The 72,089-nt window shown below is 40.6% G+C and overlaps 1 protein-coding gene across 1 annotated transcript; it reads left to right on the forward strand.

Moving 5' to 3' along the window:
- Window positions 1-6,593: 6,593 nt before the first annotated feature.
- On the forward strand, window positions 6,594-56,759 carry LOC126284677 (uncharacterized). Its single transcript, XM_049983797.1, has 5 exons — window positions 6,594-7,170; window positions 7,268-7,450; window positions 24,984-25,115; window positions 37,509-37,760; window positions 55,219-56,759. Exons 1-5 carry the CDS (start codon window positions 7,075-7,077, stop codon window positions 55,369-55,371), a joined length of 816 nt encoding a protein of 271 aa, XP_049839754.1. The 5' UTR covers window positions 6,594-7,074; the 3' UTR covers window positions 55,372-56,759.
- The last annotated feature ends 15,330 nt before the right edge of the window (window positions 56,760-72,089 follow it).

The following is a 72,089-nucleotide window of genomic DNA, read 5'->3' on the forward strand; positions in this document are numbered from 1 at the left end:
AATTCTTCTACCGTATAGTAGCATTTATTTTTTAGATATGTTTCCAAGTCTCCTTCAGTATATTTTAGAGGTGGGTCACATTTCCCCTTCCAGATAGTATTTGTAAATTTCATGCCCATATAATGTGGAGTTTTTTCATATAGTGTTAGTCTATGGGTAGGTAACATGTAACTTGCTCTATGCCTGGTCTCATACTGATGCAAGAAGCAGTTGCCTTCAAAAAGTTGTGGGTTTCTTTTTGTGAATATGAGAAGCTCATATATATATAAGCTAGGTATGGACATTAGATCTAGTTTCTCAAATATAGGTTTGCAGTGTTGTCTCCTTTTTGCTCCTACCATGGCTCGGATTATCTTTTTTTGTACCCTAAAGGCTTTGAGCAGATTTGTTTTCTCAGACCCCCAAAAAATTATACTATACCTTATGACTGATACAAAATATGCATAATATACAGTTTTCTTTACAGCTAAATCAGTAATGCTATATAGGACATTCATGGCATATACGAGACTGTTCAGTCGACTTAGTATGCTGTCTACATGGTAAACCCACAGCATATTCTTATTCACTAGTACCCCAAGGAGTTTGACACAGTTTGCAGTGTCCAATTTTTTGTCTTTGTATGTTATTTCATTTATACATTGAGCCGATTGTTTTGTGGTGAAATGAACAATTTCTGTTTTTGTAAGATTTAATTTCAAGCTGCTTTTTTTTGACCCATTTCTCCACTTCCCCAAGTGTTTGCTCAATACGATGGATTAAGTCTTTATCAGTTTTGCAGCATACTATTGCTGTTGAGTCATCTGCGTAGAGGATGGTATCGGACTGAACCTGGCATGGCATATCATTAATATAATACAAAAATAGTAGAGGCCCTAATATACAACCTTGCGGTACGCCTAACTGAGTGTGTTTCCAGCCAGAGACTAATTTTTTGTTACTGTTGTTTACAAGTACTCTTTGTTTCCTGTTTGCCAAATATGACGACATCCAATTAAGAGATTTTCCTTGAAAACAATAGTTTGTCAGTTTTTGGAGAAGCAGGTCATGATTTACCGTATCAAAAGCTTTGGTAAGATCACAGAAGATGCCCGATACACACAGTCTATCGTCAAGACATCTGCTAACCAGTTCGTTTATTGCCCGAGTTGTGCTGCAGCCTTTCCTGAAACCATACTGATTGCGTAAAATAATGCTGTGGGATGAATTGTAATTTTGCATCTGATCACATGCTGCTCTTTCAAATATTTTTGCCTTTTTTATGAATTGGCCTTACTTCTGCATATTTTAATCGGTCTGGGAAACATCCTTCATCAAAAGACTGGTTGATTAAGAGGGAGAGTGGATGCGCAATACTATGACAGGCTATTTTTATTATTTTAGTGGGGACCTCATCCCAACCCACAGAGTTTAAATTTTTTAGGGACATTATGATTTTTATAACATCAGAGCTGGAAACATGGGAAAATTTAAAACCCGTGCAATTTTGCTCTGCAGCACTACCCTTTGTACTTGGTGGTGGATAATCACTAGTTTTATTACAATTTATGAAGAAGTCATTGAAGGATTCACAAATGGTACTGGGATCTGTAACAGCTCTACCATTTATCATTAGTTTTGAGGGGCATTTTTTCTCCATTTCATTGCCGACCTCACTTCTTATAACAGACCAAACAGCTTTTGATTTGTTTTTAGCATTTGAGATATAGCTATTATTTGCAATACGCTTTGCTAATTTAACTACTTTGTCAAATATTTTTTTGTATGTGCTTACGTATTTAAGAAATTCAGGACTTCGATTTACTTTTGCCTCCATATGCAGTTTCCTCTTTGTAGCACTAGACACTTTTATTCCTTTTGTTATCCATGATCTATTTTTAAGAGTCCTAGTCTGTACTGTTATAACAGGGAAACATTCATTGAATACACTCATGAATTCAGTTAAAAAGTTATTGTAGTTTTCATTTGTGGAAGTGTCTTTGCTGACTGACCACACAGTGGAGTTTAGTTTTTTAATAAATTCCTCTACATTTCCTTCACTAAAGCTCCTACATCTTTTTGTTGGGCAGGCTGGGTTTAGTTTTGATAGTGATACAAATAGTGCTGAATGGTCTGAGACTCCTAGATCTAGAATAAATTTTTCTTTTACACTGTAATTATAACTGCTAACAACATTATCTATACAAGTTGAAGAGGTTGCTGTAATTCTTGTGCATTGATCAAAATTTAGATTTAGCCCATATGTAGCTACCAGGTTCTTTAAATGTAAAGAAAATTTGTCATCAGTTCTTACATCAATGTTGAAATCAGCACATATAACTATTTTCTTATGCATGTTTCCTGTTTTTAATTTATATAACAATGTCTCAAATTTTTCTAGGAATACAGAACTTATGTGGTACCCAGGGGTGCGATATATACTGATGATTAGCATGTTATACTCTCTAAGTTCAATGCAACAACTCTCAAATGTATGTTCTTCATTTAAATAGCTAAAATTCTGTCTTATTTCATAGCCTATTGTGGAATGCACTAGTATGCAAGAGCCACCATACCCATTAGTCCTACAGAAGTAGGTAGCTAGTTTGTAACCTGTAAGTTTATTGAGGAGTTTGATATTTTCAGGGTCAAGCCAATGCTCATTTAGACATATTACCTTTACAGATTGTTTCATACTTTCTAACAAAATTTCTATATCATAAAGCTTGCTGATCATTCCTTCAGATAGACCTCTAATGTTCAAATGCATAATGAAATTACTACTGCAAACATTACCAGCTAAAGCATCTTTAAAACTAACTTTTTTACTACATAATGGCACTTCCACATGCGTTTTCAGTACTTGCACTGAGTTTTTAATGTTGGGCCAAATTCGGTTGGAATTGGCCCATTTCGCTAGTTTCCCTGCATGCTATCATTTAGGGCGATAACGTGTTTGTTTTCACAACTCCTTTCGCGCAATATTTCATCAACAGCTTTGTTTATATCTGATGCGAGTCTCATCTTACCAGATCGATTTAGGTGCTGTCCATGCTTTGTGAAGTAAGTTTTTTCATATATGCTGACGTCAAGTAGTCTTACGTTTTTGAATTTCGAACAGAAGTGTTTTAATTTTTGATTTGTTCGCCGAATTTCACTGTTTACACACGACCAGTCGGCCAGGTCAAATCTCATGGGTACATTACTTACTATTACATTTGTAGTTGACAGCAGTTGCAGGATAACGAGCAGTTTTTTTATATATCCACTGGCTTCGTTACAGTAAACGTCGTTCGACCCCGCTATGAGAACAACACAGTCACTTTTACTGGAACTGGCACATTCTGTTTCTACATTTCTAATCACGTTTCCAAACTTAGCCCCTGGCTTAACGATGGCAGACACTTTCACGATCTCTTTAGCACTGTTTGAGACATAGTTTGAGACATTACGTGCATGGCTGTCTCCGAATATTTTTACCTTGGCTCCATGTTGCATTCCTTTTTGTGTGGTAGTAGTATTGTTCTTGGCAGATTTCGTCTTTGTTTCTAAGCGACCACTTTCACCCAGGTCCTCTTCTACTACTAATACTTTGTTTTCTTCTGAAACGTCTCTTCCTGGATTTTTAGACACCGCACCTTCCTTGTTTACACGCGAGTTACAAGTTTCAGAACACTTACTTTTGTTTACTTTTGAACGACGAGTATTATTATTCGTCAAAATGTTGTATTTGTGTTCCAATGCAGCACATTTCACTTGTAAAGCTTCAAGAGCACTTTGTAACACTCTAATTATTGCATCTTTGTCTCTAATAATGTCAATATACTTTTTCTCATACGTTTCCGTTACACATGCATCACACAACCATGAGTGGGCCACTTTTATCAGTTTTATGTTCATTTTGCAACAGTTTTCGTGAAACCACCACTTACAGCATTTGCATTGGATACCTTTCCTTACTTTTTTGTTGCACAGCCTACAATTATTACCACCTTTCACTTCATTATCATCACTTTTGTCGGAGCAATTTACACCTACTAGTCCGATCGGCGCCATCTTGTAGTCACGTTGACAAAGAGAATACGGATCCACAAATGTTGGGTACAGAAATGGGTAGCTCGTAGGAATCGTTTAGGGCCAACCAATACACTAATGAATGAGTCACTTGTCAAGGTCAAGTTTCCTTCTAAGTAAACACAAATTTGAATTCCTTTTGAGCTACCTTTATGAGTCTATAAAAAAGTCTAAAACACACATGCCAGATTCAGAGGCAGATCGCATTAAATTACAAGTAACATAGCGCTATCTGATGACTTTAGACGCATTATCGTCACTGCAAAACGCGGCTCGTGTTATTACGAGCTCTATTTCTAAATTTTTATATGTAGTACTGGTTGATATCTTCAATACACTGAAGGTAGACCGGATGATTTTCTTTCGTGGAGGACCACACTCATGTTGAACTTCTTACGCTCAGGCAGCAAGTACATGATCTAAACCAGCTTTATAAAGCTACTACTATGCAGGTTTTCAAGGAAAAATACAATAGGGCCAAACAAACTTTTAAAACTGAAATTGTTAACCTAAAAAAGCAGATTAACAGCCAAACAATAGAACAGTCTGACAACATAAGCAAAGCATCTTGGAAGCTGATTTGCAAATTCCGAAAAGGTCCCAACAAGATGAACATGGAACCACTCAGCATAAGACATGATGGTAAAATTATTTAAAAAAAACAGATACTATATATAATATTTTTAGTTACTACTTCAACCCATATTATAGATTCACAGATAGAGAGAGATCCGATTCCATCTCACCCAGTGTACCAAATTTGAGTTTGTGGAAGTGAATGAGCAGGAGGTTCGCTGGGCACTATACATGCTAAAGAAAAAAATTTAATCTGGATGAGATGGCTTATCCAGTGCTATTACTACAGCGCACTTAAAAGAAATTTCTAAACCTCTTACTCACCTGATTAATTGCAGCATTACAGAAAACATTTATCCAATGGTTCTAAAAATGAGTGTGATAAAACCAGTGTATAAAAAGGGAAGTAAGGAAGATGTCCCCGACTATAGACCAATGTCATTAATTTCCACTTTTAGCAAGATATTCGAAAGCATTATCCTTTCTCAACTAAGTGCCTTTTTCACAAAACATAAACTGCTTGTAGATTCGCAGCATGGCTTCAGAAAAGAGCTAAGTACAACCACAGCAGTTACACAGTTCATCCGTTAAGTTTACTGTCTGTTGGACCAGAAGATGCAGACTGCAGGTATATTTTTGGACCTGACAAGAGCATTTGATACGGAAAACCATAGGGTACTTCTTAAAAAGCTAAAATCTTGTAGTACTGGGGATCAAGCCAAGAATCTTCTAACCACATACCTGCTGAATCGTAAGCAAAGCACTAAATTGTCATACAAACTAGATAATAAAATCAGGAACTCCCAGTCCACCAGTGAACCTGTATTACAAGGTGTAGCACAAGGCTCAATCCTTGGACCCTTACTCTTCCTTATACACATTTTATATTAACGACATTGCACAACCCATTAACTCCCATATTGTAAGCTGTGCAGATGACAAGTCAATATTATTCTATGGGAGTTGATCTAATGAGCTAGAATCTCTTGCTACTAGTGGTGTAACAGAAGCAACAAAATACTTCAATGGAAAGGGACTCATTGGGAATATCACCAAAACTCAACTACTGACATTTAAAACAGGCAGTTCTCAACACAACAATGTGAATAGTATGTGTAATATCTCTGCAACAGAAAATGGTAACTGTAAATTGCTGAGTGCGTATGTTGATGAAAATTTGCGGTGGTCATACCACATTGATTTCGTATGCGGAAAAGTCAGTAGTGCCATGTATCACCTCAGCCAGCTCGCATAGATAGATACTAACCAAGCACTGAAATTAGTATGTTATGGGAACACTTTACCCCTTTCTCAATTACGGAATTGAACTATGGGGCTGTGCAGCTGATGTACATTTAAAAAGAATACTACTACGACAGAAAAGAGCAATAAGACATATACATGGGTTGGGACATAGAGATTCATGTCGTGGAGTGTGTGCGCAGCACAAATATCTGACAATATATTCTCTGCACATCTTCAAAATAGTTGTACTTTTAAAAATCAACCAACAGAAGCTGTCAAGGGCAGTGATGTACATGTTCACAACACTAGAACAAAGTGTAACTATTTCCGTAACAGAACAACGATAAAAATGACTGATAGAAGTGCAGATATCCGTGGTTTGATTTGGTATAGCAAGCTACCAAACGCTCTAAGAACGTACACGAGAAATGTTTTTAAAACAAAATAAAATGTTTTCTAATAGAAAAATGCTTATATTCTTTCAATGAATTTGAAGATAGTGATAGTCACATGAGGAATTAGCTTATCAGTTGTAATGTGATAAATGTCAAAAACAGACATAAGAAGCAATAGCTACCGAATATAGTGTATTTTATAAATGTAAATATAGCACATAGTACTAAATCTGACGTTTGCAAAAGCCATCATTACGATGGCTCCACGCAAAGAAAATGTAAATAAAGAAATAAATAAATGACTGGTGCTATGCAGCCGAAATGTTTAGAACCAGAAGCTGAATGTGTGCGACTGCACGCCCGAAATTTAAGGGAGCGTATTTAAATTTGCTTGTTACTGTTCCATTGTGTAATTACATAATAATACATATTTTATATTTTGGCCGAGTTCGGCGCATTTTTAATTGTTTTACCGTTTCGTAGACTATGTGCAATTATAAAGTTTAAAATAAATTTTAATACGGAGGTATCTGATTTTGACGGATTTTAAAATGTGTGCTCTATGTGTAAACAAAGTAATGACTGTAATGTTTTAAAATAAATTTTATCTTTTCTTTATTTTTGTCAAAATATGGAGATATTTCAATTTAACGAATTTTTGGGTGTTGGTTTAACGGAAAAAAATAATTACGTATTGGTAACACTGCGTAGAACAGTCATCTTGCAAATTACAAATCGTCGTCCGTAAACAAAGTGTGTTGCTATGAGCAGATATAACTGTTGACGACCAATCTAGTAGTAAATAATGTCGACAGATTCCGAAGACTCAGTCGGAGAAGAGTATTTATCTTCTGGTAGTGATGAAGATGACGTAGTCAGCTCTGTAAATAACCTATCTGATGTACGTTAATACTAATTGATTGTCGTACACCATAACCTAAAATGTTGACATTTTTCTCGTACTGACATTTTTGTCATGCTTGATTTGTCTCATCAAGGAGTTGGAGTGCATGGGAATATCACTGACAAAGTATAGCAACGCAGATGAAAAAGATAAGATGTTAGAGTCCGTTTTACAAGCTGCCTGGAATCTACTTCAGCTTCATCATTCAAAAATACAAGAACTGCATCGTCCTGATGAAGTTATCTATCGCTTAAAGGATGACTGCAAAATATTGAGAGTAAGCGCAAAAACAACTTACGCAGTGTATGAAAGGTTAACACTTTTCCTGAAAAAATGTTTTAACTATTAGCCATTGACAGTTTGCTTATTAATGTGGTTTTGACAGCCGTGCGCATTCATATGAAGCGTGTGATTGTACGTAAGTAAACTGATTTCGTATTGTGGGATTGCATCTTCATGTTTTCTGTACCACGAAATAGTCAAAGTCCTACAGTCAGAAGCTTCTAGCTTGGAATATTTAATCGTTGCATTGGGCGAAATGTCCAGAATGGAATCAAAAGACTAGGATATATAAACTGCTCGTCATACAGTCTATTTCTCCAGGTAAAGTACTTGAACTCTAGTCACATTAATTTTAATAAAGCAGAACTTCCAAGAATACAGCAAAAAAATTGAAAAAAAATTATGGGTAATGTGAAGAAATTCTATAATAAAACCAAATGCAAAAAAGTCAGTTGAATGTGGGAAATGACAAAGGAGTGTAACACAAAGTATTAGACTGGCAGCTGTGTCTTCCTTATTATCGAACATTCTCAAAGGAAAATGTTTCCGAATTTTCCTTATTGGTCACCTGCAGATAGTTGAAACAACTTGTAATTTCAATGCAGACCCGTTATAGTCCTGTAAATTTTTACAGAACTCCATCTGTGCTAGTGGATGCCAAACAAGTTTGTACACCTGCATTCTGGAAAAAATGCATGTAAGATGCTATGTGTTACTGACTATGTATTAAGAATCCTTCTCCCTCTGTTCCTTTCATTAATTCATTTCCATGTTTGCTCTGCATTTCCAGAAGACAACTGCAATGGTCTGTAATTTAACTGACCTATTCTTAATAAACTTTTACGTTTATCATGAGTGAATAGTGCTTGACTTGCCGTAGAGTTGTTAGGTTGGGGTTTTGGTGTGATGAGTGCTGTAGTTTTTTCCATGTGGCGTGGGATTAGGGGAAGTAAATGAGACTCATCAGTGGTTTTGTAGGATTTGTGGTAGAGACAGGAAGCTACTAGAGCAAGAGGGGAAAATTGCCACCCTTCAGGCTGAGTTAGACAAGGCCAGGGGAGATCTTGACAGGTTAAGGAGGGAGAATGATAAAGAGAGGTGGGTAGTGGCAACAGGAGGAACAGGTCTAGAATTTGACAGCTTTGTGATGAATGTGGAAAATAGGTTTGACCTGTTGCTTCAGTTAGAAACTGGTGAGCCTCAAGCAGTTGCAGGTGTAGACAGGGCAAAAAAAACTTTCAGCAGCAAATTGAAAAGTAAGAATGTAGGGAAATTAGTAAAGAAAAAGAAAGTGGTGTTATTAGGTAGCTCCCATGGAAGAGGTGTTGGCGAACTTTTGCAGGATGAACTAGGATCAGAATACCAGGTCACCAATTTTTTTTAGACCTGGTGCTGGTCTGAGCAGGTGACAGAGGATTTAGTATCACTTTGCAAAGATTTCACTGAGGAAGACACTGTTGTTAAACTTGGTGGGGCAGGTAACACTATTGACAGAGATCCTGGTTACAGTATAGTGTGTGACCTGGCAAAAATTGCATCAACATCGAAGCATACTAGTGTTGAGTTTGTATCTGTTCTTGGGCACCATGACCGACCTCATTTGAACTCTTCTGTCAAGAGAGTTCATTTGGAGCTGGAACTGCTGCTTATTCCGGGTGCAGGGTCACACATTGGTGTGGTTCCTGTTGATTCTCTAAATAGGTGGGATTATACTAGGCATGGCCTTCACCTCAACAGGAAGGGGAAGGGTAAATTGGCTGGGGAAATAGCAGGAAAGTTAAAGGGGGGAGGCACTGTCATGAGTGGTAAAATACGAGTGGTTATAGGGTTCAGAAAAGACCCTTTTTTAGGGTAGGGAGGACAGAAAGAAAGCAAATTTTAAGAGACGTTAGGACTGAGACAAACCTTCAGTTTGAGAAAGAAACTAAAAAAACATAATTCTAGTTTATTACATCAGCATAAACAACTATTGATTAAGAATTTTCAACAGTCAGCACATATTTTAACTCTACCCAATTTTAACTTAGTTAATGTGAAATGTCACCTATCTTTATTGCATCAAAATATTCGAGGGCTGAGAAATAAAATTAATGAATTAACTATCTGCATAGAAGAATTAGTCTTCAAACCCAGCTGACACAATCTGCCTCTGAACATCATGTGACCATTGGTATAAAACTTTTAAGTGGTACAGGGTTTCGGTTAGCATCTCACTTTAGTGGATCAGAAATGGAGAAAGGAGAAGTTGCCACATTCATCAGGAACTGTCATAAATTTAAGAACATAGACATTCATAAATTTTGCCTTGAACAGCATATGGAAGCATGTGCAACAGAAGTAGAATTTCACAAAAAATCCTTCATAATATTAAGTGTATATCGAGCACCTGCAGGTAACTTTAATCTGTTTGTAAACCACCTTGAAGCTGTACTGGCTCATTTAACAACCAAAAACAAAGAAATAGTGATTGCTGGTGATTTCAAAGTAGATTTCCTTAAAGACTCTCCCAATAATAACTTATTTGAGTTAGTAACACTATCATTCAACTTAATTCCCACTGTTAAGTTCCCCACTGGGGTAGACAATTGCTCAAAAACAGCCGTTGATAATATCTTTATAAGAAAGTCCAATGTACAAAATTATATTACAAAACCAATAGTCAATGGCCTCTCAGACCATGACATACAGTTCCTTCTGTTAATTGTTAATACTGAACAGGATATAAAACCTGTTAAATCTGAGCTCAAGAGGGTAATCAATAAACCAAAAATTGATTATTTTAGGACACTCCTTAGAGACTGGACTGATGTTTACAGTGCTCATGGCATGAATGAAAAAATAACACTTTTGCAAATAAAGTGCTTATCTTATTCAAACACTGTTTTCCCCCAAAACTTACCAAGGTTAGAGCAAAGTCTACAAAGAAGCCATGGATTACTCAAGGAATAGGGGTATCTTGTAAAACAAAAAGAAAACTGTATCTGTCAATCCAAAACAGTTCCGATGGTGATGCTATAGCACATAACAAGAAACAATTCAAAATATTAAAGACTGCAATATGGACATCAAAGTAATTATTTTACAAGGAAGAGATAGTCATATCAGATAACAAAATAAGGACAATATGGGATATAGTGAAGGAGGAGACCGGTAGAACAAGACATGAAGAGGAACAAATAGCATTAAGAGTAAATGATACGTTGTGTATTGTGTTGCAGAACTTTTTAACAAACATTTTATAACTGTTACTGAAAAGATGAGGTTGTCAGGTTTGGTAGATGCTGTTATAGAATACCTCAGACCAGACATTTCAAGTAACTTCCATAATATGAATTTGACCCTCACTACCCCAGCAGAAATAATGTCCATCATAAAATCTTTAAAATCAACAACATCTAGTGGGTATGATGAAATATCAACAAAGATAATTAAACAATGTGATTCTGAGCTTAAGTAACATATTAAGCTGTCTGTGTAACCAGTCGTTTATCAGTGGAGTATTTCCTGAAAGGTTGAAATACGCTGAAGTTAAGCCACTGTTTAAGAAAGGAGATAAAGAAATAGCATCAAATATCCGTCCAATTTCACTGTTGCCAGCATTTTCAAAAATTTTAGAACAAGAAATGTACAGTAAGCTTTATAACCATCTTATCTCAAATAACATACTGTCAAAGTCACAGTTTGGATTTCTAAAGGGTTCTGATATTGAGAAGGCTATCTACACTTACAGTGAAAATGTGCTTAATTCATTAGACAAAAAATTGCAGGCAACTGGTATATTTTGTGATCTGTCAAAGGCATCTGACTGTGTAAATGACAATATCCTTTTAAGTAAATTAGAATATTATAGTGTAACAGGAAATGCTGCAAAATGGTTCAAGTCTTATATCTCTGGCAGGAAACAAAGGGTGTTATTAGGATAGAGACATGTATCAAACTATCAGGCATCATCCAACTTGGTTCGCACACTGGACTCGCATTCGGGAGGACGACGGTTCAATCCCATGTCCATCCATCCTGATTTAGGTTTTCCGTGATTTCCCTAAATCCTAGAGCTAGGCAAATGCTGGGATGGTTCCTTTGAAAGGGCAGGACCGGCTTCCTTCCCCGTCCTTCCCTAATCCAATGAGACCGATGACCTCGCTGTTTGGTCTCTTCCGCCAAATAACCCAATCATCCAACTGGGAACAAATTACACACAAGGTTCCATTTTAGGGCCCCTTACTTTTTCTTGTGTATATCAACAACCTATCATCCGTAGTCTTGGAAAGATCAGCTAATAAAATATTTGTGGACATTAATTGCTGGTTCCTAGCCAATTCTTTGTCACTGAACTTTGAAAAAACACACTACATGCAGTTCAGAACTTGTAAGGGGTGTCCCATGAGTATATGTCTAATATACAATGACAAGCAGATAGAAGTAGTGGACAGTGTTAAATTCTTGGGATTACAGCCTGATAATAAATTCAACTGGGAGGAGCACACCACAGAACTGCTGAAGCATCTTAACAAATCTCTATTTGTAATGCGAATTGTGTCAGACATAGGGGATATAAAAATGAAAAAGCTGGCATACTATGCTTACTTTCATTCCATTATGTCATATGGGATTAGTTTTTGGCGTACTTCATCAAGCCAAGCTAAAGTTTTCCGGGCACAAAAACGTGCAGTAAGAGTAATGTGTGGTGAGAACTCAATAACATCCTGCAGAAGCCTGTTTAGTGAACTAGGGATACTAACTACTGCTTCCCAATATATTTATTCCTTAATGAAGTTTGTCATTAAAAATATATCACTTTTTCAAATCAACAGCTCAATTCATGGAATCAATACTAGAAATAAGAATAATCTTCACAAGGATTTAAACTCACTTAGTCTTGTACAAAAAGGTGTGCATTATTCTGGAACACACATTTTCAATAACTTGCCAGCAGCCATAAAAAGCTTAACAACCAATGAAATTCAGTTTAAGAGAAGCCTAAAGGATTGGTGTGCCATCTCCTCCTACTCCATTGATGAATTTCTCAATAAAACCAACTGATTTTTCCAAGACTTACCAAGCGGGAAAGTGCCGGTAGATAGGCACAATGAATAAAACACACAAAATTTCGAGCACACACACCCATATCCATCCGCACATACACACATGTGTGGCCTTTACAAGTGTGTGTGTGTGGGATTGGAATGACCCCTTACCCTCTCCCTTAAAACCCACATCTTTTCGTCTTTCCCTTTCCTTCCCTCTTTCCTGATGAAGCAATGGTTTGTTGCGAAAGCTTGAATTTTGTGTGTATGTTTGTGTTTGTTAGTGTGTCTATCGACCTGCCAGCGCTTTTGTTTGGTAAGTCATAACTTCTGCACCATTTCAGTGCAGTAATGTGTTCATTGTAAATAAGTATTATAGTAGTTGTATTACATGTTTATTACCTTATAAATAAATAAAAAACTTTTTTATTTCAAATTCAGTGCATTAGTATTTGTAAAACGACCCTTTCATATAGTGTTCATTAAAAAATGATCATTCCACTTGGGACCTGTGGAATGGTACATTAGCTTATTTGTTTTAGTTGTAAATATTTCTCATGTATTGTTGTTTTTCTGACATGTTCCACATCCCGGAGGACCTCCTCGCTACGGATTAATTGGAATGAATGTAAATCTAATCTAATCTGATATCTGCCTCGAGTATGTCCTTTTTTGTAAGGTTGTTCTAATAGCGTTGTTTAGACAACTGTATTGTTCCACATTCACAGCACATCTCCATGAGTTGGAAGGATGACCCCATTTGCGCAAGTTGACCTTGCAGTGAGTGACACCCAATCTAAAATGACTGAGCCGTTCAGAGTGGTGGAGCGGTTCTATGCACTACAGTCTGGAACTGCGTGACCACTAAGGTCGCAGGTTCGAATCCTGCCTCGGGCATGGATGTGTGTGATATCCTTAGGTTAGTTAGGTTTAAGTAGTTCTAAGTTCTAGGGGACTGATGACCTCAGAAGTTAAGTCCCATAGTGCTCAGAGCCATTAAAATGACTGAATGATAGCCCAACTGGATAGGGTAAATCATTTCTTGGGGCTCATCCAAGAATGTCCAGTGGCATCTCCCTCTTCCATTTGATGATGCTGTTAGACTCAAGTGTTCCTTCCAGTGGCTGAGTCCTAATAGTGAAGTTTTTTGTAGATTTCAATTGACAGACAACAGTTTGATGATCATGCAGTGGATTGCAGGGATCACTGTTCTGCTTCAACCTCTTTCGCATTGGCAGCAACAGCACTTCTGACAGTGGAGGGAGGTATTCCAACAATTTAGTAGAGTTTGTTAATGGCGTTGGCTTCATACATCCTGAAAAGATTTGAGTAGTCTCATTCAGTGCTTGGAGTGAGCAGTATACTTCACACAGTTAAATGTAAATGTCGTGTGGCTAGGGCTTCCTGTCGGGCAGATCGTTCGCCGGTGCAAGTCTTTCGATTTGATGCCACTTTGGAGACTTACATATCGATGGGGATGAATTGATGATGTTTGGCTTTGGCAAATGCCCGGAGAACACTGCCTGCCATTACTCGTAGGAGACCACTGAAGTACCCCCCTGCGGGTTCGGGGGTACGAATAGGCCCGCGGTATTCCTGCCTGTCGTAAGAGGCGACTAAAAGGAGTCTTCAAAGTTTCGGCCTTATGTGATGGTCCCCACTTGGGTTTGACCTGCCATTTTCAAAATTTCCGTTGTTAGTGCGTGCCATTTGGGGAAGGACGCCTTACGTGGTGTTTTTCTATTGGTCCATTGTGCACCTCCATCTTGCATGCTATCTATTGTCGTGTGGAGGGATTTACACCCCATGTCTTCTGGGTTGCCTCCTCGTCTTGTGCGCAATCGCTTCTTAGCGCCCACGGCAACTGTGGACCCTTTCAACACCTAAAATCCAGCACGGTAGCCAGTCCATTGTGGTGGGGTCGTCATGTACCCTCCTGGTGGTAGCCCCCTGACCACGCAGGGATCGCACTACAGATGCCAGAGCTGTTTCCTCCCCATGCATGCCAAGGAGTATGTGCCCATCTTGTCTGGGGCACGGGGACTCCGGGCAATGGGATATCGGCCAGGTACTCGTTGCTTTGGCTGGGTGGCGCCCTTGGGGAGAGCCCTCGTTCGGAGTAGGTGGCATCTGGGCAGATGTGGCGCAATGAAGCGCAATAAATCTCACCAAGCTGGTGGTCGCACTGCCACCAGCATCTCTAAGCGAGGCAAAATTGAATTCGATGCTGCACAATATGATCCTCAGTCGTTCCCCTCGTTGGCTGCGCCATGGGAGGGATGCAGATCTAGTGCCAAGCAGGAGCCTTATGTACCACAATACCTTGTCTGCAGCAGGACTGATGGTGACTCCTTTCTTTCGACAAAGCCTATGTTTTTTGTGGAACACCTGGAGGATAAGTTTGGGGAAGTGGCGGGTTTGTCTAAAATGAGGAATGGGTCCATCATCCTCAAGACGTCCTTCCCAGCCCAGTCACGGGCGTTGCTCTTGTGTGATAAGCTGGGAGACGTCCCTGTTACCGTCACTCCCCACAGTAGCTTAAATATGGTCCAGGGGATTATTTACCATCGCGACCTCTTGTTACAGTCCGATGACGAGCTGAGAGCTGACTTGGAACGACATGGTGTGCATTTTGTCCGACGTGTGCACAGAGGACCCAAGACCAACAGGGTGGCCACCGGTGCCTTTATCTTGGCCTTCGAGGGTGCTGTATTGCCTGAGAAGGTCAAGGTAATGGTTTACCGTTGTGACGTCAAGCCATACGTCCCTCCCCCGATGCGGTGCTTCCAATGCTGGAAGTTTGGGCATATGTCCTCCCGTTGCCCATCGAGCGCCACATGTCGAGATTGCGGACGCCCCTCTCATCCCGATTCTCCATGTGCGCCTCCACCTGTCTGTGTCAACTGTGGGGAACACCACTCTCCATGCTCGCCGGACTGCCCCGTTCTTCATAAGGAGCGGAAGATTATGGAATTTAAGACCCTGGACCGGCTTACTTATCGCGAGGCAAAACTGAAATTTGAAAGGTTGCATCCTGTCCCTCTTCAAACTTCTTATGCTGCAGCTACGTTATCGTCGCCCTCGCGGGCGGCAATTGTCGCCTCCTCTGTGCCGCCTTCAGTTGGCCCTCGGGGCCGTCCATCTCTGTCTGCCTCCCTCGTGTCTGGGGGCAAGCCTTCCTCTGTTGCCCCCTTAGCAGTTGGGGGCAAACCCCCTTCTGTCACTCCCCCCGCACATGCTTCAGGAGTGACATCTGCTCCAAAACCAGGGGGCTCGATCCCTCCCCCTCCCCCTTCTCTGCCGGCGTCGTCTCCGCCGGCGTCGTCTCTGCCGGCTCCTCTCTCGCGGAAGGGGTCCCTCGGGGCCCTCCCTTCTTCCGTTTCTTCTGCTACCCCACCGGATGTCAGCCAGTGGCTGAAGGTTCATCCACCTGCTGGTCGTAGGGCTTCTGCATCGTCGTCAGCCTCCGATGCTCCTTCAGAGAAACTCTCCCAGCCCTCTAAGCCAAAGGACAGACGCGAGAAGAAAGACCGGAACGTGTCCAAGAAGAAGGACGCTCCGGCTGTTTCAGTACCGCCTGCTGTCAATAGCTCTGGCTCTGGGGATGCGGTGGAGATCCTCGCCTCTGCCGCGGATCTCGCCCTCACGGAACCCTCGGGGACCTCTCCTATGGACACAGCTGACTCTTGCTCAGTGGCGGCCGTTGACTCTGCGGCGCCGTCTGCCTCTTAGTCGCCTTCACGCCCTCCCAGTCTCTTCCTGCTTCCATTCTCCAGTGGAATTGCGGCGGTTATTTCCGCCACCTGCCTGAGCTCCGGATGCTTCTGAGTGTTTCCCCTGTTCTGTGCATTGCTCTTCAGGAAACTTGGTTTCCAGCAATGCGGACCCCTGCCCTTCGCGGTTATCGGGGATACTATAAGAACCGCGCTGACTGTCAACGAGCTTCAGGTGGAGTTTGCCTCTTTGTTCACCACTCTTTCTGTAGCTCACCAGTACCCCTTCTGACGCCTTTAGAGGCAGTCGCTGTCAGGATTGAGCTCTCGCCGGCTATTACTGTTTGCTCTGTTTACGTTCCTCCGTATGGGCAACTCCCCCGACATGTCTTGGCTGCGCTGCTGGCTCAACTCCCGCCACCATTGCTGCTTCTGGACGATTTCAATGCCCACAACCCTCTATGGGGTGGGACTGTCTCCGATGACCGCGGTCGCGCTGTGGAGCATGTGTTGGCTCAGCTCGACCTTAGCCTCTTGAACACCGGTGCTCCCACGCATTTCAGTGTGGCCCATGGCTCGTTCTCGGCCATCGATCTCTCTCTTTGCAGCCCCGGACTTGTCCCATCCCTTCACTGGAGAGTGCATCCTGATCTGTGTGGTAGTGACCATTTTCCCATCTATTTGTCACTGCGCCAGTGTCATTCTTCTCGGCGCCTGCCCCGCTGGGCTCTCAACAGGGCTGACTGGCCGGCTTTTACTTCCGCTGCCACCATTGCTTCTCTCCCACAGGGTGACATTGACGAGGTGGTCCGTGTCTTGACCTCGTCAATTATTTCTGCGGCCGAGACTGCCATCCCTCGCTCTTCTGGACTCCCTCGGAGGAAGTCTGTCCCCTGGTGGTCGCCGGAGATTGCTGAGGCTATTCGCGACCGTAGGCGGGCTCTCTAGCGTCATAAGCGGCACCCGTCTCTGGAGACCCTCATCGCCTTTAAGAAGCTCTGTGCCTTGGCCCGTCGTCTTATTGCACGGCGTAAGCAGGAATGCTGGGAGAGGTACATTTCATCCTTGGGCTCCCGTGTCTCCCCGTCGCTCGTGTGGTCCCGCATCTGGCGGATTTATGGATACCAGACCCCTATGGGTGTCCCTGGAATCTCCCTGGATGGCGCTGTCTGCACGGACGCTGCCACCATTGCTGACCACCTTGCCACGCACTTTGCTACGAGCTCTGTGACTGCAACTTACCCTCCTGCCTTTCGCTCTCTAAAGGAGCGCGCCGAGCGGACGCCGTTATCGTTCCACACACGTCGTTCTGAAAAATACAATGCTCCTTTCAGCGAGAGGGAATTCCTCGCTGCCCTCGCCAATTGCCCTGATACAGCGCCAGGACCGGACTGCATCCATGCGCAGATGCTGAAGCATCTCTCCAGGGACTGCCAGAGACACATCCGTACCATCTTTAACCGCATTTGGAGCGAGGATGTGTTCCCGTCGCAATGGCGAGAGGGTGTTATCGTTCCCATCTTGAAGCCCGGTGCGGACCCTCTGGCGGTGGACGGCTATCGTCCCATTACACTAACCAATGTTTTGTGCAAATTGCTCGAACGTATGGTGGGGCGGCGTTTGTGTTGGGCCCTTGAGTCGCGCGGTCTCCTCGCTCCATCCCAGGGTGGCTTCCGTCAGGGCCGGTCTGCTGCGGACAATTTGGTGCGGCTGGAATCTGCTATCCGTACGGCCTTTTCCCGCCGTCAGCATCTCGTTGCTGTATTTTTTGATCCGCGGAAGGCATATGACACAACATGGAGGCATCACATCCTTGCTACGTTGCGCAAGTGGGGTCTTCGTGGTCAGCTCCCAGCTTTTCTTCAAAACTTTTTATTGCGCCGCTCTTTCTGGGTGCAAGTCGGTGCCGCCTCTAGTTCATCTTATATACAGGAAAATGGGGTCCCGCAGGGTTCGGTGTTGAGCGTTTCCTTATTTCTAGTGGCCATTAATGGTCTGGCTGCAGCCGTGGGGTCGTCAGTGTCTCCTTCTTTGTATGCCGACGACTTCTGCATCTCATTTAGCTCAACGACTACGGGAGTCGCCGAACGCAGGCTGCAAGCAGCCGTTCGCAAGGCGGCATCATGGGCTCTGACTCATGGATTTCAGTTCTCTGCGGCCAAGACTCGAGTTATGCACTTCTGCAGGCGTCGGACGGTCCACCCTCATCCAGAACTTTACCTCGACGGTCAACTACTTGAAGTGGTGGACACTAGCCGCTTCTTAGGACTCGTCTTTGATGCCCGGCTCACGTGGGTTCCTCATATTACTCAGCTGAAGCACAAGTGCTGGCAGCACCTCAATGCCCTCCGCTGCCTGAGCCATGCGTCTTGGGGTGCAGATCGCAGCACGCTGTTGCGACTGTACAGAGCCCTTGTGCAGTCCAGGCTTGATTATGGGAGCCTGGCCTATGGGTCTGCATCGCCCTCAGTGTTGACGTTGTTGGACCCCATACACCACTGTGGGGTTCGGCTTGCAACTGGCGCTTTCCGTACGAGCCCCGTGGATAGTCTGCTGGTGGAGGCCGGGGTTCCTCCGCTGTGGATTCGCCGCCACCGACTGCTCGCCGACTATGCTGTCCACGTGCATTGCTCACCGGGCCATCCCAATCATCGCCTGCTTTTCCCTGCCAGGGTTCTCCCTCTGCCCGACCGGCGACCTAGGTCTGGGCTTTCCATTGCTGTCCGCGTCCAGTCCCTGCTGTCTGAACTGGGGTCGTTCCCTCTTCTGCTGCCCTTCCGGGCCTGTGCACCCACGCCTCCCTGGTGTATGACCCGTCCGTCCGTCCGCCTGGACTTGGCACGGGAACCCAAGGACTCGGTTCCGCATGTGGCCCTCCGTCACCGTTTTCTTGCGCTCGTCGCCTCATTTTCAGGCTGTGAGCCTGTCTACACTGATGGTTCCCTGGTGGATAGTCGTCCTGCCTACGCTTTTGCTCACACTGCCCATGTTGAACAGCGCTCCTTGCCGGCTGGCTGCAGTATTTTTACTGCAGAGCTGGTGGCCATATTGTGCGCTCTTGAGCATATGCGTTCCTGCTCAGGTACGTCCATCTTCATCTGCAGTGACTCCCTGAGCAGCCTCCAGGCTATCGACCGCTGCTATACCTCTTCTCCTCTGGTATCCTTTATTCAGGAGTCTGTTTTTGCCATTACCCGCTCTGGTCGTTCGGTGGTCTTTGTTTGGACGCCAGGTCACGTTGGCATCCCGGGGAATGAACATGTCGACAGGCTGGCCAAAGGGGCGGTCGACGCCCCCACTTTGGCGATCGGCCTCCCGGCTCATGATTTGCAGCTGGCGTTGCACCGTAAGGTGCTTCAGATGTGGCGTGACGAGTGGCGTAGCCTGACTTCTCCGAATAAACTGCGGGCTGTTAAGGAGACGACCGATGTGTGGCAGTCCTCCCTGCGGGCTTCTCGCAGGGACTCTGTCATCCTGTGTCGGCTCCGCATAGGCCATACCTACCTGACGCACGGACATCTTTTGCGTCAGGAGGATCCCCCCCTGTGTCAGTGTGGGTCCCGGTTGACGGTCGCCCATATTTTGTTGGAGTGTCCCCGCCTGCGCACCCTCCGGCAGACTTTTAATCTCCCGGGCACGTTGCCTTTGGTTTTATGCGACGATGCCTCCATGGCTGACGACGTTTTAAATTTTATCCGTGGTAGTCCTTTTTATGGTTCCATTTAGGGGGGACCTGTCCCTTTCCCTTTCTGTGTATCTTGTCCTCGAGTGTCCCATTGGTCGCAGATTTTAATGTGTGTATTCGGGTGGTTGACTCTTTCCCAATTTTTGTTCCCATGGTCAGTCAACCAGTCTCCGACCCTCTTATTTTCTTCCGTTTCTTTCTGTCCAGTGTTCGTCTGTACTCTTCTTGTCTCTAGTGTTCGCTGCCACATTGGTGTTCTTTCAGTGACTGGGGGGAGGGGCGTCTCCTGCCCTCTTGGGGTTTTACCTGTTCCGTAAATTTTGTTTCGCCGGTTTTTTGGAATGGGGGACTGATGACCTTAGCTGTTTAGTCCCCCTTAAACATCCCAACAACAACAACAACAACACTGAAGTACAGAGTATGTGGTATTGGGTGTTTTTGGGGATTGGTGTGTGGTCCCCTTATCGCACTTTAGAAAATGCCAAATGCAGAAGGATATGAAAACATTTCACAGCATTGAATACTGCATACAGCAGAGGAACAATTCAGAGGCAATGACTGCATTAGTCTGACAACACACCCTGTCATAAACAGCATCTCTCAGGCAATGGTTTGTGGACAATAACATTCTTGAAATGGAAGGGCATGCCCAGGGACACAATTTTAACACAATGGTACACATCTGGAATGAATTATATTGTCAACTTTGCTTCAGACTCAAGTATCCAAGTAACAACTTCTTCTGGTTTCGGCTCCTGGGGAAGAATGGGCTGCCATTACTCCAGATGCATTCAGAGACCTCACTGAAAATGTTGCCAGCAGAATTTGAGCCATCTTAGAAATGTAGGGTGGACACCCCCATGTTGATGTTCACTAAAAGCTGCCCACATACTTTTGATCAGATAGTTTATATTAACTAACATAAATGCTATTGAATAGTTACTGAGCTGTGTGGACATTGCAGTCAAAGTAGTTTCAAAAGTGTCTGTGTTGAAAGCAAAGGTGTCTATAGAGTCAAAATTTGTCTCACTGCAAGGTCTTTGGCAGTGCATGGTGATTGTTTCAGATCTTTGTCCAAAGATCACTGCACCACCCTCTGTTACTCTGAATGCATTAGCTGAAGCAGGACTTGCAGTTGCAAAAATGCCAAATGAATGCAATTACTGCCAATTACAAAGCACTTGAATTTGAGGCTGATGGTCTGTAAGCTCCTGATAAATCTACAGTATTCTTTAAATACTACAACAGTAGGGCATCATGAGACAGAAAATATACTGTTTTCAAACATGTGCAGAGTGAAAAGCACAAGAAAAATAGATCTAAGAACATTAGTGTGTGGCAGCTTTGAAGTGGGCAAGAAAAACAAATACGACTGTGAATATCTGACTCAAAGTACTATGGAAATGTTCTTAAAAGCAAATTTCCACAACTAACAAGAAAACAAATATTTCCCGCTAGGGAAAGAGAAAAATCATTAAATGTATGCTGTGGTAACTAATAGTAAACAACATGATAAATTACAGTTTCCTGTTTGTCACAATACTTTTAATAACGTAATAAATTATGTTAGTACAGGTTCAAATTAAGTTCTTTTTAAATCTAATGCTAACAATGGAATTAATTTATTTAATGTTTGATTAATTTATTTAATGTGTGTGAAAACAATTTGGACAACAGTTGTCACTTCAGTACAAAAACAACAAAAGAATGAAGTGATGCAGCAACTAACTAGATGATAGTATCACTGACAATGTTACTGAAGACAGTTGAGGCATGGAATGAACAAAAATTTTTTGTTGCATTGTTGCATGTATACCGGTACTTGACACAGGAAACTCAATACAGTGTGCTCATGGAACACTGAGTGCTTTAGAAGACTATAATAATCAATATTACAATTTAAATGAAGGGAATATTATACAACGGGAAGAGGAAGTAGATGAAGATGGGATGGGTGATATGAGTCTGTGAGAAAACTTTAGTAGCCTACTTAAAGCAAGGCACCTGGAGATTCTGTCAGAACTACTGATATCCTTGGGATATCTAAACTACTCTGCCTGGACTGCAAGATATATGAGACAGGAGAAATACCCTCAGACTTCAAGAAGAATGTAATCATTCACAATTTCAAAGAAAACAGGTGCTGACAGGTTTGAACATTACCAAACTATCAGTAATAATTGCAAAATAATAACATTACATTGTGTTAATACTTGTTTAATAGATAGGGCATTTTGTAATGATATGGATGGTGTCGGTTTAATGTAAGTTTTTTCGTGATATAATTAATTTTATTTTTGGCACAACGTTTGACACATGTTTAAAAATTCATCTGTTGAGTAGAAGAGATTGTGATTCAGAAATTCTTTAAATTTGTTTTTAAATGCTGGTTGGCTATCTGTCAGACTTTTAATACTATATGTTAAATGAGCAGACTTTTGTGGCAGCATAATCCACCCAGAGTAACGAAGTTCATCCTTTCTTCTAGTGTTGTAGCTATGCACTTTGCTTTTATTTTTCATTTGGTGTGAGTTAATGACAACAAATTTTCTAAGTGAATACATGTATTGTGAATACCCCTAGTTCCTTAACAAATGTTTGCAAGATTATCATGGGTAGGCTCCAGCTATTATTCTGATTACAAGCGTTTGTGCAGTGAATATTTTCTCTCTTAATGATTAATTACCTCAAAGTATGATGCCACATGAAAGCAATAGATGAAAATAGACATAGTAGGCTGATTTACTGATACATTTATCACCAAAATTTTGCAGTAATCCTAACAGCGTAAGTACCTAAACTCAAATGTTTCAGTAGATCATCAGTGTGTTTCTTCCACGTAAATTTCTCATCAATGCACACAATTTCTCATCAGTGCACACACCGAGAAATTTGGAATATTCTGCCTTAACCAAAGACTTCTGTTCAAAGTCTATATTTATCAGTGGTCTTATGCCATTTGTTCTACTGAACTGTATACATCACATTTTTTTCAAAATTTAGTGAGAGTCCAGTTGCTGAGAACCACTTAATGATTTTCTGAAGGACATTATTTACACAATTTCTTCAGCTAATTTTTGTTTCTTGGGTGTGATTACACTTGTGTCATCAGCAAAAAGAACTAGCATCTTCATGAGTGCAGAGTGGCAAATCATTAATATATAGGGTTGTTATAACTAAAGTTAAACTTTCAAATCACTGTTGATATAACACCACTGGTCAGAATGACAAGAAATTGCAGCAGAATATTCAGAGAAGGGGGAAAACGTATGGCAGAAGAAAAATAAATAGTTACAAAATGTAGCAGTAGATGGTGCTGTAAGCATCATAATTTAATAGTGGTCGACTACAAATGACAAATGAATCGTGCAACAATGCCTAAGGTGTTCGTCAGACATTAAACAAACTTTACTACTCAGTGTGCATGGGTGTACAGGTGTGATACTTTTAGTTATGTAAGCCCAATCACTATGGAAAGGTCATATCACACTGGATGGGAAAAATTTGTTTTTAATTGTCCTGAGGCCAAAAACCGCATAAAAACATCAATCCAAATCAAATTGGATTATTAATTTCTGTGTGACTGACACAAAACATGTTCAGCAAGCTGTCCACTGTTTTCTGCAACAAGCTGAAATTGAGAAACGGCGTGTTCCACAACTGAACGAAGTGTTTCCGGACTCACATTCAGAATGTTTTGCGCATTTCGTGTCTTCAGTGCAGCTAAGTTTGCAATCGGTACACTGAACACCAAATCTTTCAGATAGCCCCACAGCTGGAAGTCATATGGAATAAAATCAGGTGATTGGGATGACCAGGCTGTAGGGAAGTGGCGGCTGATAATTCTAGCATTTCCGAAATGGCGCTTCAGCAGCTGCTCAACTGGATTTGCTGTGTGCGGAGGTGCGCCATCTTGCATACAAAATGTCCCGTTCACACACACACTCTTTTGGAGAGCTGGAATGATGTGGTTGCAGAAAAGACACTCGTAGCGCTTACCAGTGACGGTACAGGTAACAGGACCGGAAGCACCTGTCTCTTCGAAAAAATATGGCCCTGTCATAAATGATGCCGTAAACCCGCACCGCACAATGACCTTTTCAGGATGAAGTGGTACTGGTTGATTTGCGTGTGGATTTTCCATTGCCCATATTCAACAATTCTGTGTATTGACATATCCTGTGAGATGGATGTGGGCTTTATCTGTCCACAAAACCTTCCACTGCCAATCACTGTCCACTTCCATGTGAGCAAGACAGTCTAAAGCAAAGGTCTCTCTTATGCTGGCAGGTCGACAGGAAGCAACTCGTGCACATAGGTATTTTTGGATGGACAGCAAAGAAGGATGTTTTGTAGGATTTTATGCACTGTGCTCATGGGTATGTCCAATGTGCACTACACGTTTGCACACTACCACTCACCTCCTCCTGGATTACTGTGGCCACTGCTTCCACTAACATCAAATCAGTTTGTTTTCTCCCTCTACCAGGTTGCACGCCAAAAGAACTCGTATTTTCCACTTTCCGAATCATTTTCTCCAGACCCATGGCAGTCACTGGACCAACACCTATTTTTCAAACCATTCAGTGTCCGGAACATCTGCAGAGCGATGTGTGCAGAGTCATTATTTTTGTAATACTGCTTTATAAACAGAGCACAATTCTGCATCGAGACAGTCATGGCAAACATCACAGATGTGAGAGGAGGGAAAGCCGTGTACCTGCATGTTTATACCAACTTCAATGGGTCGTGCACACAGCAGGTGTTTTCATTTATGTATTCTGACACACACAGTGCCATCTATTTCTATTGATCACTTTTCACACATTTTTCCCATACATTTTCCCCCTTCCTCAATAATATTCCATTGTAATTTGATTTCATTGTTACCAGTGGTGTTATTTCTACAGTGTTTTGAAAGTTATAACTTTAATTATAATTACCCTGTATATTAAGAACAGTAAGGGACTTTCAACTTATCCTTACTTATGATAAATTTGTTTGGCAAAGAATGTGAGATAAAAAATCTGCTTATGAACAAAAACTGTTGCAATGTTAGAGATAAGAGTGAATTTTATTAATCCAAGTTTACTTTTATTTCAGGCAAAAGTAAATCATCTAAAGGAAATTATACTGAAGAAAGATAATCTTCTGCACATATCTGCAGAGACAGAACGAAAGCTACATACAAAAAATGAAGAGCTTTCACGTGAACTCAAAAAGGAACAGAATGAAGTAAGTGTCTGTGGTAGTCAAGAATTGTCAGCGATTTCACATCTAATGTTGGATAAAGGCCATCTAATGACTTTTCCATTCATTACAGTTTTCAGCGATATACATGTTTGTAATTTCTGTATTTTTTTGTTTTATTTTTTTATGTAGTCAATGCTCCTTCAATTAGACCATTCTCTTGGTGTGTTCTTATCTCTTGGAATTCAGCCAAGAACTTCCTTGATCCATCTGACACGCACTTACTTGTTTGTCACACCACATGCAGTTCATTTTAATTATTATAATTTGTTCCCATAATCCATTTCTCTCTTTGTTTTCTTTCCTAGAAACTCTCAACATGCATTATCTCTGTCCTCAATATTTTGGGTGCTGTATACCTCAGTAGACAGTCTGTAAATATCCTTGTAAGTTCCTTTTGTATTGATTTGTATTTGGCTTTATATTCAGCTGTCTTTCCTTTCTTTTTACTTGGAATGCTTTCAAACACTTCATCTGTCAATGCTTCCAGAATATAGTTTTCATTATTCATTATTTGTGTTTCTCATTCATTTCTTGAAATCTACAATAATTTAAAGAAATTTTCAAATGCTTTTATAGTTTACCCCCTGTTGTTAGTTACAGTGCCATCTGTGATGTCAACTGCTGAAATCTACATTTACCAAATATAATTTCCTGTTTTGTTTCCTTTATATTCTTTTCTTTCAAATAACTATTGTACCAAATTTTCTTTCTATCTTCTTATGTTCATTCAGAACTATTTCCATGCCTTTTTTTGTTTAATTTGTCATATTCTTAACTTATTCCTAGTATTGTGTGCTTTAAAAACTCTGGCCTTGTCTTCAATCGTTGTTTAGTTCATTTGAAATTTTCTTTTTTGTTGCCATCTTAATACCTGCAACACAGTTTGCTGTTTGTTAAAGTGCATTTGTAAAGTAACTATCTTTCTCATAACCTTCATTTTCTAAGATGCTCTACTTTTTGCTTAATTTAATGTGGTACACCTTTCAGAAGTTGTTATCAGTAGAATACAACATTTCAGCTCTCACCTGTGATGTTAGAATGGCAATTATGGTGCTGTACAATTAGATATTTTAACTATCAAAGTTTCAGGACATCCATGGGAATTTTGGGTTGGGATGCTCAATTTTAAAGTCTGCAAACATAATAAAAAACTAGAAGATACCAGATCAAAATGGAATGTACATATAACTACAGAATGCCAAAAGTATAAAAAAAAAAAAAAAGGATTGTCATAACACTTTCATTGCTTTCGCTAATCCACAGTCTTACAGCTACCTACAAGCTGACTGAGCCTTCAGGATATGCAACCCATAAGTGCATCACCACAGGTCAAGGGCAATGTTCGATAAGAGTCGTCGGCTTTGTCCAGTGATGTAATGTTAATGGCTGCTGTCATGCTACCTTTCAGTGCATTTATTCACAGTTTTGTTGTTAGTTGATGAAGCCGACAAATGTGAAAATAATAATAACAACAACAAAACACTGGTTGTGGTGAGACATCAGTCTGTAGCTTGACCCAAGATATAGGTTAGGTTGGAAAGTAACAGTGGATGTGAGTTAGTAAAGCCAATGAATGTGGTACTAAGAAACTCTGGTTGTGGTTAGAGAGTCGTCTGTCATATTATAGTTGCCATATTGTTTACAGTGCGTCTCTGTTCTTAAACAAACCTACATTTTGACTCCCTGTCTGATTGTGTTTCTTTCTTTCTATTTTTCAAAAAAAAAAAAAAAATATTCCTATTCTATGTCCTATGTATGCATGATCACACTTAAGTAAAAAAAAAATTTAAAACTGTTTTATATTACACATTTTTAAAAAGATCTTAGAGTGTAAAGTAATTTCTTATAGCTCCATGCATATAATGCTGAAAATTTGTGCTTATGAAATTTTAATAGCTATGACATTACTTGTAAAATTCAAAATGAAAAAACACGGGATGCACACAACAAATAATAATTGATGCATGAATAGTTCATCTTAATGACTAATAATTTCATTGCTCTGCAAATGATATGAACTGTTGTACAATTTTTCTCAACAACGGCTACTCTCTACCCTCCTTAATATTACCTGTTGCGTGGGCCTCACGTTATTCATTTTAAACTGTACAAGTAGTCCCATAACTATTAAAAAGTTCACAAGCACAGATTTTCAGGTCTATGTGTGTGGGGTTAGGAATCTGTTAGAAGTTAATTCTAGATGACTATACTGAGTCGAAGTATGCAACATTCACTAGTCATCCTATCAATACAATGAGAGGGGTTTCTATGCACAAAGCAAACAGAACTAACCTTATTGGTAAGTCATCTGCAGCTTATTGGTAAATCGTCCACATGCTGATGCCACTTCAGTTTGTTATCTGTTTGGATGGCTAACAATGCAACCCATAGAGTTTCATGCCATGTGGCATCATCTACATCTACATCTACATCTACATGACTACTCTGCAATTCACATTTAAGTGCTTGGCAGAGGGTTCATCGAACCACAATCATACTATCTCTCTACTATTCCACTCCCGAACAGCGAGCGGGAAAAACGAACACCTAAACCTTTCTGTTCGAGCTCTGATTTCTCTTATTTTATTTTGATGATCATTCCTACCTATGTAGGTTGGGCTCAACAAAATATTTTCGCATTCGGAAGAGAAAGTTGGTGACTGAAATTTCGTAAAAAGCTCTCGCCGCGACGAAAAACGTCTATGCTGTAATGACTTCCATCCCAACTCGTGTATCATATCTGCCACACTCTCTCCCCTATAACGCGATAATACAAAACGAGCTGCCCTTCTTTGCACCCTCTCGATGTCCTCCGTCAATCCCACCTGGTAAGGATCCCACACCGCGCAGCAATATTCTAACAGAGGACGAACGAGTGTAGTGTAAGCTGTCTCTTTAGTGGACTTGTTGCATCTTCTAAGTGTCCTGCCAATGAAACGCAACCTTTGGCTCGCCTTCCCGACAATATTATCTATGTGGTCCTTCCAACTGAAGTTGTTCGTAATTTTAACACCCAGGTACTTAGTTGAATTGACAGCCTTGAGAATTGTACTATTTATCGAGTAATCGAATTCCAACGGATTTCTTTTCGAACTCATGTGGATCATCTCACACTTATTTAGCGTCAACTGCCACCTGACACACCATACAGCAATCTTTTCTAAATCGCTTTGCAGCTGATACTGGTCTTCGGATGACCTTACTAGACGGTAAATTACAGCATCATCTGCGAACAACCTAAGAGAACTGCTCAGATTGTCACCCAGGTCATTTATATAGATCAGGAACAGTAGAGGTCCCAGGACGCTTCCCTGGGGAACACCTGATATCGCTTCAGTTTTACTCGATGATTTTCCGTCTATTACTATGAACTGCGACCTTCCTGACAGGAAATCTCTGCTGCTTGTAGCCATAGGTCATTTTTATTTGTCTGGAATTACATGTATATTAATCTGTTTCTTGTGATGTGCATAATTACAATATCAGAAGGAAAAATGAGACTACGGAAGTGTCCGATTCCATCCATCTGATTTGACCCATGACGTCTTCAGTATAGCGGAAATGGCTATTCTAAGCGTCTCCAATATGGCGCGGAATCGATCATTTCCCTTTACCTACATAGTATGATACGAAAAAAACCACCACCTACAACTATGAAAAACAAAACCAAAATCACAACACCTCAAAAATTCAAAAGTCAAACATCACTACATAAATTAAATCACATTCAATACACAATAAATACGCAAAACATTAAAACTCGAGAAAAATAGACCCAAAAGAACAATTACTTACCACCAACAAATGTCAGCACTGCAAAGTAGGTCGGCCATTCCAAAACACACACACACACACACACACACACACACACACACACACACACACACACAGAGAGAGAGAGAGAGAGAGAGAGAGAGAGAGAGAGAGAGAGAGAGAGCAGATGGGGGGAATCAGACACTTCTGTTGACCTGGAGAAATGACACTCATTATTCCACATTGAGGGTGTCTTGAGTCCAAAAATGGGTGAACTTGCCCAGTAATACAAAATGTCTTATAGTCAGCAAAGTAAAATTTGAAAACAAAGTTTCTGCTTGACAACGTCTTCTATTCAGAAGAAGGATTTCTGTTTTAATCTGTAAGAGCTATTGGAGAGACATAAGTAATTCACACCTGTGTATTTAATAATAATAATAACAATAAAGCAAAAAACCTTATAAATCTTCAGCAGGTAGTCATTTTTAGTAATTAATTTGCATTATGAATGTTAAATGACTATTTCCACATCATCGTTATGATGTATCATGCAAATGATCCATGGAACATGAAACTAACTAAGTCTGGATTTGTTTGGGCCCTTTGTCAATGTACTTTTAACCTCAGCAAACATCACAGTTTTTGTAAAGTACTCTGGTGCATTTATTAAACTGAGAATATAGGTGAAGAACAGGCATGTACCAAGTTCCATAGACTGGGGAACGCTATAATTAATATGATCCAGTTTATGTTGTTGTTGAGATATGATTCCCTCCTATTTTCTTTAGTAAAATGCTATAATCTATGTAGTCGAAGGCCTTGGCAAGGTCATGTAAATGATGACCAAATAATTTTTCTTTCTTATTTCTACAATATCCGAGACCATCTAGTGCTTCATCTATAGGTCCTTAATGGAAGTGAAACACAATCTAGGCTTGAGTGCATCTAAATATCAGAGCCTGGAATCAACACGACCAGTTGACAGTTCAGCAGGGACCATGTGTCGGTATTGTCACTCTCCCTCAAATAGGGTTTTTTTTCCGTACTTGATGATAACTGAATTCTTCTGCAGCTTTTTTTTATTTTCACACAATGAAGGATTTGTATTATTGACTAACTTATTCAGTTAGTGACTTTTCAGAGCTATTAGAACATTGGAGAATCCAGAATTAAGGCTCTCCAACAGAACAGTTTACCTGCTGCACAACTTATGTACCTGCTAAGTTTCTTATATGTACACAATAAGGTTACAGTGCCAGTAGGCAAACAACGGTTATCTTGACTGTGTCACTCTTTTTGAGTTTGGTCAGTTGTGGTTAACATGGTGGCTGGAGAGAGAGAGAGAGAGCTGTCACTAAAAGTAATGCTTCTAATGGCAATAACTGTTATCTTTCTCTTTATTTATTTTAGTAAATTTTTGTTAGCCAATCCCAGTCCAGAAGGTATTTTGCTGCCCTATTATATAATGAGGAACACATGTATGTTTTTGTGATAACTCCCATGTTTTGCTTGCAAGGGTAATCTTGTCTTAGAATACCAAATACACCTTGCACCAAAAATTTTTCATACAGTTATTACACCAGGCACCGGGTAAAATATAAGAGGAAGTTCTTTAATTATTGTAATTTTATAATACAAGATTACATATCTTTAAAAAAAAACACACATTGAAATAGTTACTTGACAAACAATAATTCTTTAACAGTGTACTATAGAGGTGTTGTGTGTCTTTGCCTCTGTTAGTGTGTATCATACAACAACCATGAGATAATGAAATTGTCAACTAATTCAGCACAAGTACACATCTGTATATAGCCTCGTCATAAAGGACTTGGTTGTATCTAAGCGTTTAACAATGATTGCCATTGTGACAATCTGACAATCACAAGTCGGCATGCTAGATATGTTTTGGGGCCACTTGGAATTGTTCAGTAACACCACATCAAAAGTCGTGTGCTGTTAGCACATTATTATTTAATGCAGATGCAGCACTGATAGAGGCTTTTTGTACCCTCGGCCACACACCGTCAGGTGGCTTGCGGAGTATGAATGTAGATGTAGTAGATGTAGAATATTATTTAGTTAAATCAAAATCAGTTGCAAATACTAAAGACTTTTTATTAAGACTGTTTTTTGACCAAAAATTTTTACAGTATAGCACTGATCATCAACAAAAGATAAAACCAAAATATTGATTAACTAAAAGCATTTCAGTTTGCAAATTAAAGGTGCTCATGCACACACCAAATAGAACTTATGCTGACTCTGGGCTGGTCAGTTTGGTGGTTTCTTTCTCTCTACCAACTGTCATTGTTGCTATTTGGGTACTTGCACAAGCTTTACTTGTGACAGGTTGTGCTGTTGTTGTGGCATTCACTGTGGCTATCAAACATAAAGCATAAATAGACTAGTGGAACTCAGGTACTAGTTGATGAACACTTAGCTCAGGAATATAGATTTGGAAGTGCATCAGTACAAAACATTAAAAAGAACAGTGACACCATTACAAAATTTGTAAATGTATTTGACAGTGAGCATAGATGTTTGCACAGAAAAAGGTTGAGAATGGCAGGAAATCAGGATTTAGGCATTGCACAAAGCTTGGAATAAGCTCCTTTTGTATCCTAACTAGCTGGGCTTATAAGAGTACCTTCAGAATTTAAAGGAAGCAGTCAGGAAAATATCCATGAGTGACTCAAATGTGATGTTGTTTGGCTAACAAGCATTTACTGATTGAATAATTGCCATTGTCATCAATGGGCAAGACCATTGCAACAACTTGGACTAGTGTAGGGACAATGGCTGTGCTGAAAAAGGATCATCTTTTTAGGAAACTTTTCACTGCACGGAGACAGCTATGGTATAGTTAGAACAGGAAGAAGAAAGTGACACTGTCCAATTGCCACCTTTAAAACATTACAAAGATTTAGCTGCAAAAATGAGCCTCATCTTTTAAGCAAAATCAAATTTTTAATTTCTTTTCCTACGTGTAGGTATACAGGGTGTCTCAAAAGCACGCAAATACTTCAACGTGCAAAAGCAACCAAAATAATTAAGGTATTCACAACATGTTTGGCTTGTGTTACTCGCTGTCTCACAAAGCTTTTATGTCATTCAATCAATTTCAACATATGCAACTTTTGTGGCACATAAAACATCCAGTCTAGTTCTGTCCACTCTAGGCACATCAGCTATGGCAGTGTCAGGAACAATTTGGTTCTTTACAAAATGTGTGTGTGTGTGTGTGTGTGTGTGTGTGTGTGTGTGTGTGTGTGTGTGTGTGTGTGTGTGTACCTGTCCTTTTTTCCCTCTAAGGTAAGTCTTTTCTGCTTTCGGGATTGGAATGACTCCTTACCCTCTCCCTTAAAACCCACATCCTTTCGTCTTTCCCTCTCCTTCCCTCTTTCCCGATGAAGCAACCGTTGGTTGCGAAAGCTTGAATTTTGTGTGTATGTTGTGCTTGTTTGTGTGTCTATCAACCTGCCAGCACTTTTGTTTATATATTAACACAATCTGGAACCACAACCCCAATTCAGTAGTTAACCTTTCCTCCAAACCTCTCTCCCAATCCGAAACCTCTGTCCTATCCAAAGGCCTCACCTTCAGCCCCACTCCCAGGTTCAACCAAACTGCCCTTGTCAAAGATTTACTGTCCTACACTCGTAGTCTCTGCTGGAAATATCACTTTGCCACAAAGAAAAATAATCCTGATCCCACTCCTAATGATCCAACTCCCCAAGACACTATCCAAATTGAACCCTGCCTGGAACAGTTCCATCCTCCATCACAGCGGGACCCACCCCCTCTTCCTCAAAATCACCCTCTCCAAACCTTCCAGGAATTTCTCACTTTCAGCCTTGCCTCTCAGTCTTTCTTGAAAACCCTTAATCCTACTCCCAACATCACCACAGCCGAAGCCCAGGCTATCCGTGATCTGAAAGCTGACCGATCCATCATTATTCTTCCGGCTGACAAGGGTTCCACGACCGTGGTACTTGATCGTCGGGAGTATGTGGCTGAGGGACTGCGTCAGCTTTCAGACAACTCTACATACAAAGTTTGCCAAGGTAATCCCATTCCTGATGACCAGGCGGAGCTTCAAGGAATCCTCAGAACCTTAGGCCCCCTACAAAACCTTTCACCTGACTCCATCAAACTCCTGACCCCACCGACAACCCAAACATCCCGGCCGCCACATTGTAGCTGGTTACCAAGCCACCACAGAACGTATCTCTGCCTACATAGATCAACGCCTTCAACCCATTACATGCAGTCTCCCATCCTTCATCAAAGACACCAACCACTTTCTCGAACGCCTGGAAGCCTTACCCAGTCTCTTACACCTGGAAACCATTCTTGTAACCATTGACCCGGAAATTATCCTTGTAACCATTGATGCCACTTCCCTATACACAAATATCCCGCACGTCCAGGGCCTCGCTGCAATGGAGCACTTCCGTTCACGCCGATCACCTGCCACCCTACCTAAAATCTCTTTCCTCATCACCTTAGCCAGCTTCATCCTGATCCACAACTTCTTCACTTTTGAAGGCCAGACATACCAACAATTAAAGGGAACAGCCATGGGTACCAGGATGGCCCCCTCATATGCCAACCTATTTATGGGTCGCTTAGAGGAAGCCTTCTTGGTTACCCAAGCCTGCCAACCCAAAGTTTGGTACAGATTTATTGACGACATCTTCATGATCTGGACTCACCGTGAAGAACAACTTCAGAATTTCCTCTCCAACCTCAACTCCTTTGGTTCCATCAGATTCACCTGGTCCTACTTCAAATCCCATGCCACTTTCCTTGACGTTGACCTCCATCTGTCCAATAGCCAGCTTCACACATCCGTCCACATCAAACCCACCAACAAGCAACAGTACCTCCATTATGACAGCTGCCACCCATTCCATATCAAACGGTCCCTTCCCTACAGCCTAGGCCTTCATGGCAAATGAATCTGCTCCAGTCCTGAATCCCTGAACCATTACACCAACAACCTGAAAACAGCTTTCGCATCCCGCAGCTACACTCCCGACCTGGTACAGAAGCAAATAACCAGAGCCACTTCCTCATCCCCTCAAACCCAGAACCTCTCACAGAAGAACCCTAAAAGTGCCCCACTTGTGACAGCATATTTCCCGGGACTGGATCAGACTCTGAATGTGGGTCTCCAGCAGGGATACGACTTCCTAAAATCCTGCCCCGAAATGAGATCCATCCTTCATGAAATCCTCCCCACTCCACCAAGAGTGTCTTTCCGCCGTCCACCTAACCTTCGTAACCTCTTGCTTCATCCCTATGAAATCCCCAAACCACCTTCCCTACCCTCTGGCTCCTACCCTTGTAACCGCCCTCGGTGTAAAACCTGTTCTATGCACCCTCCCACCACCACCTACTCCAGTCCTGTAACCTGGAAGGTGTGCACGATCAAAGGCAGAGCCACGTGTGAAAGCACCCACGTGATTTACCAACTGACCTGCCTACACTGTGAAGCGTTCTATGTGGGAATGACCAGCAACAAACTGTCCATTCGCATGAACGGACACAGGCAGACAGTGTTTGTTGGTAAACATGCCTTGGTGCACGGCCAGCACATCTTGGCACAGTGTTACACCGTCCGAGTTATCTGGATACTTCCCACCAACACCAACCTATCCGAACTCCGGAGATGGGAACTTGCCCTTCAATATATCCTCTCTTCTCGTTATCCACCAGGCCTCAATCTCCGCTAATTTCAAGTTGCCGCCGCTCATACCTCACCTGTCATTCAACATCATCTTTGCCTCCACAATTCCGCCTTGACTTACATCTCTGCCCATACTCTTTGCCTTTAAATATGTCTGTGTATGTATGGATCGATATGTGTGTGTGTATACCATCCTTTTTTCCCCCTAAGGTAAGTCTTTCCGCTCCCGGGATTGGAATGACTCCTTTCCCTCTCCCTTAAAACCCACATCCTTTCGTCTTTCCCTCTCCTTCCCTCTTTCCTGAAGAAGCAACCGTCGGCTGCGAAAGCTAAAATTCGGTGTGTGTTTGTGTGTATTATTTATTGTGCCTATCTACCGGCGCTTTCCCGCTTGGTAAGTCTTGGAATCTTTGTTTTTAATATATTTTTATGTGTGTGTCTGCTTGTGTCTGTGTATGTGCGGATGGATATGTGTGTGTGTGCGAGTGTACACCTGTCCTTTTTTTCCCCTAAGGGAAGTCTTTCCGCTCCCGGGATTGGAATGACTCCTTACCCTCTCCCTTAAAACCCACATCCTTTCATTTTTCCCTCTCCTTCCCTCTTTCCTGACGAAGCAACTGCCAGTTGCGAAAGCTCGTAATTCTGTGTGTGTGTTTGTGTGTTTTGTTCATGTGCCTGTCTGCCGGCGCTTTCCCGCTTGGTAAGTCTTGGAATCTTTGTTTTCAATATATTTTTCCCATGGGGAAGTTTCTTTCTATTTTATATATATATATATATATATATATATATATATATATATATAGAGAGAGAGAGAGAGAGAGAGAGAGAGAGAGAGAGAGAGAGAGGGAGGGAAACATTCCACGTGGGAAAAATATATCTAAAAACAAAGATGATGTGACTTAGCAAACAAAAGTGCTGGCAGGTCGATAGACACGCAAACAAACACAAACATACACACAGAATTCAAGCTTTCGCAACCAACGGTTGCTTCTTGAGGAAAGAGGGAAGGAGAGGGAAAGATGAAAGGATGTGGGTTTTAAGGGAGAGGGTAAGGAGTCGGTCCAATCCCGGGAGCGGAAAGACTTACCTTAAGGGGAAAAAAGGACAGGTATTTACTCGCAAATGTCTGCTTGTGTCTGTTTATGTGTGGATGGATATATATATAACAAAGATGATGTGACTTACCCAACAAAAGCACTGGCAGGTCGATAGACACACAAACATACACACAAAATCTGCTTTAGTGACACTGTCATTGGTAACATTCTCATCACTGTTCCACAGCCGAGGAATGGATTATACTTTACATATGATCAGAATCTCTGCATTTCCTGACAGATTTCAAGACAGTATTTCATTGCGGAAACTATTAAGTGCATCTCACACTGAAATTCACACTAAATTTCAAGCTTCTGTAAAACTTTGCCAATTTTGGAGATTTTACACACTTTTAAATGTGGCATGAATTTTTCTTTGCTTCTGTAGCAGTGTTCTAAGCTGTTTTGTGTACCATCAGTTATGTCTCTTATTATTTCATCTGGTATAAATCTCATTGGATTTCACCGAATTTAAGCCACATATGGTCTTTGCTTACATAGTTAGTTGGGAAGAGGAGGAGATAGTCTCTTAAGAAGACATCAATCGATTTTTTGTCTGTATTTTTAAACATAAATATTTTGTGCCTGTGTTTGGTAGACTTGTATATTATGGTATTCAGTCTCACTGCAGAAATCTTGTGGTCACAAATTCCTGTATCGGTCATCATGATTCCTAATTCCTCAGGATTATTTCTTACTAAGAGGTCAAGCAGATTTTCGCAACCGTTTACACTATGAGTAGGCTCCTGAACTAATATCTCATAATAATTCATATTAATTTTCTGAGAAAGCATTTTGCACAATTTCTGACCGTGTTTTATACCTACAAGTGGCTTTGAATGTGTAAATAAGAAAGTACTAAATATAAAAATATTGATATCCCTCATCAAAATTTTGGAATGTGTTCCAAATGAATGCTATTTATGTTAGAAATTAACTGAAATACATGCAATATTCATAAAACTCAGTATAAAACATAAACATTATGAAAACAATTCCGTTATAATGTGAAACAGTAGCTTGTTGCCAAATGTAAAGCAACTTCTACATGAGAAAAATATATTGATATATTGTTGTTATGAACTAAACAGTCACTTATTCTATAGTGCAGGCTATATTATTACCCAACCACAGTATTATTGTACTTGGGCTCCTATGGCTGTTAATGGAAACATATAGTGATGTTACAGTAAACTTGTCCTAATTAAATATCGTGATAAAAGTCATTATAAACCAACCGAAGCGCCCTCTCGCCCAAGTGCATTAATATTGCAGTGAAATAATAGCATATTGCTGTATATTCTACATATACTGCAGTTCAAAAATACTAAAAACCAACAGAAATTACCCTTATTTCCTGAAGCATCCAGACACTGTGATAAACAGTTTCCATAAATTAGATACTGCCACCTACTGGGAATATGCTGAAATGAAAGCCAATGGTGCACAAAAGCCGCATAATGTAATGTATGCACTACAGTCAGACATAGAGAGTTAAGTTTATTCCCTGGGGGGGGGGGGGGGGGGGGGAGAAAAAAAAAACTGGATGTAGCACATATGCTACATAAGGACTGATGATATTAAATGGGTATTTGAATTATTATGTACAAAATTGACATGCTTATAGATACATGTTTAGTTGATTATTAGGGCAGATCCTCATTTTTGGCTTGACAGTGGTTTAAGTTAGCCATGGCTTTTTCGTTATATTTGACTAATCAGTAATAGTAATTTGCACACAAGTAAGATGTGCCTTTCTCTTGTTTCATGTCCATGTAGTCCTTGAGAAAACATCTACACTGTCTTTCAGCACACATCTGTGTTTTATAGGTTCGCCGACTTCTGCGACAGTTGCAGGTGCAACAGCAGCAAGCAGCTCGTGACACATGGCGCAGGGAGGCAGATACAAAGTTACGTACTCCTTCACGTCCATCTGCAAGACAGTCACTGGCAAAAACACCAGAGCCGATGGAAGATAGGCTCCATGATCTAGTAGAGCAAAATCTTCAGCTCAAACGTTCTCTCGTTATGATTTCCTCTCGACTGTCAGAACTTTCTTATGGATTCTCTAGTCTGTTACCAGTAAGTTCCATTTTTTCTGATACTTCATGCTATCATGTTGCCTCGTAGGAGTGTACTATAAATTTGTTTTTTCATTGTTCTTCAATAACACCAAACAGAAAGAAGTAGATGTTATTTATCAAGGATGAGGTTCATAGGTTGGAAAAAAAAGGAAGGAAGGAATGAAAAAAGTCACTCTTTTGCCAAGAACCCTTTCTCCCTCTTTTTCTTAATAGAAGGGGAAATTTAGGAAAAGGTTATTTTGCAGTCAGCACACAATTCTTTGATCTTATGAAAGTTGCATACACACCATTTTTCATTTAGGCATTCTTTGTTAGTGCGTGCAAAATAATCACAAGAAATGCTGGAGTCCATGCAAGGTGAACGTAGGACTTCGGGACTCATAGGATGTTACATAGTTAGTTGAAGTATAACTTGAATTCAGCACTCTCATTTTAGTGAGAAAGATGTGACTTTGATTTATTTCAAGAATGTTGCTTTCTCATTCTTTTCAGTTGTTAGGGAAAAATGGACACAGTATAATTTATTTGTGATAAATTAGCCCTTTTGTTGCTGCAGAGTGAAGTAAAATAATAAATGTGTGATCTGCAAAATAGTTCATATTATACGATCAGTCAAAGGTGCTTATACTAACTTAAGGGTGGGGTTTTCAAACTAAATGAAGGGATAAAATATACAGGCGAGCCAAAAATTTACTATGACCTGCTTAATAGTGTGTTGGTCCACCTTTGGAATGAAATATAGCAGTCACTTGGAGTGGCATGGCCCCACCAGGACGTTGGTTGGTTTCTGAAGGTATGTGGTACCAGATGTCTTTGCACAGCTCATGCAGTTGCCGTAAATTATTGACTGGTGGTTTATAGGCAGAGTTCATTGTCAGGCTCCTCAAATCATTGTAGCACAAATCTAGCCTTGTGACACAGACAGTTATCCTTTTGGACGATGCAGTCATCATCGGGGAAGACATCAAGCATAAATGGATGTAGGTGGAACTCAATAATTTTCACATAGTCAACACCTGTCACAGTTCAGTGGAAGTGTCGGTGAACATTCCCATAGCATAACACTGCTGTCACCGGCTTGGATTAATTGCACACTGCATCTTTCGAGTACGCATTCCCCTGGATAATGGCATACCCAGATGTGACCATCAACCTAATGTAACAAGAAATGAGATTTATCTCGATGATCCCATGTCCACTGCAGTTGTAATTGTGATAGTGTTAGATCAACATGGGAACATGTAGATGTCGTCTCCTGTGACACCCCATGTTCAGTAATGTGCACTGAACTGTGTTTTTTGTAACACTTATGCTTGCACCACCTTTGTACTGTGCCATCAAATCTGTGAGAGATCACTGCCTATCTTCCTTATAATGTTCGAAGCTTCCAACCTCCACTTTCCATGATGAGGCATGGACATCAGATACATTGCTGCCTGTTTGAGGTATCACCATTCTTCAACCACTTTCCATAGATGGTCTTGACAGTAGCATAAGACATATTGCTACACATCACATAGAGGAGACTTGAGTCACTGACAGGCACAGTCAAAAAGAATGCTAGAAATAGTTCAGCTTTTGGACAATGTCCTAGGTCAGAAGTAGAAAACTCACACTTATTCACACAAGAACTCCCACATACATGACTACTCTTTCTCCTGGAGAACATGGCTGTGTGTGTGTGTGTGGAGAATTTGTGTGTGTGTGTGTGTGTGTGTGTGTGTGTGTGTGGAATTTTTGTATGAATGTGTGTAGATTTTCTGCACTTATGAAGTAGGACTGCGTCCAAAAGCGATATTTCTAGCATTCATTTTCATCATGTTTGTTTGCAACTCGATGCCACCTATCTGGTGAATAGCTATCTATCATTTCTATATTGCTGTAGTTCTTAGGTATTATTGAGAAAGCTTTGTACATTGGTACATTGCAATTTTCAATTGATATGAACTGTTCACTGTGGTATTAACTCCTAGAAAAATAAAATTTCTTGCTTTTGATACATTTGCAAAAGATTAGTGCAGCGTTGTAATGTCTTCAAACAGGGACTACTTTTACAATGATGTATGAATTTACATGTTTGGTTTCTGAAGTGGGGGAAGTACAACATTGGCCATTATTTAATTTAAAAATGTGGTACTTGAAGCTCTTGAGAAGGATGACTCTGTTATAGGCATACTCTTAGGCTTGTCTCAGATCTTTAACTCTATTGACCATAAAATACTACTGCAGTCAGATTCACAAACAATGGCAGTACATGCAGGTCGAGGTGCAGACTATGATTTCGTTGTTGGTTCCAAGGGACAGTTGTGGGACACTTATATATGATTTGTGCTTGAAGAAAGTGTGCACCTTGGAAATTGTGCCTCCCATTTAGTTAAGTAGAATTTGTTGCTTCCATCACAATCAGCGATGACAAGTAACAGAGTATGGAATAAAAATTTACTAAATCTCTTACTAAAATCAAGTTTAATGCTTGCATTGGCAGCAACATTCACAGCAGAGCATTCAGAACACTAATGAATGCTCACTGGCTGTCAGAGAACATGTGACATAGGTGCACAAAAGAAACCTAAACTCAACTGCCATCATTCGTGACTCAAGCTACAAACGAGCTAGAAGCACTAGGTGTAAAAGGAATAACAAATGAAAGGTTCCAGTTTTACCAAGCAAACAGAGTACAAAAAGGTAGAGGTGGTTCACACATTTGCTGATGATAAATTTTTAATAAAATAATTGTCAGACAAGAAACCCATAAACATAGGTGTTCCTCAGGGTAGTTATTGGGCCCAAAATTCTGTTCTTAATGTATCAATGACTTTCCAGGCAATACAAGATATGGGAAAAATTTATTTTTGCTTATGACAGCATAGTCACTGATAAAACACCAAAACTCTTAGTAGAGAAAGCGTATGAAACAATCAGTGGTGTTTACAATTGGACAGATTGTAATAAATCAGCATTGAACATAAAGAAAATGAACAGTGTGCACTTCAGCACAAAGAGGGACACAATTCTGTAACAGTAAGTGCACATGACAAATCTACCAGGTGTAGAAGTATGAAACAGGAATTACCCTATAGGTGCTTCTTGTAATGGCAGACGACAAATGTCGGCACACAGTAACCCAAGTTCCATACATCGGTATCTGTTTCAAACTCGTTAACATGTAGAATTTTGTGCCTACAAACTACTATTTGCGGACAGCGTTGGTTTTCTGTTGTGATTTGAAGAAAACTGCAGCATAATCACATCGAATGCTTGTCGAAGCTTTTAACAAGAATGCTCTTGAGAAAACACAGTATTCTGAGTGGTTCAAAAAATTCAGAAGTGGGGATTTTGATGTGAGAGATGACAAGCATGGGAAACCACTGAAAAAGTTCAGAGACAGCGAATTGCATTGGATGATGATGATAGTCAAACTCAACAGGAACTCGCTGAACAATTGAATGTGATGCAGAAAGCCATTTCTCTTTGATTGAAAGCTATTGGGGAAAAAATGAAATGATCGTATGGCATTTATTGACCGGGATATTTCCTTCGGGGTTCAGTCACCATATTGCCAGTCTTTTTTATTTGATGCCACTTCGGCGATTGCTATGGAGGCGAACAGCTATGGGAAAGGTGCAGAAAGTGGGAAAATGGGTTCCGAATGAGCTGAATAAACTGAATGAAAGACAGCAAGGAGATCAAAGGACCACTTGTGAAATGTTGTTCAGCAGATACAAAAGAAAATCACATCTCCATCGAATAGTGACAGGTCGTGATAAATGGATATATTTTGAGAATTCTAAGCACTGTAAATCACGGGTGAATCCAGGCATACCATCGCAATCTACTGCAAGCTTAAATCGCTTTGGAAAGAAAACAATGCTCTGTGTTTGATGGGATCAGAAGGATGTCATCTATTATGAGTTGTTAAAACCTGGTGAAACCATTAACACTGATCGCTACTAAGAGCAAATGATCGATTTAAATCGAGCGTTACATAAAAAAGGAACGAAATATAGAAAACGGCAACCCAAAGTCATATTGCCCCGTCACACACAGCAAAATGGGTCAGGGAAACAATCAAGGCATTCAGTTGGGAAATACCAGGGCATGTGGTTTATTCTCCTGACTTGGTTCTGTCCAATTTCATCTATTTGCATCACTGGGACATGCTCTCAGTGAACAGCACTTCAATTGATATGAAAATGTACGAAAATGGCTCGCTGACTTTTTCTTTTCACAAGAAGAACTGACTTTTTTGCATTCTTAGCCTGCCAAATAGGTGGGAGAAAAGTATAAATAGCAATGGAGATAATTTTGAATAAAATATTGTTTATCAGTTTCAAACAACAGACTTTCAGTTATTGCAACCAAATTGTGGTTTCATGCTTCTACATCTGGTATAGACTGTGTGACAAACACAAAGTTTCTAGAGATGAATATTGATTGTCAGTTAACATGGAATGAACACACAAAGGTGCCACTAAGAAGAATTTCACCAGCATGTTTTGATCCTAGAGCTCTACCGTCAGTTCGTAACAGCCAGTGTCTTGTGATGACGTGCTCTTCCCATGCGCACTCAGTTCTTAGTTATAGGATTCTCTTCTGGGAATTGAATGCACAAAACGTGGACACCATTCTTATACTGCAGAAAAGGCGGTATGAATAATAACCAGAAGTAATATTTGGGCTCATTGTAAAAAGCTGTTTAATAAACTGGGTATCCCTCCTGCACCAGTGTATTGTGCACATCAGGAAAAACATTACTAAATCAATACCAGTTTTATGCATAATCATAAAACAAAAGACATTTCAGGCTTACATTTACCAAAGAAAAACAAACATAAACTCAAAATAGCATTTTTGTGTTAAGGAGTAAGATTGTACAATAAATTGCCCAAGGAGATGAAAAGATTACTAAAATACAAATATTTAAAAGGCTTGTTTTGTAAATTAAACTGCCTTTTGCTGCTGCTATTTAGTTTATTTCTCCCATACGCGTTTCGCCTTTTCTTGTTTTAAGGCATCATCAGTGGGATCTACAAAGATACATTTTTGTTTAGTTTTAAAACTAAATTGAATGACATCTGGATCCCAGTGCTGAAGAAGATGGGGTGATAGCAACAGCAGATGACAACAACTGACTATAACCATTTGTTCTCGGGTATTCAAAGCATGTGACATCACACCATTGTGTGGGAACATGCGTAAACAAATTTTGATGCTGTCGGTAATGATCCAGTGTGTAAATCGGACACTCGAAGCTATGACCCCCCCTTGAAAGTGACCTCCGCAAATGGGGGTGAAACATTTGGTTTTAATGTGAAATCCATTCAACCACATCATAATAGCCTGGAACATTTTATTAAAACAAAGAAATCTTTTCCCATTAGGTAAATTTCAGTTTTTCAGAAAAATAAATCTTCAAATATAAATCAAATATCCACTGAATATTGTTGAAGAGTTCACAAATATTTTTTGCATATTATCATTATACACAACACTGCCATATATAAAGACATTAAAGTTAATTGAAATTGTTCTGTAACCAAATAAGCTAGACATGAACTGAATACAGAACATAATTCCAACATTCATCCCTTCATTTTCTTACAGTATTTCTTTACTTGTTCTTCATTGTCATTGTAGAGGCTGATTTGTTGCATTGAGCTGTCTTTTGTCCTGAGAGCTGTCAACTCAGCAACACTGGTGTCCAGTGATGCGATTTGCCGTTTCACATGAAGACTTGTGGTTCTGCATCTGCCAGTCCCCACGATGAACATGAAACAGTCAGAGCAAACCAAAACATACTCCTTAGTATCATGTATTAATGGGAAAATACATGAAGAATTATAATAATGCTTTTAATACTTGTCACTTTTTATTGTGCCATGTATCGTGTGGTGGAAAAGATAATGTCTGATGTAGCATACATAATAAATACTGTATCCTCAAAAACTATCTCTGCATTTGCATGAAATGATTTAGGAAAATCATGGGAAATCTAAATTAAGATTCTTGAACAGAGCACGAAACTCCAACCTGCTAAATCACTGCACACATCATATACACTTGTAAATGGCTTCAGGACCACGACTATGACCGTACTGCCGTGCCTCTGTTACATCCCTGCCTTCACTTCCGCCTGTCTGAAAAACTGTTATATTGTAATATCACGTGCCTCAGAAATTGATAAACTTCAACAGCTATGCTCAACCATTTCCATGACTTGTTGATAGTGGGGCTGTGTTTGGGGTTCTCATTACATGAGTGAATTCTTTTGGGCATCCCCAGGGATAAAATTACAAAGGTTTGAGGCTCATTAATTTGCAGATAATGAAACTGCTCTTTTGCACCTGCCCTTTTAGACACCAGCCTTTACATGACAAAGAATCCACTGGAAATGTGATCAAGTCTTACCATGAAGATAGCGTATAATTTGTTATTTTTACCTGGAACATGTAATCATGTGAGATGATGCTGTGGTGAGACATTTTTCATGCACATATGGCCCCTAGATAAGTCCAAGTATTTTTGATACACACTGTTAGGCTGCCAGAATCTGTCTGGCAGTTGGGATTGAGACTAAAGCTATTATAAAACACTTTTTTGTGTATGTCTCAATGAATGTTAATTGCATTTCTTACACACCTCTCACCACTCTGAAGAAAGTCCTGTTACATGTGACCTTCATGATTTCCATATTCGTGTTAACATGGTTTTTGGCCCCCCCAAGAACCATGGACCTTGCCGTTGGTGGGGAGGCTTGCATGCCACAGTGATACAGATAGCCGTACCGTAGGTGCAACCACAACAGAGGGGTATCTGTTGAGAGGCCAGACAAATGTGTGGTTCCTGAAGAGGGGCAGCAGCCTTTGCAGTAGTTGCAGGAGCAACAGTCTGAATGATTGACTGATCTGGCCTTGTAACACTAACCAAAACAGCCTTGCTGTGCTGGTACTGCAAATGGCTGAAAGCAAGGGGAAACTACAGCCGTAATTTTTCCCGAGGGCATGCAGCTTTATAATTAAATGATGATCGCGTCCTCTTGGGTAAAATATTCCGGAGGTAAAATAGTCCCCCATTCGGATCTCTGGGTGGGGACTACTCAGGAGGACGTCGTTATCATGAGAAAAAAAAAACTGGCATTCTACGGATCAGAGCGTGGAATGTCAGATCCCTTAATCTGGCAGGTAGGTTAGAAAATTTAAAAAGGGAAATGGATAGGTTAAAGTTAGATGTAGTGGGAATTAGTGAAGTTCGGTGGCAGGAGGAACAAGACTTCTGGTCAGGTGAATACAGGGTTATAAATACAAAATCAAATAGGGATAATGCAGGAGTCGGTTTAATAATGAATAGCAAAATAGGAATGCGGGTAAGCTACTACAAACAGCATAGTGAACGCATTATTGTGGCCAAGATAGCTACTAAACCCACGTCTACTACAGTAGTACAAGTGTATATGCCAACTAGCTCTGCAGATGATGAAGAAATTGAAGAAATATATGATGAAATAAAAGAAATTATTCAGATTGTGAAGGGAGGCGAAAATTTAATAGTCATGGGTGACTAGAATTCGGCAGTAGGAAAAGGAAGAGAAGGAAATGTAGTAGGTGAATATGGATTGGGGCTAAGAAATGAAAGAGGAAGCCGCCTGGTATAATTTTGCACAGAGCACAAATTAATCATAGCTAACACTTGGTTCAAGAATCATGAAAGAAGGTTGTATACATGGAAGAACACTGGAGATACTAAAAGGTATCAAATAGATTATATAATGGTAAGACAGAGATTTAGGAAGCAGGTTTTAAATTGTAAGACATTACCAGGGGGAGATGTGGATTCTGGCCACAATCTATTGGTTATGACCTGTAGATTAAAACTGAAGAAACTGCAAAAAGGTGAGAATTTAAGGAGATGGGACCTGGATAAACTGAGAGAACCAGAGGTTGTACAGAGTTTCAGGGAGAGCATAAGGGAACAATTGACAGGAATGGGGAAAAGAAATGCAGTAGAAGAAGAATGGGTAGCTTTGAGGGATGAAGTAGTGAAGGCAGCTGAGGATCAAGTAGGTAAAAAGAAGAGGGCCTGTAGAAATCTTTGGGTAACAGAACAATTACTGAATTTAATTGATGAAAGGAGAAAATGAAGCAGGCAAAAAGGAATACAAATGTCTCAAAAATGAGATCCAACAGAATTGCAAAATGGCTAAGCAGGGATGGCTAGAGGACAAATGTAAGGATGTAGAGGCTTATCTCACCAGGGATAAGATATATACTGCCTTCAGGAGAATTAAAGAGACCTTTGGAGAAAAGAGAACCACTTGTATGAATATCAAGAGCTCAGATGGAGACCCAGTTCTAAGCAAAGAAGGGAAAGCAGAAAGGTGGAGGGAGTATATAGAGGGCCTATACAAGGTCAATGTACTTGAGGACAATATTATGGAAATGGAAGAGGATGTAGATGAAAATGAAATAGGAGATACGATTCTGTGTGAAGAGTTTGACAGAGCACTGAAAGACCTGAGTCGAAACAAGGCCCCGGGAGTAGACAACATTCCATTAGAACTACTGACGGGCTTGGGAGAGCCAGTCCTGACAAAACTCTACCATCTGGTGAGCAAGATGTATGAGACAGGCGAAATACCCTCAGACTTCAAGAAGAATATAATTTCAATCCCAAAGAAAGCAGATGTTGACAAATGTGAAAATTACCGAACTATCAGTTCAATAAGTCACGGCTGCAAAATACTAACGCGTATTCTCTACAGACGAATGGAAAAACTGGTAGAAGCTGACCTCGGGGAAGATCAGTTTGGATTCCGTAGAAATATTGGAAAACGTGAGGCAATACTGACCCTATCTTAGAAGCTAGATTAAGGAAGGGCAAACCTACGTTTCTAGCATTTGTAGACTTAGAGAAATCTTTTGACAATGTTGACTGGAATACTCTCTTTCAAATTCTGAAGTTGGCAGGGGTAAAATACAGGGAGTGAAAGGCTATTTACAATTTGTACAGAAACCAGATGGCAGTTATAAGAGTCGAGAGACATGAAAGGGAAGCAGTGGTTGGGAAGGGAGTGAGACAGGGTTGTAGCCTATCCCCGATGTTATTCAATCTGTATATTGAGCAAGCAGTGAAGGAAACAAAAGAAAAATTTGGAGTAGGTATTAAAATACATGGAGAAGAAATAAAAACTTTGAGGTTCGTTGATGACATTGTAATTCTGTCAGAGACAGCAAAGGACTTGGAAGAGCAGTTGAACGGAATGGACAGTGTCATGAATGGAGGGTATAAGATGAACATCAACAAAAGCAAAACAAGCATAATGGAATGTAGTCGAATTAAGTCGGGTGATGCTGAGGGAATTAGATTAGGAAATGAGACACTTAAAGTAGTAGAGGAGTTTTGCTATTTGGGGAGCAAAATAACTGATGATGGTCGAAGTAGAGAGGATATAAAATGTAGACTGGCAATGGCAAGCATAGCGTTTCTGAAGAAGAGAAATTTGTTAACATCGAGTATTGATTTAAGTGTCAGGAAGTCGTTTCTGAATGTATTTGTATGGAGCGTAGCCATGTATGGAAGTGAAACATGGACGATAACTAGTTTGGACAAGAAGAGAATAGAAGCTTTTGAAGTGTGGTGCTACAGAAGAATGCTGAAGATTAGATGGGTAGACCATATAACTAAGGAGGAGGTATTGAATAGGATTGGGGAGAAGAGATGTTTGTGGCACAACTTAACTACAAGAAGGGATAGGTTGGTAGGACATGTTCTGAGGCATCAAGGGATCCTCCAATTTAGTATTGGAGGGCAGCGTGGAGGGTAAAAATCGTAGAGGGAGAGGAAGAGATGAATACACTAAGCAGATTCAGAAGGATGTAGGCTGCAGTAGGTACTGGGAGATGAAGAAGCTTGCACAGGATAGAGTAGCATGGAGAGCTGCATCAAACCAGTCTCAGGACTGAAGACCACAACAACAACAACAACATGGTTTTTGGAGTAGCTTTAATGCACTGAATATTAGCATTCAGTATTGTGCTGATGTTAAGTGATTGGAACAACTTAGATCTACTGTCCAGTACATTTTCAAACAATGGAAAATCTAGCATGGAGTAAGAACAGTATTGCTACTCACTATATCAAGAAAATGTTGAGTTGCAGAAAAACACACAAAAAGACTACCATACATGTTGAGTGTTCACCCAAAATGCCTTTAAAGTAGACAGCTCACACACACACACACACACACACACACACACACACACACACACAAACACAACTCACACACAAGACCACTTTCTCTGAGCACTGAGCCTGGCCTCAGTAGTCAGAGACAGCGGTCATGTGTGTGAGTTGTGCTTGCGTGAATGCATGTGTTTTCTATTTGAGGAGGAGGCCTTTTTCCCAAAAGCTCAACATATATGGCAGTCTTTTTGTTGTGTCTGTCTTCTACTACCCAATAACTCCTCTCTATGGCCGGTAGCAATCTTTCCTTTTCGTAATATTACCCAGTACGTTTTCCTGCATTTAATCAAGATAAACTTTGTTAGCCACTGTGCAACATTTGGCATTGAGTTGTTAGTGTTATTATTATATATTTTCTTTCCTATGCAATTTACAAGTAACGAAGGAGAAGATGGCAATATGCATACCTATGTGTGTGCCATAATTCTGTTACTTTTTTAGTATGATCATTAAGAAATATTTATGATGAAAGTAGTAGAATAACTTTTAAATTTGCATTGTATGATTTCCTAAACCTGTGCACCTATTTGTTGCAACAAAGTCATTATCTTTCATCCAGGGATTTCCACTGATCTGTAGTAAATATATCATGCCAAATTATAGACATATACTTGTCAAGTATACACATAACTTATCTTACAATACCGTTGTGGAGGACTACTTTATTTTGGTGCTGTCGCTCTTTTTTGGCCTAACATATCCCTTTCTTTGTGCGTTTGTCGATACGTTCATGTCAGGGTGACCTCATCAGAGGGGGGGGGGGGGGGGGGGGGCGGCAAAAATGAACAAACTGAACAACATTTCATTTGAGGAGCTGTTTATAACATTGCCTTTTGAAGCTGAATTTGCATTATCCATACAAATTGCTTATTAAAAATTTGGCCTGTTTGATTGCTAGCTTATGAAATAAGACTGCATTCAAGAAATTGTTGCTTTTATGAAGCTCTATGCAGATTTATGCTTTTCCTGAATTCTTTTTGTAAATGCATAGTTCAGGTAGCCAAGACTTTTATAAATGTATAAACAAATAACATTTTAAATGGTATGATAGAGTGATGCAGAGTGTCCTCAATGTAGGTAAATGGAAGCAAGCCTACTGTTAATAAATGATGCAAATAAGGAAGATTAGGGCTTGACATCTTATTGATAATGGATTCATCGGAGACAGAGCTGAAGTTTTGATGGCCAAGAATGGAAATGGCAATAGTGAATGTTCTTTACGAAGGAGCTACCCCACCTTCAGTGGCTTATGGACACCAAGAAAGAGCTAAATGTGAGTGGCTGAGCTGATACTTGAATCTCACGTATCCCAAATGCAAGTCCAGTGACCTGAGCACTGCTCCATATTGATCACTGGATCACATATGTTAATATCGATGCTGAATGTCTTTACAATAATTCCTTATACCTTTGCAGAGCTATGTTTAATATATACATAGGGGACAATATTGTTTTTGCCAGGCAAAGATCGTGCACAAAATGTGACCAGTTTCCATCACCATTATCGTCCAACTGTGCTAGTAATCTCCTGTAGCTTCCTCGTTACATAATGGCACAAGCAGAAACAACAGTTTCACTGTCACAAATGAAAGTAGGATCAAACTTGAGCAGCTTTTCCCAACACTATTTTTATACAAATAACGAGTCATGTATATTAGTCATATATATATATCAAAAGTTGGTTGAAAGTACTCCAGACAATTGTGAGTTATGCTTTTATGAGTCAGCCATAGGGATGTCTTACTATCATAGTATTTTTTTCCAGTGATAGATACATACAAGTGTGTGTGTGTGTGTGTGTGTGTGTGTGTGTGTGTGTGTGTGGTCTTCAGAGTGTGTGTGTGTGTGTGTGTGTGTGTGTGTGTGTGTGTGTGTGTGGTCTTCAGTCCTGAGACTGGTTTGATGCAGCTCTCCATGCTACTCTATCCTGTGCTCCTGTGCAAGCTTCATCAACTCCCAGTACCTACTGCAACCTACATCTTTCTGAATCTGTTTAGTGTATTCATCTCTTGGTCTCCCTCTACGATTTTTACCCTCCACGCTGCCCTCCAATACTAAATTGGTGATCCCTTGATGCCTCAACACATGTCCTACCAACCGATCCCTTCTTGTAGTTAAGTTGTGCCACAAACTTCTCTTCTCCCCAATCCTATTCAATACTTCCTCATTAGTTATGTGACCTACCTATCTAATCTTCAGCATTCTTCTGTAGCACCACATTTCAAAAGATTCTATCCTCTTCTTGTCCAAACTATTTATAGTCCACGTTTCACTTCCATACAGGGCTACACCCCAGACAAATACTTTCAGAAAAGACTTCCTGACACTTAAATCTATACTTGATGTTAACAAATTTTCTCTTCTTCAGAAATGCTTTCCTTGTCATTGCCAGCCTTTATATCCTCTCTACTTCAACCATCATCAGTTATTTTGCTCCCCAAATAGCAAAATTCCCGTACTACTTTAAGTGTCTCATTTCCCAATAGAATTCCCTCAGCATCACCCGATTTAATTCGACTACATTCCATTATCCTTGTTTTGCTTTTGTTGATGTTCATCTTATACCCTCCTTTCAAGACACTATCCATTCCATTCAACTGCTCTTCCAAGTCCTTTGCTGTCTCTGACAGAATTAAAATGTCATCAGCGAACCTCAAAGTTTTTATTTCTTCTCCATGTATTTTAATACCTACTCCAAATTTTTCTTTTGTTTCCTTCACTGCTTGCTCAATATACAGATTGAATAACATCAGGGAGAGACTACAACCCAGTCTCGCTCCCTTCCCAACCACTGCATCCCTTTCATACCCCTCGACTCTTATAACTGCCATCTGGTTTCTGTACAAATTGTAAATAGCCTTTCACTCCCTGTATTTTACCCCTGCCAACTTCAGAATTTGAAAGAGAGTATTCCAGTAAACACTGTCAAAGGCTTTTTCTAAGTCTACAAATGCTAGAAACGTAGGTTTGCCCTTCCTTAATCTAGCTTCTAAGATAAGTCGTAGGGTCAGTATTGCCTCACGTGTTCCAATATTTCTACAGAATCCAAACTGATCTTCCCCGAGGTCAGCTTCTACCAGTTTTTCCATTCGTCTGTAGAGAATACGCGTTAGTATTTTGCAGCCGTGACTTATTGAACTGATAGTTCGGTAATTTTCACATTTGTCAACATCTGCTTTCTTTGGGATTGAAATTATATTCTTCTTGAAGTCTGAGGGTATTTCGCCTGTCTTATACATCTTGCTCACCAGATGGTAGAGTTTCGTCAGGACTGGCTCTCGCAAGGCTGTCAGTAGTTATAATGGAATGTTGTCTACTCCTGGGGCCATGTTTCAACTCTGGTCTTTCAGTGCTTTGTCAAACCCTTCACGCAGTATTATATCTCCCATTTCATCTTCATCAACGTCCTCTTCCATTTCCATAATATTGTCCTCAAGTACATCGCCCTTGTATAGACCCGCTATATACTCCTTCCACCTTTCTGCTTTCCCTTCTTTCCTTAGAACTGGGTTTCCATCTGAGCTTTTGATATAATCGTACAAGTGGTTCTCTTTTCTCCAAAGGTCTCTTTAATTTTCCTGTAGGCTGTATCTATCTTACCCCTAGTGAGATAAGCCTCTACATCCTTACATTTGTCCTCTAGCCGTGCCTGCTTAGCCATTTTGCACGTCCTGCCTATCTCATTTTTGAGACGTTTGTATTCCTTTTTGCCTGCTTCATTTACTGCATTTTTATATTTTCTCCTTTCATCAATTAAATTCAGTATTTCTTCTGTCGCCCAAGGATTTCTACTAGCCTTCGTCTTTTTACCTACTTGATCCTCAGCTGCCTTCACTACTTCATCCCTCAAAGCTACCCATTCTTCTTCTACTGCATTTCTTTTCCCCATTCCTGTCAATTGTTCCCTTATGCTCTCCCTGAAACTCTGTACAACCTCTGGTTCTCTCAGTTTATCCAGGTCCCATCTCCTTAAATTCTCACCTTTTTGCAGTTTCTTCAGTTTTAATCTACAGGTCCATAACCAATAGATTGTGGTCAGAATCCACATCTCCCCCTGGTAATGTCTTACAATTTAAAACCTGCTTCCTAAATCTCTGTCTCACCATTATATAATCTACTTGATACCTTTTAGTATCTCCAGGGTTCTTCCATATATACAATCTTCTTTCATGATTCTTGGACCAAGTGTTAGCTATGATTAATTTGTGCTCTGTGCAAAATTCTACCAGGCAGCTTCCTCTTTCATTTCTTAGGCCCAATCCATATTCACCTACTACATTTCCTTCTCTTCCTTTTCCTACTGCCGAATTCTAGTCACCCATGACTATTAAATTTTCGTCTCCCTTCACAATCTGAATAATTTCTTTTATTTCATCATACATTTCTTCAATTTCTTCATCATCTGCAGAGCTAGTTGGCATATAAACTTGTACTACTGTAGTAGGCGTGGGTTTAGTAGCTATCTTGGCCACAATAATGCGTTCACTATGCTGTTTGTAGTAGCTTACCCACATTCCTATTTTGCTATTCATTATTGAACCTACTCCTGCATTACCCCTATTTGATTTTGTGTTTATGACTCTGTAGTCACCTGCCCAGAAGTCTTGTTCCTCCTTCCACCGAACTTCGCTAACCCCCACTATATCTATCTTTAACCTACCCATTTCCCTTTTTAAATTTTCTAACGTACCTGCCCGATTAAGGGATCTGACATTCTACGCTCCGATCCGTAGAACGCCAGTTTTCTTTTTCCTGATAATGACATCCTCTTGAGTAGGCCCTGCCCGGAGATCTGAATGGGGGACTATTTTACCTCCAGAATATTTTACCCAAGAGGACGCCATCATCATTTAACCATACAGTAAAGCTGTACTACGGCTGTAATTTTTCCCGGGGGCATGCTGCTTTACTGTATGGTTAAATGATGGATATATACAGAGGGGTCCAAACAAATGTATCCACTGTTTAATAGTCCATAAATGGCAAACTAGTTGATGGAGTTGTCTCATCTTTGGTAGTGTAATAGTTTGTAGGCTTGGCAATCGCCACACAAACATTGTATTGCATTGTTTTGTTTTGTTAGATGACAGTCACCAGATAGTCAGTGTTTTGTTCTTAGTTGCACCTAGTTACTCAAGTAAACTTGGCTGGCACAAGGCTTACAATCGATGAAAGGAAGTCAGTTTTGAAGTGGTATTTTAAGTACGAAAACATTAATGAGGTTCAATGGCAATGGCGAAATGAGTATCTAACAGAGCCATCAACACGTTTAACGATTCGTAACATTCGAGACAAATTTGAAGCCTAAGGCTGTGTTAAAGATGTACACAAACAACGATCTGGACAACCTGTAACAGTAACAAGTCCAGTTAACTCCCGTTGTGTGTTACAACAATTCACTCGCTCACCACAGAAGTCTGTGAGACAGTGTGCCCGTGAAACTGGAGTGAGTTGCTCAAGTGTTCAGCAAATTTTGAAGACAGTAAAGTGGAAGTACTACATCCCACAATTGCTAAACGCAATGAACGAGGGCGACTCAGATTGTAGAATGAAGTACTGCGAGTGGTTTACTAACATGGTGCGCAATGATGAAGAGTTTGCAGAGATGATTGTGTGGTCTGATGAGGCACAGTTCAAACTCAGTGGTACAGTAAATCGACACAATTGCATCTACTGGGCCACCGAAAATCCGAACGTCCATGTAGACAAAGCCATGAATTTGCCAGGAGTAAATGTGAGTTGTGGGTTGACTTACCGGGGCATGGTTGGGCCATTCTTCTTTGACTGTGCAGTTACCGGTGAGGTGTACCTTCAGAAGCTTCAGACATACATTTTACCTGCCATCTGAGACTTGTATGGAGACAGAAGAGTTTACTTTCAACAAGATGGTGCCCCAGCCCACTACCAAAATCGTGTTGCTGTGTATCTTGACGAAAATCTACCAGGAAGACGGATAGGCCGTAGAGGTGCTGTGGAGTGTCCACCACGTTCCCCAGACCTATCTCCTTTGGGAAAAACTAAAGGATGTCGTTTATCGATAAAAGCCACGCACATTGGATGAACTTTGAGAATCCATCGTACATTCATGTACAAATATCCAACTGAAAACATTGCAGTCAGTAGTTCATGCTGCAGTTCGGCGGCATCATTTGTGTGTAGATGTTAATGGTGACCATTTCGAACTGCTACAGTGATATCTTTAAGTTGGGCTTTAACCTACACTTTCACCAAAAGTGAGACAACTCCGTTAATTAGTATGCAAGTTATGGACCTTTAAACAGTGGATACATTTTGTTGGACCCCTCTGTATATCAAGTTTTGTAGAAATTGCTTCATTTGTTACAGAGAGATGCTGATATGGCATTGACTTTGCACTCTCCACTCCGCACACTCCACCTCCAAGGGGTGTATATTTACTAGGACTGTAATCTATGAGTCGAGTGACCCCAAAGACTGTGTGTTTGGTACTAACAACAGTCATCATCGAATATATTTTTACATGTCATGGTTTTTCACTCTCACACATGCCCATGAGAGATTGTAGGTGTATATTACCCTCTCAGTATTTTTATATAAATAACGAGCTTCTCCACACACACACACACACACACACACACATACACATTTTGGTTGAAATTGTTCCTGAGTTATGCTGCCATGTCATCCCTTTTCTAACCCCACCCCTATGGGTGGTGTGTAGTTATAACCAAATCTTCCTGGGTGTAGACACAACATCTTGCCAAAGTTTCATTGCATTTGGATAAACATTATAGGAATGCACAGAAAACAAACAAATAAACAAATATTCATTTTTATATATTAGGTACAGAGGAAGTTTTATGGGTTCTCCAGAAACAGATGTGAAAGTTGTTAAAAGATAGTTTAACTGTGATTTCTCAATAGTCATGTGATGGAGGACATGCAATTTTTAAAGATAAAAGATAAAGATAAAAAATTTTACTGACTTTATAAGAATATGTCTTTTGATCCTGAAGTGTTAAATGGAAAGAACCAGTTTAACTGCAAAAGAAGTGGATTAATTTTCAGAGAGATGGAAGAAGATTTCTCTTTGAAGTTTAGGAATTAAACACTCAGCCTACACATATATTTTCAATAACAAAAGAAAATATCTTGGAGCAGTTCAGTTACCTCATAAATTACATACAGATGACTTTATGGTCCAAACTTTTAGTTAAACTGTTTTCATTATGTTTCAGAAAAAGAAACTATCTTTGGGGATGAAGGATCTGCAGTTAGACCTTGATGCCAAGAAGGAACCTATTGATTTTGTTTTAGAAGATTGTAACACCTCTTGTTCCAAGCGTTTAAATTTTCTAGATAATGTTCTACAGGATCTGTTAGGTTCATAACATGTAATATTGATTTTCGATGTTCACTTACTTATAGAGAAAGACCTAATACTTTTGTAATGCTGTTTATCTGAGGAACTAGCCTAAGCTTGTTTTGTTATGTTATTGATGGAAACATATCTTTGCTAATATTTTTACAGAGCCATCTGGAAGATTTTCTTATCCTGTCTTTTAGATAAACAACTTTGTAAATTAGATCTCATGATGAATTTCGATTAATGTTTCTGCTGTACCAGTCAGTTTTTGTGTATGTTGTAACACTGGCCATAAAAGTTACAACTTTCAAGCATAAAATCTGAATGATGACTCTTGCCCCTTCAGTGAATGAGTACAACAGTGTATGCTTTAATCAGAAGTGTTAGTACTGCATGAGCAGTGCTTACATATAAGAGATATTTAAGGTAGATGTCTGTAAAGGTATCATAGAAACTTCTAAATGTTAGTTCTTGTCACAGTATTGTATTGGTAAATCAATTTTTCATGTAATTACACAGTATTTATATGTTGTCATTAAAACTGACTTTGTACGATTCTCTGTACACACAATGCAGGTTTAAAATATCTTAAGTAACATGTAGACCAACTCACAGGAAACACATTCAACTGTGAGACTTAAAATCTACTGGCTAATGAATTTCCCGTGGTCATTTTACTACTGTATTCAAATATTGCTGCCACTCTATTTCCGGTAAAAAAAAGCAACAGCTTGATTAACTGTTTGTTGTTGACCAGAGAATGTTCAATTATTTACAATTTGAATTGTAAACAACATCATACATTTTTGACCAACAGAGCTCAGGGCTTTTGTTTTCCTTACTATGGGGATTTGACCAGAAAGCACGATATGGTCTTTCACATTATTTGTTGTTGTTATTCCATATTTTATGATCTTCCTACTGTGTGATATTAATTTGTTACATGGTTTTATGTGCAAGTAAAGGGAAGTTCAGCCAAATTTGTGCATATAGGAAACACTTGTACTATGAAACTTTCCTTTTTAATAAGGAAATGTCACTCAACTTTATTTTTCCTAGTCCATTCAAAGGAGAATGTTTTGTGTTCAAAATGATGGCCTACAATTTATTAATTAATAGGTGTGTAGAAATTGTGTATTGGTAATGAAGACATATCATTTATCCTGCATGATGTAATGCACTCTTATAATGATGAGTATCTTAACAAAATATGACCTGATATATAAGACTGATTAGGTATAGTTTACAAAATAATGTTCTAATTTTGTAATATTATATTATTATTGTCTTCTAAACATTGTTCAAGAGTTTATTTATGTTATAGTGATGCATGTTGAAATAAAATGCACAGTCTCTGTAAAGTGAATGCTTTTAAAGCCCTAATAAATGACCAATAAAATACAATTTTAAAGACTGGTGAAAGTTAAGTAATGATCCTACCTCAATATATAACATAAAACTAGGTAATATAAAAGTCAGACATAAACAGTAATTATTATCTTATAATGCTTATAGAGTGTCTACAAAAGCCTAAAAATTTGAGGATTAATAAAATGTAACCCCTCTTTTATTTTGTGTTGTAGGATTTTTTTTAAAAAAAGTCTTTAGAGCATAAAGAAATGGAAATTTTTTTCAGTCCTGTGAAATGGTCACAGAGCTGTATCATTTCTTGTTCAATCTTGATTTAAGCAATAAACTTTTAGCATATATAATGCAAAACTGCTTCTGGAACATTTATGCAGATTTAGGACAGTCAAATAATTCTGTGTCCCTGTAAAATGTGAGTGAATCAAACATTATGTAACTCTGTCAAAGGAAAATTTAGTTCAGAAAGCCGTAAAATTACAAGGGGAGAGAATGGCTGCCCAGTACTTTCCCTTCAGGTGGCAAGTTTCTGAAAGCTGTTGACTGATGCATGTAAAAATAGAAATAGATTTTCTAGCTTTGAGAACCATTAATTTCACCCTTATGGATGAGACAGGGATAGACTGGCAAAGGGACATGTCATTGTGAGGGCAAATGGAGACAAAGATAAAATAGAAGGCACCGGAGAGATTCGGGAATGTGCCTGCAGTAGAATGTTATTTACCAATTTTTAACACACTAATTATTCATTAAGGACAAGCTGGAGTTCTACCATCATAATTATTTTTATATAATTTGAATTAACAGGAACATTCACTACCTCAAAGGAAACTATCACTGCTCTGTTGGCGCCTAAACAATAGGGAGGAGCATTGCTATCACACACAAATGTATCTCCTAGGCGACACAGCCTTATTGTAGGTACCTTCAGTGTTGGGCCAGGCAGGAGGGTATGTGCACTTGTGACACTGGGGGCTATGCCAGCCATATTGTAGTTGCTGACAGAGCCTCTGAGGCCAGAAGCAGAGGGGTCTCACGAAAGTGTCCCATAAACTCTGGGAAGGGATGGTGCCCCCCCACCCCATGGGATTTCCACCAACAGTGACTGGTTTTAGGTTCTCAGTAGCAAAAACTACTTGTTTCAGTCTTAACTGTACTTGTGTCAGTCTTAATTATGCTCGTCAACGTTTTAACCGAGCAGAGCACAGTGGGGACAATATTTTAAATTTTAAGAATGATGTGAGCTTTTTAAGTCTACTATTTGACACACAATTAACGTGCATCCCACATCCAAAAGACTTGCAAAGAAAGAGCATGAAATCATTGAATATTTTGAAATGGCTCATCAGAAAGGCATGGAAAGCTGACCGGTTCTGCTTCCTGCAGTTTTAGAGGACATTTGTCAGGTCATGATTAAATGTGGTGTGGTTAATAGATCAGCATGTCCTTTCTACCTCAAGATGTTAGATGCTGTCCACCGTGAGGGCAATCGGGTATCAACTGAAGCCTGTTGGACCAGCCCAGTTCAGAGTCCGTGTGAAGAGTGTGGTGTACCACCACTCCAGGTTCAGCAGTACTTCCTTCTGGCACGATTGGTCCTGCCTGCATTTACTGTGGCAGTCCACTCCAACTTTGAGTTGTTGTTCTAGAATTGGTCCCCTGCATCTAAGCCTTTTGGGATCTGCGTTACCAACTGTCTCGTGGATGTGGATGTATCAGACCTTTGAATAAGTATACAGAGATGAAATAAATTGCCACCTTGGCATCTTCAGTGGCCCAAAGTGATTTTAAGCTTGATGCAGTACAAGAAAACGTGCACTCCTGAGTACATTTTTTGCAAATATGTTTTCTTTGATTTTTAAGTACATACTACAGTTTAATTACTGTATATACAGATGGATCTCAGCAAGGGCATGCACTCAGTTGGTCAGCAGTTTTCCCTGATTGGGCTTTCCAAGTATAATTTCTAGAGCAATTTATGAATTATTGTGTGGAGTTATATCACATTATGATGGCACTGGAGTGGATTTAAGACATCCCAGTACAAAATTTCTCACCTGTTCTGACTCACTCAGTGCACTACAAGTGGTCAACCAAATGTGTCTGGCAGACCAGTAGAGTGAGATCATTTATGACACCTTACAGTGGATTCAACACCAAGACAAGAAGGCAGTCGTTTGCTGTGTACCTGGACACATCAGGATACAGAGAAATGATACAGCTGACAAAGCAGTCAAAGAAGTATGTTGGCACGATGTGTATCAATATGCTGCCACTTTACTCACTATAATCTTACTGGCCACTGCCCCCCCCCCCCCCCCCTGCCTCGGCAGAGATTTGAGTCCTCCCTCGGGCCTGGGTGAGTGTGTTGTCCATAGCTTAAGTTAGTTTAAGTTAGATTAATAGTGTGTGAGCTTAGGGACCAATGAACTTAGCAGTTTGGTCCCATAAGATCTTACCACAAATTTACATTTTTCATCTTACTGTCTGACAGAAGAATCGTGCATAATTGGGGAACCAAATGGTTGGAAGCAGCACACAACAAAGTGCGGTCACTCAAGTCGATCACACAGGCATGGCAGACTTTGTGTCAACCACACTAGTGGAAAAAGTGCTACTCACTAGACTGAAGATATGACATTGCTCATTAACACAAGGTTTCCACCACTCTGTGAAGTTTCTGGTGTGCCACTTTCAGTTCGGCATGTTTTGGCTGCATGTATTTTATTTACTGGCATTAGGGTAATCCTCATTTTGGATGGAGATATGACTACAATCTTCATCAATGCCAACACCAGTGTGATGGGTTTTGAAATTTTGTGAACTGTCAGGTCTGATCCCTAAAGTGCTGGAGAGGGAAGATCATTGTCCTTGGAATAGATTGCTTTTCCAGGCAATTAAGCATTTTTATTAATCAATTTTCAGTGTCATAGTTTAGTGTATCAAGACAACAGTGCGCATTACTTGATGGGTGGATTTTGGAGGACGGCCTTTCCCCCTCCCCCTCTCTACAAGAATGGTATGGTGACACATCATAAGGATGCTGATGAACTGTGCTGTTAAGCCCAACACATCAATCACCACCACCACCACCACCTCATATATACAGGAGCAATTACCTTGATTTATAGGTTACCTAAGATCAATTGACTGTTGCTCCTGTTTACTTAACTGTTCTAATGTCAATGCACATAAAACCTTGAAGTGAGTATCCTTCGAGCATAATATATTCAAAAGAAATGCATTTGTCTGAAAGGGATGGTGATGTTTACCCTTGAAATACTTTGACAATTATAGCAGAGCTTATTTATTTCTTGTTTTCTTAATATTAATGTATTGACAATGATTCCCCTACATTGTGGCTGGCATCAGTACAAGGTAGTTATCATAATCAACAGTGACATCAGAAAGCTGTCTTCTTTCTTACACACCCCTACACATCATCCTTATAGCCACAAAATGTACAAGAAATAGGTTTGCACACATGGGACTTAGATAAATGCAGTTTCTCAATTATAATTTACCAGTGTAGGATTAACTGATCATAGCTAGTTGGTCTCGGGATCTTTTTCAGCTGTCGTGAGTTACTAGATGCAAATATTGTGTCGCTGTGGGTTACACAAGTGCATAGCAGAGATGACATTGAAGCTAAGAATGTTTGCACCGTGCTCCAGAGGTGCTTACTGTATCTGGACAGATGATGCCCATACTTCTACAGGAAGCTAGTGAAATGATGAATAGCACTATAAAGTCACTGCCCAACAAGAAGTCAGGAGGCCACAGTGCCACTCCTACTGCAAGATCATCTTGTCCTTTAACAATGTAATTTTTCTTATGAACATTTTACGTGGCTGCCTGTTGATTCTGTGGAGAGCAAAATTGATAGAATATATGTAGCCAAGGCTTTTGTGAAAAGATACATCTTGCAGGAACCCTCTATTTTCTTATCCACCCTTGGACTGCTGTTTTGGTCAAATCTGTTTTTCAAGAGGGGTGTTCCTCACATTTTCTATGTAGTGCCTTCATCTTGGCAGATGTACCCACCATTAGAGCATTCTAGAAGCTGCCACACCACAGTTCTCTTGTCACTCCAAACAGCTCTGCACTGCAATTTGTGGTAAGAAACGTTGCATTATGTTTCTTCAGTACCTACAGTGAAAAAAACAACCTATAAAATCTACCACTATCATCCTCTGTTGTTTTACTGAATTTGACAGTGGTTAAATTAATTGATGTCAGTTGGAGGAGCTATTATCAGTCAATAACTGGCATTCAGTATTAAACTGAAACATAGTGAGAGTTATCAGCTGCACAGATCACTTCTTTGAAGAACATGGGTACTGCTTACGTAGCCATGTTACATCCCCTTAATCCTCCACTATCTCCATTACTTTCCCTTTTCTTTGGTGTTATCAATTTTCAAAACTAATGAACATTTTAAAAATAATATCTTCAGAAGTTAAAAGTGCAGTAGCACTAAATGTTGGTTTCTGGTATTTTTATCTTATACTAAAGAATCCACTATTATACTACTTGCTGTTGCATTGTAGAATAAAGAAAATTGAAATACTTTTTTGATTATGCACTGAAAAGGAATACAATGAAAATATAGTCCCAACCCTGTAGGATTTCAGCGCAAATGACAGTAGCTCTCCATTGATAGTGGAAGTTGCGTCAGTATTGCACAGGGGAGTTTGAGGATAATGGCCTGACAGCAGGTGGCCCCCACCTTTTATAAGCGGAGGGTGGGGGGAGAGAGGATGTGGATGCCAGACAGTGAGGACAATGATTGAGCAAAAACAGATAGGCAGGGAGGGCTATGCTTCCCATTGCTAGTGCCACATTTTGTCTACAAGCTGCTGGCAGGAATTACAGGCAACAGTCTCTTAACTTTTTCCTCTTGATTTACTTGACAAGATAATATTTCTCTATAAACATCTGGGATTCAGATTTGTGCTAAATATTCCTGATTTTAACAGAAATTTCTAGGAAATGGAAGGAAGGATGACAAATCGCAGATGATGTGGAGACTTTATGAGTTTTTGTTTTAGTAATATTTGATTCATTTTTTATTCTTAAGAAAAACAGTTTCCCTTTTGTTTGACTTTGGCTTAGGTGCACTGTACAAAAATCAACATAACTTTCATGAGTTAATTAATCTTTACTGACATCTTTCTATAGCTACTGCCATATTACACAGGCTTGAAATTTAATTCCATGGTTGTACTTAATAAATACAATCCTCTAACATGGTAGTAGCAGTCGTGGTGATCAAGTGGTTAGAACAGTAGACTCCTGCTGTGGAGGTCCTAGGTTCAGTCCTGGGGCAGAGGTGGGGATCTGTCCTCATTCCAGTCCCTCCAGGATGTTACTACAACCTGACAGCCTCCTATCAAACTGAATACTGGGGATAGAGCTATGATGAACAAAAGGCTGCACTCCACCTACAATCAGGCTAGAAGCCCATTCACAGGTTGAGCACCATAGACTTTGCTTTTTGACACAGTAGTAAATTTAATAATCTCTCGCCAAAAGTAGCTTTACGAGGTAATTATTTGTTGCTTCCGTAATACTGATATCTTCAATTAAAGCTCTTAAATTATTCCCAACCGGCCAACTACTGATAAATCTAAGTTGTTACTTTTTGTACTGAAAAAGTCTTAAAAACACAGTTTATCATTTTATTACTACTGGTGCTCACGACAGCTCATTTCTTATAATGTACCGAGCGTAGGGCAGTGGTTAGCACACTGGACTCACATTCTGGAGGACAACGGTTCAAACCCACGTTTGGCCATCCTGATTTTGGTTTTCCCTAATTTCCCTAAATCGCTTAAGGCAAATGCTTCTCTCCTTCTCCATCCTTCCCTAATTCAGGCTTGTGCTCTGTCTCTAATGACCTCATTGTTGACGAGACATTAAACACTAATTTCCTCCTCCTTTTATATTGTACAATGGGCTAAAACTGTCTCTCTTGTAATAATACACTTATTTCCATTGGATGCTACTGGTAGCCCAGTTTGTTTTCTCTTGACAATTGCTTCAGCATCCAACTGCTTTGCCAGTATACATATTGTTGGATTAGTGACGTGTTTCATGTAAATATGGTCTCAAATTTACTATACTTCTCAACCCAGAAGGGTTTGGGGCTTGGCATACACCAATTTATATGCACTAGGATTGTGAGGGCTTTCTGCCAGACTGGATCATGATTGACATGGAAAAATTTCTTTTGTTCTCTACTGTTATAGTTTTTTATCTGTAGATTTAATGAACACTGGATAAATAGATTTTAAGATTGTGTTATTTGCCTTCTTGTCATGTGGTTTTCACTTGATGCTTTGCATGACAATCAGGACATTATTCAATATATACAGTGATCATATCAGATGGTAGTAGTTATTAATGCATTATCAACATAAACACATGTCCCAAAAAAACTTCCCTCCATGCTCAGGAAAAGGGGCAAACAAAAGGATTTAACTCGAAAGGGACTACACACTAGTGTTAGCCCCAGCCTTCATACAACATGACCATATACTTGGGAGCTAACCTCGTGTTCGAATTTCCACCTGTCACATCGGGTGACAACAGTGACCTGGCTACATGAGACCATTGCAGTAATTCATCAGTGTTACTGTGGCTGTCATTCTCCCTCTGTATTGTTAATTTAACTCCTAGCATCTTGGACTAGTTTCTGACTACAACTAATATCATTTTTCGTATTGCGTTTTTCACAGTATCCTTCTTTGAGAAAAGGACTTATATTGGTTAACAAAGAATTTCAGGTGAGGCTTGGTTGTCAGGTAGCATTCCGAGTTCTTTATTATCCTTGGCTGCTCAGAAGGGGCTCTACTGTATCATTGGAGGATTGCTAGTAAATTCTATTCTCTCTCTCTCTCTCTCTCTCTCTCTCTCTCTCTCTCTCTGCAGGTAGATTATGTCAAAATCCTACAATGTAGTATAGTTCACTATGCATCCTTTTAAATTCTGCTCTCTCTCTCTCTCTCTAGGTAGATTATGTGAAAATCCTACAATGTAGTATAGTTCACTATGCATCCTTTTAAATTCTGGGTGTGCATTATTTACCTGATTCATGGTGCAATTACCGCAATGCCCAGTACTCAAACAGTTCACACAGCCATAAATATTCCATCCCAGCAGTAGTCACAGATACCATAAAACCTATTTACAGAGACCTGGCAAATTCTGAATTACTGAAGAAGTGTCTGCATGGTCAGACTCAAAATCCCAATGAGTCATTCAATAATCTTATATGGACTTGCGTAACAAAAAATGGTTTTTGCTGGAATGAAGACACTAAAGTGTGGGGTCAGTGGTGCAGTTATTGCTTTTAATGATAGCAACATTGGTAGGGTGAAAGTGCTACAGCATATGGAAATTAATCCTGGAGCAAACTGCATCAGAGAATTTTGAATGGATGGGCAATGTTCACATTGATGAAGCAGAGTATGCAGCACAGTTGACCACTAAGGTGTCCAGAAAGAAGAAAAAAGACCAAGAGTGTGATTTACAGTATGGTGCAGGGTACTTCTGACCTACTAAAAATAAAAAAAGTAAGCATATATTAAGTGAGTTACAGTCTTTTGAAACTCTAGAAACCGTTCCTGAAAATTTACATTTTCTGTTGGATTTTTCCCTAAATCTCAGACACCAAATTCGACTAGAGTATTCAAATTTTCAGGGAGTACTGACTTACATATCCTGAGTGTATTGGACTAAAAGAAGAACATAATGTTATCTATAATTAAAATTGTTTGGGATAATGTACAAAAAAGTACACAAAATTTTAACCATGTAATTAAAAAATTGTATTTCTGAAAGCAGTGGCTGAAATGCAGTTATTGTAGTTCATTAGACTCAGAACATACAGTTTAATGTCCTATAACAGTTTCATATCAATGGCTGCAGTAGTTCCTGAAATACAGGGAAGCCAAGTCACTAAATTTAACATTGTTGAGATAGGGCATTTCAATTCCCCTTAAATCTGGAAAGTTTATTGGTCAGGGGTCTACGATATACTCCTCCTGCTGCTTTTCGAACCACGCACTTACACTTCGAGCTTTGTGATATATTGCAGTGTCCTGTTAGTAGATGCCCTCATGCCGAGCTAAAACAAATTGCATATAGGTGTGGATATGGTCCCCAACAACAGATGCATACTTGTGTTGATCCAGAATGACGAGATCGTCTGGGCAATGCCACGAAAACATTCCCCAAATCATAATGCTCCCTTCTCCGGCCTGGACCCTCTCAACCATTGTTGCAGAGTGTTTTCTTCCAGATGTTTCACGCTGTACATGGCAATGGCCCTCTGTCTCTCGGAGCATAAAACGTAATTCGTCATAAAAGGCCACCTGTCACCTCTTAGCAGACGTCCAGTAGCGGTACTGTATAAATTCTAGCCTTTGTCATTCATGAACAGCAGTCAGCATGGGTGCATTAACCAGGCGTCCGCTATGGATGCCCATACGCAGCAATGTTTGCTGAATGGTCATTGGGGAGACTGTTGGTAGTCCCTTGGTTCGTCTGGGCGGTCAGCTGCACAATAGTTGCACGGCCACCCCGGTGCGTCGCAGTTGCCTCGGAGCCGGCCTCGGATAGCGCTATTTTACCGTGTATGGTATACCTTAGCCATGGTGGCGCGCGAACATAAATCTTTGTTTCCGCATTACGGCAATAACTGTACTGTTTTCCGCAACCCTTCTACACACCTTATATACCCTCCACTGCCAATGCTGCCACATGCCATCTGTGAAAGGTTATTGCTCGTTGCCGTCAAACATAGGCGGTGGTCACATTAATTTCACCGGACGGTGAATATATATTACGTGACTTGTTTGACGCCGTTTCACGTAACATTGTATCCAAGCCTCCTGATCCTTACATTACCCTCCTTTCAAATTTCTTCATTGCATATCCTCCTCTACTTGATTTTTCCATTCACATTAATTAAAATATTGTCTTATGTGGGGAACTAGGAGTATGAATTGAGATGTATTTTGAAATTGATTAATTATTTTTAAAAAATGTTTTTAAAAACGGTATAAAACTAAGTACAGCATCATTGATGGCCAGGAATCCCCATATGGGACAGTTCGGTCTCCGAGTTGTAAGTCTTTTCAGTTGATCCATTGGGCGACTTGCATGTCGATAGTGACGAATTGATGATGAGAACAACACAACACTAAGTCCTCGAGCGGAGAAAACCTCCGACCTGGCCGGGAATCGAACGCGGCCCCGCTGCACGGCTGAGAACCCAGCTACGGAGGTAGATGGTATTGACTGCCAGTAAATGTTAGAAATGCATGGCACAATTTCTAATTAGGAAACCGAACTTGAGAACATTACATTTATATGGAAGTCTCATTGAGTAAATTGAGAGTGTACCATAATCAATAGCAAAAACTGACATGGATGAAAGTATACGATAATAAACACAATAATGGGAGAAGGAGGGGAGTTTAACGTGCGTCGACAACAAGGCCATTAGAGGCTAAGCACGAGTTCGGATTAGGGTTGGATGCTGAAGGAAATTGGTCGCGCCCTTTCAAAGGAATCATCCTCACATATACTTGAAACAATTTAGAGAAATCACGGAAAACCTAAATCAAGATGGCCAGACGCGGGTTTGCACTGTTGCCTTCCGAATGCGAGTCCAGTGTGCTAACCACTGCATCACCCCACTCAGTAGAAGCAAGAATACATTTACATCTACATCTTTAATCTGCAAGCAAATATATGGTGTGTGGCGGAAGTTTATTTTTAAAGTGTTTTCGCGAGATATACGTAGGAGGAAGCAATATATTGTTTGACTTTTCTGGGAACGAACGCTCTCGGAACTTTAACAGTAAACCACACCGCCATGCAGAATGCCTCACTTGCAGCGTGTGCCACTGAAGTTGACTAAGCATCTGCGTGAGACTTTCGCACTTATCAAATGAACCTGTAACCTGTAACATTCATTGGAAGAATCCTAAGGAAATGCAATCCGACAACAAAGGAAGTAGGTTACAGTACGCTTGTTCGCCCAATGCTTGAATACTGCTCAGCAGTGTGGGATCCGCACCAGGTAGGGTTGATAGAAGAGATAGAGAAGATCCAACGGAGAGCAGCGCGCTTCGTTACAGGATCATTTAGTAATTGCGAAAGCGTTACGGAGATGATAGATAAACTCCAGTGGAAGACTCTGCAGGAGAGACGCTCAGTAGCTCGGTACGGGCTTTTGTTGAAGTTTCGAGAACATACCTTCACCGAAGAGTCAAGCAGTATATTGCTCCCTCCTACGTATATCTCGCGAAGAGACCATGAGGATAAAATCAGAGAGATTAGAGCCCACACAGAAGCATACCGACAATCCTTCTTTCCACGTACAATACGAGACTGGAATAGAAGGGAGAACCGATAGAGGTACTCAGGGTACCCTCCGCCACACACCGTCAGGTGGCTTGCGGAGTACGGATGTAGATGTAGATGTAGATGTAACATAAGGTGCTGCTCGTCTTTGGAATTACTCTATTTCTTCCATCAATCCTGTCAGGAACGGATCCCAGACTGATGAGCATTGGTCGAAGGAATGTTTTGCTTGCTACTTGCTTTGTTGATTTATTACATTTCATGGGGAGCTTTCCAATGAATCTCACTCTGGTATCTGCCTTACCTGCGATTAATTTTGTGTCGTTGCTCCACTTCAAATCGCTCCATATGCATACTCCTAGATACACTATGTGATTAAAAGAATCCGGACACCTCGCTGAAAATGACTTACAAGTTCATGGCGACCTCCATGGGTAATGCTGGAATTCAGTATAGTGTTGGCCCACCCTTAGCCTTGATGACAGCTTCCACTCTTGCAGGCATACGGTCAATCAGGTGCTGGAAGGTTTCTTGGGGAACGGCAGCCCATTCTTCACGGAGTGCTGCACTGAGGAGAGATATCGATGTCGGTCGGTGAGGCCTAGCACGAAGTCGCCGTTCCAAAACATCCCAAAGGTGTTCTATAAGATTCAGGTCAGGACTCTGTGCAGGCCAGTCCATTACAGGGATGTTATTGTCGTGTAATCACTCCGCCACACGCCGTGCATTATGAACAGGTGCTCGATCGTGCTGAAAGATGCAATCGCTATCCCCGAATTGCTCTACAACAGTGGGAAGCAAGAAGGTATTTAAAACATCAATGTAGGCCTGTGCTGTGATAGTGCCACATAAAACAACAAGAAGTGCAAGCCCCCTCCATGAAAACATGACCACACCATAACACCACCGCCTCCGAATTTTACTGTTGGCACTACACACGCTGGCAGATGACGTTCACCGCACATTCGCCATACCCACACCCAGCCATCGTATAGCCACATTGTGTACTATGATTCGTCACTCCACACAACGTTTTTCCACTGTTCAATCGTCCAAGGTTTACGCTCTTTACACCAAGCGAGGCGTCGTTTGGCATTTACCAGCGTGATGTATGGCTTATGAGCAGTCTCTCGACCATGAAATCCAAGGTCTCTCACCTCCCGCCTAACAGTCATAGTAACTGCAGTGGATCCTGGTGGAGTTTGGAATTCCTGTGTGATGGTCTGGATAGATGTCTGCCTATTACACATTACGACCGTCTTCACTTGTCGGTGATATCTGTCAGTCAACAGACGAGGTCGGCCTGTACGCTTTTGTACTGTATGTGTCCCTTCACGTTTCCACGCATTATCACATCGGAAACAGTGAACCTAGGGGTGTTTAGGAGTGTGGTAATCTCGCGTACAGACGTATAACACAAGTAATACCCAATCACATTCGAAGACCGTGAGTTCCTCAGAGCGCCCCATTCTGCTCTCTCACGATGTCTAATGACTACTGAGGTCGCTGATATGGAATACCTGGCAGTAGGTGACTGCACAATGCTCCCAATATGAAAAACGTTTGATTTTGGGCGTGTCCTGATACTTTTGTTCACATAGTGTATCATATGGAAGTAACTGCGTCCAGTGGGTGTTCTGCAATAGTGTAGTCATTCAGTAAGGGTCTTTCTGTCTATGATTCGTACTATGTTACGTTTGTTTACGGTGAGGGTCAGCTGCCACTTCCTGCACCCACATCGTCGATCCTCCATAGGTCTTTCTGCATTTCTGTACAATTTTATAGGCTTGCAACTTCTCTATGTACTGCAGCATCATCCGGGAAAGCCTCGTTGAGCCTCCGAAGTTACTGTAATGAAGAGGTTCCACAAAAGAGGCGTTTGCGAAATAATTGCAAATGTGTGCTTAGCCGCTACTGACTTCAATACGTAACCTGCACGCTGTTCATGGTCATAGCGTCAGTAACTTTTCTCGTTGAATATGTGGGTAAGGGTACTATGAGCATTTGGTTTTATTCCAAGGAAACTTGATGGACGGAGGTACCTTCGGCGTCTGCAGCGAGATCCTCCAGGATTACTTCCAGATAATCCACTGCATAACATTGCGGGATATGGTACAAGGAGCGTTTAATGTTGTATGCAACGCAATACATGGCCAGTTTTGATTGAAATAAAAAACGCGGAATTTGCTGTTGGACATTGTGGAACATTCTTGCTTCCGCCTCCATGGTTTCCTGAAGTTCCGATAGGTGGCAGCTCTATACATAGCCTTCAAAATGGCGTCTTTAACAAAGGTGCGTTCCAAGCAGAGAGCTGTCATTGCGTTTCTTTTGGCGGAAAACCACAGGATCGTAGATATTTATAGGTGCTTGCAGAATGTCTATGGAGACCTGGCAGTGATCAAAAGTGTGGTGAGTCTGTCGTCATCGCAACGAGGTCGCCCAAACCTGTCCCATCTCCTGCGTGCTGGCCAACTGCACACAGCCGTGACTCCTGGAATGAAATTCATTCGAGGTAATCAACGAATCACAACCAAACACCTGACTGCACAACTGGACATCTCTGTCGGTAGTGCCGACACATCCGGCCACCCAATGTGGTACTCGAAGGTGTGTTCCCACTGGGTTCTTCACCGCCTACCAAAAGACCACAAAGAGCAACGAAAGCCCATCTCTGCAGAATTTGTTGTGCATTACAAGGCTGATGGTGACAATTTTTTGTCGAACATCGTCACAGGGCAATGAAACATGGGTTCATCACTTCGAACTGGAAACAAATGGCAATTTGTGGAATGACACCACATCGCCTCTCCTCTGAAGAAAAAGTTGTGAGCTGTACCATCAGCTGGCAAAGTCATAGTGACAGTGTTCTGGGACTCTGAAGGTTTTTTTCTTTTCTCTTTTTTCCTTTTCTTCCCCCCCCCTTTTTTTTGGCGTCTTCCTTCAAGGTGGAACGATGAATTGTGAAGTGTATTGTGCTACCCTAAAGAAATTGAAGAAACGACTTCAGAGTGTTCATCACCACAAAATGTGAACAACCCTCTCTTTCTCCATGACAACGCAAGGCCTTGCACAAGTCTACACTCCCATGAGGGACTCACAAAACTTCATAGGACTGCTCTCCCTTGTGGTGTGCGTACTGTAAGACCTTCAGTACACACACCATCAGATTATTTGACTTGTCACTCTAATGAAGTAGGCGAGTGTCAGCATATGTCTTGTGGTCTTATCGTGGCATGTTTATCTTCTGCCGTTAGGTCAGACTATAGAAATGGCACTTGCACGCTTAGAGTAGCAGATTGACGGTGACCAACTTTAAACAGAACTTGATTACTTTTCAAACACATTTATTAAAATAATAACAAACATAAAAATTACTTAACTTGGTTCTGGATGCTATTTACAATTGACAATCTGAAGTTCCTTTGGTATTGGTACATTAATCTTATTCTCACATATATCTCTGATACTTGACAAAAGTGTCTATACATTTATCTTCATGGCTATGTACAGCAATATGGTAAACTTATTAGGCGCAGACTGAAACTTGACTATAGACTGGTACAGACAAATGCCGACTGACTAATCGGAGGTCTGTACACTTGTTATAATACCTCGTGCATTTATGTATCACTGCATGAGTGTGATCCGCGAGGAGAAAAGGTTCTACGTTAGCAGAAATCTCATTGGCTGCGTTACATATTAATACGCGGATCGGCAGAAGCAGAATTTGGTCCGTCTCTATGGCAGCGCCATCTCGTAGTGCAGAGATGGACGAGCGCTGTGCCTGCACAGTTGTGCTTAGTGGGGCACGCTCTAGTGGGAAAGTTGTGTACGCGGAACTATGTGCACAACATTCCTATAGTCCAGGTCTCGCACCTTCCAACTTCCTTCTGTTTGCCCCCGTGAAGGGTGCTCTCTGCGGGAAGCAGTACGGGGATGCTGGGGAGGTTACTGATGCAGGAAGACATTGGCTCCGACATCGACCAGTACAGTGGTACCATGTTTACAAGTCCTAGCTATAAGGTGGCGTAAGGCCATCGCATTGAACGGTGATTATATTGAAAAATACGGTTTTGTAGCCAAAAGAGTGGAAAATAACATGATGCACTGGATTATTGAATAAACCCAACCTGCTTTCAGAAAAGAAGTGTTGCATTACTTATAAAACTCCCTCGTACATGTGTTATCTGGCACCGTCACATTTTGCTCCTGATGCAGATGACATCTAACTATCCAATATCAAGCAATAATATTTGTCGACTGTGCCAGCAAGATCAGCTGATGTTAATCCACTGGATTTTTTCTATGGGGTCACGTGAAAAACGAAGTGTACAGCATTCGCACTGATTCGACTGAAGACCTTGAGCAGCGCATTGTACTTTCTTGTCAAACTTTACGAGATGATTCGAGTGTGTTTGAAAGAATTCGTAACTAACTACAGAGACGAGTGCAGTATTGCTTCCAGATGCGAGGACGACTCATGGAACGCCTTTAAAAGGCGCGTCAAAGGCACGACACCAATTCGTAACTGGTTACGTGCCGAAGTACCTTCGCATTGTCGTTGAGTCAGCCGATACTGAAATTTGTGCTAATTAGATGGGAACTGAATCAAAATGTTTATGTGTGGAATGTATTTGTACTACATAGGGCAACATTTCACACCGAAGTCAAAAGCAGTTATCTCGTAAATGGCTCGTTTTCGAATCCACGATTACAGGAAACATTTTTGTTGTGTGCTTCCACCCGAATTAGTTTTCAATTTTAATTTATGGCACGCTGTGTACGTGTGAAATGTTTGCTATGAAAAGGGACAACAAATTTCAGGCTAAGTTGTGTCACTGTCGAAAGTGCGTGTTTGTTTATACACCTGAGATAAATTTCAATGTATGTACAGTCGTGGACAAAACGAGCGAGACCCCTCGCCTTTTCGTTATGCTGATCCGCACAGCTTTAAAGTCTGCTACACAGCATAACAGGCAAGGCGACGAAGTGCTACCAACA

Source organism: Schistocerca gregaria, chromosome 8, assembly GCF_023897955.1.
Source record: "Schistocerca gregaria isolate iqSchGreg1 chromosome 8, iqSchGreg1.2, whole genome shotgun sequence".
NCBI lineage: Eukaryota > Metazoa > Arthropoda > Insecta > Orthoptera > Acrididae > Schistocerca > Schistocerca gregaria.

Excerpts from the sequence above, each read along its gene's own strand:
- LOC126284677 (XM_049983797.1), top strand. The coding sequence starts at position 7,075 with ATGTCGACAGATTCCGAAGACTCAGTCGGAGAAGAGTATTTATCTTCT. Across the intron at positions 25,116-37,508 it reads TCAAAAAGGAACAGAATGAA|GTTCGCCGACTTCTGCGACA; the intron begins GTAAGTGTCTGT and ends TGTGTTTTATAG. Across the intron at positions 37,761-55,218 it reads GATTCTCTAGTCTGTTACCA|AAAAAGAAACTATCTTTGGG; the intron begins GTAAGTTCCATT and ends ATTATGTTTCAG.